The sequence below is a fragment of the Rousettus aegyptiacus genome, unplaced genomic scaffold, assembly GCF_014176215.1.
Source record: "Rousettus aegyptiacus isolate mRouAeg1 unplaced genomic scaffold, mRouAeg1.p scaffold_m13_p_3, whole genome shotgun sequence".
NCBI classification, from domain to species: Eukaryota; Metazoa; Chordata; class Mammalia; order Chiroptera; family Pteropodidae; genus Rousettus; species Rousettus aegyptiacus.
The window spans coordinates 102,688,806-102,760,894 of record NW_023416306.1 but is presented as its reverse complement, the minus strand read 5'-3'; the positions used below and the strand labels follow the sequence as shown (position 1 = coordinate 102,760,894).

The 72,089-nt window shown below is 32.6% G+C and overlaps 1 pseudogene; it reads right to left on the bottom strand.

Annotated features, from left to right (window-relative positions):
- Positions 1-35,549: 35,549 nt before the first annotated feature.
- Positions 35,550-35,668, bottom strand: LOC118600847 (annotated as a pseudogene).
- Between the last annotated feature and the right edge of the window lie 36,421 nt (positions 35,669-72,089).

Genomic DNA, 72,089 nt, shown 5'->3' with positions numbered 1-72,089 from the left:
TCGTTCTTAGCGAGGTTTTCTGAGGCCCTAAAAACTCTTGAGGAATATTTTATGTAATAAGTAAGAATATCTATTAAGTATGTTTAATAATGAAAATCTGTAGTTAAGTATGACACATATAACACATTTTTTTCCCCTCCTAAGGAAATAATCCAAGATTGACACAAAGTAACTCTCTAGGGTTAACTTTCAGGAAAGTTCTAAGACTAACTTCAAGATAGTATGCCATAAGGATTTGACTTTAATAGAATAACCATAATTGAAATGCCATTGCCTTAATAAGTTTAGAACAAACCAAGGCATTGCAAGCTTCATTTTTTATTTTTTACTTGTGCCTAGAGATGACATAAATCTGTACAGGTCTCTGCAGATCATTTTCAAGAAAAACTTAACATGGAGGGACACATATCAAGCAGAATTTAAGATAGGTAATATAACTTCTGTGAACTTAATAATGTCATCATTTGTTTGAAACCAAGTTGTTTATTTTCTGTTGCATAGATTTCATTCTGACCTTAATAAGAAAATAGCATATTCCTCTCTCTGTATGTGTTTTCTTCTCTGAAGCTATAATATAAAAAAGCATAAATCAAAGCTGTTTTGACAGATGAACAACACAATTTTGTAACAGGATAGAAATTAAAAAAAAAAAAGACTGAATAGCTGATAAAAGATGGGTTGAACTGGGAGGATTGATGTTAGAGCTGAAGGCAGCATTAGAGATTAGATGCTCATTGGCTTTTCAGCAAGCCTGGTGACTCATTCTACATAAATGAAGTTTGTGATATGTAATGAAAAGCTTTCTATCTTCACTGCAAGCAAATTAGCAGGTATTTTGTGGCAGGAATGTTAATGTTATCTTCCATTTGTTTCTGAGAGGGAACACATTAACAAAGCAGGTTTGAAAAGAATTTCACTTTTATAACATCAAGTGCCGAAGGTATTAGAACAAGGTCACCTCTGTAAAGTAATGAGAGAAAATTAGGTTATAAACATGCAGTACCTAAAAATATATTCAGTCTTCTCTGCAGAGTGAATGCAATATAGGATTGCCCCAAATTGCTAATTTTCTTTTATTCCAGTTATACTCAGACCCTAAACTGAATCCAAAGAGTTAAATAATAAAGCAAGATGCAGTGGAAAAGGGTTAGTGAGGTTTATAACAGGCAACCAATCTAAATCAATACTGTCCAGATATCTATACATATATACAACCCTCTTCATAATGTATAAATCAGGACATTTGGAAAGTTTTATGCAACGTACTTCAGAGGTCCACATTATTTGTTTGGAATAAGTACTATATCAGAGAAAAGCAAATGAAAGAGAAAGGTAAAGCATTGTTTATTCTCAGTGACATTAAAATAAGAGAGAGTTGAGTGGTTTCTGGAAATACTATAAAGATTAAAAGAGATGAGCTATAAGCTAAAGTGACGATAAAGTTCTTGAAAAGTGCGATGATGGGAGTGTGAATGATTCTATTCCTTTTATGAATATATATAAAGGGACAGGATAAGTAATATGTATGCAAAAGGCCCACCAGATCTGAGTAATCAGGTCTTGGGCAGGATATTATCTTCTGTAATGGAGCATTAAGGCACCTATGACATGACTTTCAAAATTTGAAAATCATACTTGCAGCTTCTCTTGAACTAAAACCAGACATGTTCATGTAGTTACTCATCTTGCCCTAAATATCATTGACCCACTTGCCTAATCTCCGATCTCCTGGGCCATGGTTTCTGCCTTATTATTCATTTCTGCAACTAAATTAAAACTTGTTGTGATTCACTTCATTCTACCCAAATATGGTGAGACTATAGGGTGATTAAAATATAGGATGCTAAACCTGACCTCCATCTAAAAAAATCCTTCAGAGGAATATAACAATTTAATTACTTAATTAAGCAATTAACTATAAGCAGAGAGGTGATAGAAAGTGTAGTTGGACTAGGAGTTAATAAAATTTTTGTTGAATTAAACATTTATTTTAGTAAGAATTTAATTGTAAATGAAAATGCACTGCTGGTTATAATAGTCATTTCTTAAAAATACATGTATCAGAGTCAGTGACTGGTTCATAGTGATCATATCCAACCTGGAACTTAGTGTGTCTAGAATTTAGTAGATAAAAGTTGTTGGCCTAGTAAAGGACTAAATCATCTCCTCTAAATGTTTTATAGGTAAAAATTCTGAGACTTGGAAATATGAAATGACTTGCCCAAATTCACAAGGTAATTGCTGGCAGAGTTATAAAAGGCTTGAACCTACATCTTTAGATTCTTGTTTTTTAAAAAGGAAAACAAAACAAAACAAAAATTTATTTTATTGACTAGGCAGCATGCTTCTCAAGTCTAGCTAATTGTTGGTATCACTACTGTCCAGGCTCTACTCCAGGCCAATTAAATTCAGAATCTCTGAGGGTAAGGTACACTATGCATATTTTTGTAACTCTTCTCAAGTAATGTGATTCAGAGCCAAAACTGAGAAATGCTGGGCCATTTGGAGATGCCATTAGAAAATGTTGCAGTTCCTTTAGCCCAAGCAAGACTAGAGTGCTATTTTACCTAAGGTAATTTTGAGAGGAAAATCATATCAGGGTCCATTTAACGATTAGCATAGAAAGTGCCCTGTGTATGTCTCCGGTGTTTCTGACATGTATTCAGTTAACAGCAGGACATGTATCAAGGAAAGAGCCAATGTTAAGGTAATGTAGACCTCATTTTTGAAGCAATCTTTAAAATGAGAGATCTCGCAAGATGAAACTTAGAAAATAAATCAATGATTGTCTAAAGGTTATAGAGTAACTTGGGGACTATTTGAGCTCTAGTGATTACAAGATCAGAAGATTAAAAAATAAGCCTGAGGGTATACTTTTGGAACTATTCCTTCTGAAGATTTGTGGGAGAGTTATGATTGAGTTGAAATTATTTTTGATTGGAAATAACTTCAACTGAGGAAGAACATTAGTGTAAAGTAGAAATGGCTGGAGGAATATTGTCAGAGACAATATGTTCTTTATTCATATTCTAAAAGCTAACCATTTACCAGTGAAAGAATAGGAACTGTCTAATAAATTAATACAACTAATTGGAAGCTTAGCAACTGAACAAGTGCCAACATAATCAAGACAGTGTGAAGGGTGGAATCTGACTACAAAGATCAAGGTAATCCTGAAACTCAGAGGCTTAGATAAGATCCAAATATGACAAATGTGTGAAAAGCTAAATAGCAATGGAAGAGATAACTTGCAATCCAATGTTATAATAGGCAGTCAATTATGAAACACTTATATAGTCAAATGAATGTTTAAAAAGAAATATTTTGGGGGTTCAGAGGCAAAGAGAACAAAGGTTCCCAAATGACAATCTTCAAGATGAAATCTAAACACCTTAACATGGACAGTATAGCCCCTTATTTATCTCTCTCTTGCCTGCTTTTTGAGCCTTATTGCTCAATATTTCCCATTTAATGTAGCTCTTAATGCTGGGGGTAGAGGAGAGAAAAGACATTAAGTATTGAAACTGTCCTAGCTTTCCCTACAAGAAAAAAGGTGTATGTGGCTGCCTCTCAGTTCATTATATTTAGCAATATAACTTTCTTGCCCCCTCTTTTTTGATTAAAAACTGTCTTTATATGTGATGATAGATTCTAACTAAACTTGTGGTAATCATTTCACAATGTATATAAGTCAATCTGTTATGCTGTACACCTTAAATTTATACAGTAATATATATCAATTACATCTCAATAAAATGGGAAAAATTTCTTCTGAAGGGAAGTCATTGCAAACAATTATACATCTGATCACATTTTAGAGGTAGTTATTATTTAAAGTTTCAGAATTTTGACTTCTAAAGAGGATTCCTAGAGAATATAGTCATGAATAGAAGGAATTTAATGTGATAGTATGTGTATAGGCATTGCAGTATGTGGCTGTTTGTTTGTTTGTTCATTAATTCAATCCTCAAAAGTGGGTCAAGCATAATAAATAAGTAATTCAGGTCCTTAACCAATATCGTTTTCAATGACATTAAGTGAAGCCTTACTGTACGACTCTGACCTAGGCATGACAATGGCTCTGGGGTAAAAATAAAACTCTTAAGACTTGATTTCACAGTGAGTGGAGCAATAATATTATGATTGGGAATAACAGAGTCCCAGAACTAAGTAAAATGCAAAATATACTATTAGTGTTATAGGAGAGGTAAAAAAATATTCCGCATCTTTCAAACCTGGTCCTCTTTCAGTGTTTCTTCTTAGAGAGAATGGGAATTCATTCAGTTTTATATGTCAGGTATACAGAAAGCAATGTTAATGTCTCATTGCACCTCAACCTTAATTCTTAGCCATTGGCAAGTTGTCCAGAATTCATAATAAAATTTACTTTTTATTCTTATGGCTTTACTCTATCTCATGTGTTTCCACTCAAGTTGAACTGAGGTTTCTCTCACCAGTACTTTTGTAGTAGCCAGCTAACTAGTCTCTCTGTATATGATTCAGTGAGAATGATCTTTTCAAAATGCAAATCTGGTTATATCGCCATTCTACTTAAACTTCATGAGGGCAGAGTTTCTGTCTCTGCAGTTCATTACATCCCTAGCAACTAATGCAGTGTCATACACAAAATATATGCTCAATAAATAATTTTACTGAATAAATAAATGAACTATAAAATTGGAGGGGATATTTTAATAAAAGAGTTGTCAAATATCATAAAACTGTAACCCAACTGAGATATTTTTTTTTTTTGTCCAATCTAGAGAGTTTTGACCACACAAAGAGGCTTCCAGAACTTATATAGCTGACAGGATACTAATAATGGCTCATAATGTGCCCTAAGAACAATACTTATTTTATAAAAATGTAAATTTGAAAATATGTCTGTGAAAACAATATTTTCTACACCAATATTTAAGCAGATTTTCATCCAATGTCTACCTAAAAGGAAATAGATAAAAATTATGTCACCAAGAACGTCATTGGTACTGCAGTAGACTAGTGAATCAAGAAAAATGTTTTCCTCTTTAGTGTAGCAGTCTTTTAAAGTTGGCCATTTAATATACATTATTCCTTTCCCTCTCAATTAGCATCCAGACTTCCCTCAGTGAACCACTCTTCTGCTGCTTTCGGCCTTTGCAGATTTGTTGGTTGTTGATTCCTTTCCAATTTTTGGAATTAGGCAATGCATTCTCTTGGCCAGAATAATTGTTTCAGTAAGGGACACCTGACACTTTCAGAGCTAATGAGTTGTAATCAGATATCAACGGAGACTATAGAAGTTGAATTCAGAGGATATAAAGCTGAAACCATTGCATCCATTTTGGCACCATGAAGGAATTCCTATCAAAAATGGAGCCAATTTGAAGAACTCAAGACTAAGTATTTGAGAGAGAGTATGTCCTCGTGACATTATATGAACTCTAGGATCAAGGCAAGCCTGAACCAGGACTGTTCTGTTTGTGAGCTAATAAAGTCCTTTTTGAATAAACTTCTTCGGATTGTTTTTTTGCCCCTGATAAACAAGAGAGTCCAAACTGACACCTAATAGTATCACATAGCTTCCATATTCCCTGGGTGGATGAGATGTAACAGTTCATCCCAGGCAACTGACTTCAGCCTTGAAATATGATATTGTGTCTTCTGGCTTGGGACATGGTTTCTTAGTGAGTTAGGCTGAAGATGTGTATGTAGGCCATAACCACAGAAATGAAACTACCCTCCACATTACAGATTATGCAGTGGCTCTTATCTAGTTTCACTGATGATAGGGTGCACCTGTTACTAAGAGACATCTCATGGCTAAAGAGACGTCCAAAGTGAGCACCTGCTCAGGATAAAAAAAAAGCGACAGAAAAATTAAAACCGACAAAGCATAATTCTGCTCAACAGAAACCCGTCAACTTTGTGACCTTCATTGAGTAAACATTCAGACTTGGGCCCCTGTGCACATTCAACAACTGTGTAAGAAACAGGCTTTAAAGCAAAAGACTTTAACATTTATGATGTATTTTAGGTAAAAATTCAATCCCCTTTCAAACCTCTGTCTTCTTTTTATTATTTCACCTACTGAATATATATTTTTTGCTCCTAAGGAGAAAGAGAAACCAGCTGGGGACAGTCCATACCGTGACAGAAGGACCAGAGGAAGGTAAGAAATGGTCTGACAGATGCTGAGCTAATCCTAGCCAGCAGCCTTTGACACTAGAAATGGTGAAAAGATTAAGACAGTAGTTTTGTCACCATATCCACCTATAAGTGGCTTTTTATGTGTGAAATGGTGTTTAAAGAGGGCACATTTATCATAGAAATTTGGAACATGGGTGGATAAGGAAGAAACCTCAAGCTGGTGAGAGAGCAGAAGCCAGAAGCTTGGCTTGCTGTTAACTGATCCCTGCTTTCTTAGATAGAGAAGCTCCTGCCAATACACCCTCCAGACAGCTCTGGGCACGAGCTTTTGAAACCATGTTGATCAACTATTACTTATAGAAATAGTAGAGATAACATACCTTGAAGAGAGGGAAAAGGCTTCCTGGTTAAATCCTTGCATAAACAAAAGTCAGGGGAAAACAACTAAAAAGTTGGTCAAACGGCAAAGGTAAAGAAAAGAATTTGTGAAGCATTACCTCTTTACCAAATCTATAAAGTATCTTCTGTAAAAATTACATAAGAGTTTTTCTCTTATAATTCAACCTCATAGCAATACTTTTTTGTAAACATATTACCTAGGGGAAATATGTGTTTTAATTCACACTTGGATATTTTTAGAAATCAAAAAATATATAGTTAGTTTATCATTTTTGATGATCTATAAAACTTACCAGACCCAGAGGAATTTCAATTATTCTATTAAATTACTCTATAATTGAACTAACATCTCCACTCTCAGTAAAACAGGTTCTAATGTCCAAAGCAGTGTGTGAGCTATTGCTGAGTGTCTTAATGGCTCCTATGTTTGCCTACATACTCTCATACTAGTCTCCAACTAATTACTTTGTAAAGCACTTTGGGATAATTTGGTTGTGAATAGGATTTTATAAAGCAAACACATTTCTTTTCCCAAACATTGGCTCATGTTGGGAGCTGAAGAAATATAAGTACTTTTTTCCCCCTTAGTAGTAGATATTTTACATTAGTCACGAATGCATTTTCAGGTCCTTCTTTAGAATGATATGCTTTTAGGCACAAAGCAGAAAGACCTTCTAAGGAAGACAGAAAGCTTGGGAGAACAAAATAAATTAATCAAACACTAACAGAATTTCCACTTTATAAAATTAATGGACCTATTCCTGCTGACATTGCCATGACACAAAATATTTATTTTGTAGTAAAGTGTTTTATTAATGGATATGAAATATTTTATAAATACCTCTCATGAAATAATTGTCTTTTTAATAGTATTGAAGTTATATGTATGCAGCAGACTTTTAAGGAAAGGAAAATTCTTCCATCACAAAATAAATATCAACAAAATAAAATTTTCAAAAATTATTCAAAAATTAATAATAAAAATTAATAACATCCTGTGCCTTCCTTAAGAATCAGCAGAACTATTTCAGATTTGTGCATATCTCTTCATTGACAATCCTCTTTTCCAAATGTTGGAAATGGGATTTAGAATGCATGTCTGGAATTGGCTGTTGTACACATATACAAGGAAGTACTTGTGTCCCTACAACTATATGGCATCTAGGAAATCCACTCAGGTTCCAGGTTCGCTGTGATCTTCTCCAGTCTCTTCTGTATGACTGTCACCTCCTGGAAACTTGATGAAGGTCCTTTTACCACCTTTTCATTACTATTATTCAGTATTCTAACTCTTTCAATTTACTATGGAGAAATGATGATTCATAATTTGCAAGAAATATGTGGAGTGTTCTTTTTTGGCCCATGTCTGATAGTAACCTTAGAGTTCGGGGAAGTATTTAACTATCTTAAAATTTTCAGATATTCTTAAACACATAATAATTTGTAGATAAAGGTTTGGTCATTTTATCTTTTTACGAACAAACCCAGGCTTCGAGTACTAAAGAACAGAATGTAAATTGTGCTTTTTAAGTAGGATGGCATTAATTATACTCAGTGATCAAAATGCATATGCATATACATGTATTTCTCATCTGGATGACAGATTTGAAAATCTCCATGCCCTGTGAGTCCATTTGGAAATGGAATTAACACTTTTGTCCCTTTGATAAACCACTAACTGCCTTAAATGAAGTTTAATGATCCTTAGTGAGTTATTAGTGGATTGTTTCATGGTATAATGGTTAGATTAGTGAAGTCTCATAACAATATAGTAACTATCCAAAGGAATCTGGAAATAGATGCATCTTTACAAAACAAAGCTATTTCTTTATTCTTCCAATAGTGTTTCATTATGCTCTTTTTCTTTTTAAACTTCCCTAACATTATTAAGAGAACCTGAGGGTATTATCTAAATTTCAAATGGACTATGTGTGAATTGTTTCAGGATATGTGCTTATGTTATTCAGGAGAATAATTATACAAAATCCTCAAGTGTCTTGTGTACTTGATGTTAAAGCCCCTTAAGATTGAAATTTTAAAATGCAGTTTTATTTTATGAGGTTTTACATTTGTGGAGGTGAGGGAATTCTCAATGATGTTTCTCCTGCAGTGATCTGTATTTTGGTACATTACAGATATATGATAACAAGTATTGAGGGTCATTTATTGACTTCACATTGCACACAAGCAACTGCTGACATCAGCCACTGAGCTGAGTATATGGTTTGAGAATAAGTGCCATCATGAGCCAATAAAGTTATATGTCACTATGAACTGCAGTCAAGGGGGTTCACTTATAATGGTTGAATGTCTTGATTTAGAAACATGAAATTTTGAGGGATATTTTTATTGCTATATGTTGCTACAAGTTTGGCTATTGATAAATAACAAAACAGAAGATAAAGAAGAATCAAAGTCAATGAATTAAGAAAGAAAGTCCAAGAATTCTCTCCTTCATTCATTATCCATAGCTTAGAGACCGTAGTGCTGAGAGGCCAGTTGGGATTTTAACTCAGTATGCCAATATGGCAAATGTCCAGACCATGATCACAAAACAGCTGTTTTCCTCCATAACAGGGTGAATTATAGTACATAGCAGAGCCAAGAAACCTCTTAGCATTTGTGCAAAAGGTTCTTCTGCCAGCCAGGGAGCAACAATCAACAAGCATTGGCTTTGGAAGAGTTAGCATCTATTTAACCATTTGTCCATAACACAAGCTCTTCTATAAGTTTTGTTAAATGTTTCCTTAACCATTCGAGATGATGATGAGGAAAAGGAGAGCATAATCAGTGAAAATAGATGACATTTTCACAAAATTAAAACTTTTTGAAGTTCTTATTTATGTGCTATAAATTCAGTTTCTAAAGTTAAGATCATTAGTGCCTGAAATATTTTATATACATTAGTATAATCAAATAGTAAAACTAGGAAACCATTAGCAGACATCATCATCAGAGTCAGAAAATCTGGTGGCTACATGAAGTTATTATACTTAGTCTCTGAGAAGGAGACCTAATGACCTTTTATAAAATATTATAAAGATGCAGAGGTCATGCTGATCACAATCCAGAAACTTAAAAATAAAGTCACAGTCAAATTAAGTAAGAGCTGTGGTTACTGATAGCAGAAAAATTCAAAGAATGGTAAAAATGGAGACACGTAAATATAAAGAAAATATTATTCTGTCTATAGAAAACTTTGTGAAGAAAGCTAAAGTTATGACCTTAAAATGGGGAGTAATCAAAGGTTAGCACTGTGCCTTTCCTTTTGGCAAAGTCTAGACTGAGAGCTCTGGAGCAGGGGTGATGTGTTGTATTTTATATCCCCAGTCACAGTAACCAGTGTTACTTGAATTGACTTTCCTAAGTATACATATTTGTTTCTCATAAATCTTTTAAATTTCTGACCTTGATATAAAATCCCAAGGTAAATACTCTAATAAAGATAAAATTTACATGATCAGTTTTTCTCTTAATAACTGTTTACTCCTAAACTTGTCATTGTCTGGGCTATCTGTGAAACTTTTCTAAAAGATATATGTTGATTCTCACCTTCTGGAGACTCTAATTCAGAAATTTAGGGATTTATTTATTTTAAAAATATTCACAGAATTTTGAGAGCTACGGCATTTAAATGATCCGTGAATTGCAAAGATCACATATTTTTCTTTGAGAATTCAAGCTCCTTAAGAGTAAAGTTGGTTTTGTGTGCCAAAGGTTTCACCTCTGTAAGAACATGTGCAATTCCATTGAAGCCAAGCCACACACAGCAAAAACAATTGCAGACAACCCGTGCCCTTTTTAGCCCACATTTTCTTTAACTCAAACGCACTTCAAAACCAGTCTTGACTGCTCCATTGCATTCTTGCTCTGTTCATCCAACAACCTGTTGACTTTAGTGTCTCAGTTCAGTGAATGAGTGATTTGCCTATCTGGGCTGGTCACTATTTTCCTCTTGTAGTTATGGTACATTTTATCTTTCCTGGTTAGATAATCCTTGGAAATGTCTAGGTAAAAGACTCCTTTGTTTAATTTCCTTGAGTGCTTCTTAGAATCAAAACCAAGACTTTCCATCTATTATTCATTACAACACCTTGAACAAGTATTAGTGCAACGACTTAAATAGTGTTCCTCAAAATTTCATGTCTATCTAGAATTTCAGAATCTAACATTATTTCAAAATATGGTCTTCGAAGATATAATTAGTAAAGGATCTCAATATGAAATTATCCTGGATTTAGGGTAGGCTCTAAATTTGATGAATGTCATCCTTCCAAGAAAAGAAGAGGGCAGACATGCAGAAGATGAGGCGAAGACAATAGCAGAGATGGAGGTTATATGTCTGTGAGCTTTAACTTTTTAAACAGTAAGTTGTGACCCATTAGTATATATTTTAATGAGTTTTGGATAGTATTTTAAAATACAATAGAATAAAATATATTATAATTCAGTATAATAGGGAAATTTCAGTGTGTCGCACATTTTTGAGGTAAATGTGTGAAGTTTTTGTCTTAGATATGTCTGTGTGGACTGTATTGTAATGTAAAATTTATGTCGTACTTTGGGCTAAAATAAAACAAAAATATTTGAAAGCCACTGATCCAGAGATTTCTTACTTATGTTTAGTGGAGACAGAAGGGTGTCTTGAATATTGGAATATATAAAATGTATCATTTTTTCTGTTATAATATTGCAAATTTACTCTGTCTTTATAAATATCAGGAATACATATTGTAAAGAAAGGAGTAAAACTTTTTTATTTGAGGATGAAATAATATTGTACATAGGAATAAGGAATCTTTAAGAAACTACCAGAAGTAATGAGTTAACAAGGTTGCAGGATGTAAGGTCAATATCAGAAGTAAATTGTATTTTTATATTCTAGCAACAATTGAGATTTGAATCTTTTTAAAAAATACCATTTGAAATAGCATCCAAAAGCATGAAATACTTAGGGATAAATCTAGCAAAATATGTCAAGACCTATTCATGGAAAGCTGAAAACACTGCTAAGAGAAATTTTAAAAGACCTAAATAAACAAAGTGTTATATTCATGAATCAAAATATATTGAGATGTAATGACTCCCCATATTGATCTATAAATCAGTGCAATCTCAAAATTGCAGCAGACTTTTTGATAGATTGACAAGCTGATAGTATAAAATGTATTTAGAAATGCAACAGATTTACAATAGCTAAAATAATTTAGAAAAAGAACAAATTTGAAGGACTAACCCTACCTGATTTCATACAGTAACTAGTTCCGCTCAGTAATTAAAAGAATGTAGTACTGGAATGAAAGCTTTTATTTTAGATGAATGTTGATTTATATCAACTGTTTTCCTATATATATTAACATTTTTATATATTTATCATAAATTACTTTTATGTGAATTACATTGATTTTTAGAATGGTACATCAACCTTGTATTTATAAGGTATACCCCATGTGGATTTTATGTACTATCCTTTTGATAAAACACAAGATTGAATTTATTAAATTTTTTGTAAGGATTTTCACACCTAAGTTAGAAGAATATTGTTTTGTAGTTTTTCTTTCTTTTATTATTTTTCTCCGTGTTGTTATCAGTGTAAGCCAGTACTTATAAAATGGCTTGAAAAGTGTCCTGTTCTCTATTTTATGTTTTTGCATAGTATTGGTGTTAATACTTCCTTAAATGTTAGAGGCACGTTGATCTGAAGTCTTCTTTATGGGTAAATTTTAATTATAAATTTAGTGCCTTTAGTAAATATAGATGACTGTATATGTGTTGGTCTGTTTCTGTAATGGCTATTCTTTTCAATTTTTCACTTTTCCCATCTTCATACTAATATTATAAGGTCTTACTTACCATAGCTTTCTGAGTTCTTTGTATATGGCACTCTAAATTCTTCAGAGCAGTCTTCTTCAGGAATATCATGTATATACTTGAATATTTATATTTCCTGTGAATTTTAAAATTATTTTATTGTGCAAAAATAACTAATAAAATTTTTGTTAAATATTTATTTAATATGATATTTATATTGCATTGATTTTTATTTTAACATTATTAAGTGTTCTAATTCATAATCATAGCACATCTCTCCACTTATTCAGTTATTGTTGAAATTCTCTCAGTAACATTTTCTATTTTCTAGTGTTTAGGCTATTATATCCTATATTAAATTTATATCTATGTATTTAACATTTTTCACAATATTATTTAGAAATTTTTTCTATTGCTGGCATATAATAATTAAAACAGTTCTTTTATACTGAATTTATATTTTGTAATATTGCAAAATTTGTTTTAAAAAACATCTACAGATTTCTTGGGTAGCTTTATTTATTTCTTCATAATTTATATTTACATATATATTTTTTCATTTGCCTTGCTTAGCTGGTTAATACTCCCAGAACAATTCTGCATTAAAAGATAAATGATGATCTTTTTTTCATTCACAATTTCAGAGGGAATGCTGTTAAAATTTCTTCATTGAGTATGTTTGATTATTGCTCAAATAATCTTGCCTATTTACATGTCTATAATTTTATTCTACATGGTGTCTAGAAAATAACATTGGAAATTGGAGATATTATATACCAAGAGAAAGGGTTATTTCTTTTTTGACTTCGACAAACATAGTCCTAGTCACGTCAGTCTGTTAAAGGATTAAACTGAGAGGTACGTGGAATATAGTTTGGGTAAGATTGACTCTATATCTTGGTTGCTTTTGTATTTCTGTGTCTTTTGATTTTGGAGCTTGGTGAATCTGTGTCTGCTCAGCTCTGGCAGGTTAGTTCAGTCCTGACCTTCAGGACTTTTTAGTTAGCTTTTAATCCTCCCACCACCATAGGGCTTCATCATTTGGATAATGTTTTGAAGTGAAAACTGCGTGTTTGAAGTTCCTCAAGTTGTTGCTTGTATTATTCCATCCTCTGAATGCCAAAATGGTTGCAGCATTTCCTGTCCCAGCAATGGCCTCTGACAGGACCAATCATGGATTCTTAACTTCAAACTGAACTCAGATTGGAACACACTATGATATGCAAAGAAGCTGCATAGAGTCAGAGGTCAGTCCAGCAGGGCTTTTATCTCTTGCCTATTTGGTTTTAGGCTCCCTTCCTCTAGCAGTTGTTTCCTCAGGTCCCAATGTTTGGAAGACATTTTATTCTGCCTTTTAAAAGTTTTCAATAGGGCACTTACAGTGAAAGGAGCTGGCATGACTAGGAGTTGCTCTGGGTGAGTCAGTAAGTGATTGATGAGTGGATATGAAGGCCTAGGACATTGCTGTATACTACAGACTTTATAAACACTGTCCCATAGGCCCTTCTCCTGCTTCCTTCCAACAGGGTCAGAAATAGAACATTAAAGCTGTCAATGCTGCTCCATGATCAGGGAGATGGGCTGAACTAATTAGAAGTACTGAGGACAAACTGGCTGGATAAGGTGTAGCTCACATTAATAGTGACTGTCAGGAAAGAGTGAAAGGTGGCCTGAAGATCAGTAGGTATCAGAAATCAAGATGGAGACATAAAGGAACATTGAAGATTGTCATGATAATGAAGTTTTAACTATTGCATGTTGGAGCAGTAGTCCGATTAAGGAACTTCATGATATTCATTTAAAAGAAAGAGTTTTAACACAGAGAGGATATAGAACCGAGTATTCAGTATTTTGACTTTAAAATTTTGTGTTTGGTTCCATTGACCTTGTCTGGCACAAAGGGCTCTCCGTGGCATTAAATTGTTAGAATAAATAAAACTTATCTATGTTTTACATTATTACAACCTAAAAATATTTCCAAAGTATGGGGACAGGCTGGCTCCATACTGTCACAGAAAGCTTTTTACTAAAATCACAGTAGCATTTAACACTTGTTAACAAAGCTCCTATAGACCTGTGTCCTTGTACAGGGTCATAGATCCTCAACAAAGAATTTATAGCAATGTATTCTGATGACCATCAAGCTAGATCTGAGAAGGCTGTAGCACCCTCTGAATCTGTAGCAGTGTGGGAGACAGGCTCCTGTGCTGAAACAGCTACTAACTGGGATGTAATCTGTCCACTCAAAAATGAAATGTTGTGAGAGAGAATGTATTGCCAAGCCTTACAGATATTACTCCCATCAGAGAAAAAAAAAATTCTCATGAACCACATATTCTTCCATTTCTTACAGGAAATTCAACTTCATTATAATCTTAAGGGACCATCTTAGTGTATGTGATCCATCACTGACTGAAACATTGTTATGTGGCATATGACTATAACAAAGGTCAGAATGGACATGGATGAAATAGAGCCTAAAAAGACAATAGAAAAGATTAATAAATCTAAGATCTGAGTTTAAATAAAGATAAATAAAATAGACAAAGCTTCATCTAGACTAAGAAAAAAAAAGAGTCAAGTGAATAAAATTAGAAATGAAAAAGGAGACATTAAAACTGATATCATAGAAATACAAAGGATCATAAGAAACTACTATGAACAATTATATACCAATAATTTTGATAGCCTAGAAAAAATGGATAAATCCTAAAACATATAACCTATCAAGATTAAATCATAAAGGAATAGATAACCTGAACAGACCAATTACTAAGTAACGAGATGTAATCTGTAACCAAAAAGGTCTCAACAAAGGAAAATACAGGATCATATTGCCTCTCTGATGAATTCTATCATACTATAAGAATTAATACCAGTCTTTCTCAACATAAGGCCAGCATTATCCTGATACCAAAGCCAGACAAGGACAGCACAAGAAAAGAAATTACAGGCCAGTATCTTTGATGAACATAGATGTGAGTATCCTCACCAAAATATTAGCAAACCAAATTCAAAAATATGTTTAAAGGATCATACAGCATGATGAAGTGGGATTTATTTCAGGGATGCAAGGGTGGTTCTACATCTGCAGATGGTTCAACATCCTCAAATCAATTTATGTGATACACCACATTAACTAAATGAAAAATAAAATTCATATGATAATCTTAATCCAAAAAAAGCATTTGAAAAAAATTCAGCATCTTTTCATGATAACACTCTCAACAAACTGAGTATAGAGAGAATGAGCCTCAACATATTAAAGACTATATATGACAAGCCCACAGCTAATTTCATACTCAGTAGTGAAAAGCTAAAACTTTTCCTCTAAGATCAGGAATAATGTCCATTCTTGCCGCCACTTTTATTCAACATAGTACAGGAAGTTCTAGCCAGTGCAGTGAGGCAAGGGGAAAAATTAAAGGCATCCAAATCAGATAGGAAGAACTAGAATCATCTCTTTTTACATCTGACATGATTATATGTATATAGAAAAACCTCTGAATTTCACCAAAAAACTATTAGAATAGCTGAATTCAGTAAACTTGAAGTATAAGAAATTATTATACAGAAATCCGTTGCATTCCTATATACTAACAGCAAAGTATCAGACTGAGAAGTTAAGAAATTAATCCTATTTACAATATCATCAAAATAATAAATAGTTAGGAATAAATTTAACCAAGGAAGTTAAATAATAATATTTTTTAATATTTTTAAATGTCCATTCTACCCAGCAATTTACAGATTCAATGCTATTTTTGTTGAAATTTCAATGACATTTTTCAAGGAAATGGGAAAAAAAATTCCACGCAACCACAAAAGATTCCAAATAGCCAAACAATCTTGAGAAAGAAGAACAAATTGGAAGGATCATACTACCTTATTTCAAATTGTATTACAAAGCTATAGGAATCAAAACAATAGGCTATTAGCATTAAAAACAGACAAATCAATGGAGCAGAATATAGAGTCCAGAAATAAACGCACTCATATATGTTCAATTAATTTAGGACAATGGAGCCAATAATATACAATGGGGAAAGGACAGTCTCTTCAATAAAGGGTGTTGGGAAACCTGGATATTCACATGCAAAAAAATGAAACTGGATGATTGTCTTACATTATACCCAAAATCAACTCAAAATGGATTAAAGATTTTAATGTAAACCTGAAACTTTAAAATTCCTAGAAGAAAGCATGAGGGTAAGCTCCTTGACATCAGCCTTGGCAATGATGTTTTGGGTTTGTCACCAAAAGCAAAGGCAGCAAAAGTAAAAATAAACAAGTGGGACTGTACCAGATTAAAAGCCTTCTGTTCAGCAAAGGAAACCATCAATAAAATGAAAAGACAACGATTGGAATGGGAGAAAATATTTGCAAATCATATATCTGATGAGGGGTTAATATCCAAAATATATGAAAGTCCAACTTGATAACAAAAAGAAAAATTCCAGTTTAAAAATGAACTGAATAGATATTTTTCCAAAGAAGACATATATATGGCACATATAAAGGTGTTCAATATCACTAATCATCAGGGAAATGAGGGACAGCAATTACTCAGGCCATTTCTTTTGAAATGTACAGTGTACCATCACCACAGTCCTTTCTCTGACTATAAAGATGCACATTTCTGCCAAGTGAAAAATGCATTTACCCTCACTCCCAAAGTCCTCAGAATGCTCAACTCATTATAGCTTTAAGCTTAGGCTTAAGGTCTAAGATCTCATTATTTAAATCAGGTGTAGGTGATGACAAGCAGCCTCAGGTATGGTTCCTTAATTACAGCTTTTCAATTAGTTCCTTTCTATCTGAAGACTGTGGGAACTAAGGAAACAAGTTATCTATTTTATACATACTCAAATATAATGTTGGAACACACTTATAATGGTGAGACCAGAATAACCATTATATACCTTCTCTTTAAAAAATGGAATAACTCTTTGTTCTGACCTCTAGGCTCTTGGTTTGACCCTCTGAGCCTTCCTGCCTATGTGTTGCAGCTGATTAGTTTCTTCAGTGTGCCGTCTGTTCATAGAAATCTAGAGACCAAAGACATTGTTTTGTAGCATCTGCCCAATTCAGACCAAATTGATGTTTTCCCCTCATACAATTAAAATTTGATGATTATCCTATAAATATTATTGAGATTCAGTTCATTAGACAGAAGCTATACCTACGAATCTTACTGAGATAAGCCCTTCCTTTAAGTTTGCTGTGGGACAACATCTTTAAAACTCTTAAAAGCACCCCCCCCCATTTTTATTTGTAAACTGTATTTGGAGTTTATTTTTCATTGTTGCATTATTGATCTTTCCTTCCATATAGAGTATGTGATAGGAATCGGTATTTCATCCAAGTTTCAGGTTCTAAAATAAAGAATTGCGATTAACAGCTTGTATACTATCAGATTATAAACTTGTACAGATTGCAGAAAACCTATTTCCCAAGAAATGCGTATTTTAAATTACCAAAATGATACATTCATAAAAAAGTTTTTATTATGGAAATTAGCAAATAATGCATAATTTATAGGTTAAAGAGAATAGTATAACAAAACCCCATGTACCTATCACCTAGTTTCAACAATTAATAATGCTTTGGCATGACAAACAGTTGAAAATGTCATGTAGCTGAGAGTTAAAGGAACTCCAATCAAACTGAGTGGATATACACTTTTTTAAAACATTCGCGTAATGCAAAAACATATGAAATACAAACAGAATACCCATATTTCCAATCATTTGTTAATGATTCCTTTAGTAAGGAGTATTGTATCAGTCAGGGCTTATAAAGTCACATAGTCTCATAATTTAATGAATGACAGATGAAAACTCCAGTCATATCCTCAGTGGGAATAGTTCTGACAAGTAGTTACTTAGAAAATCTGATCTTTTCAGAGTAAAGCCTTTTAGCTGCTGTTCTGTTTTAGATCATCATAATTCGCTTGTTTCTTGAGATTACAAACTTTACAAGTTTAGGTAATTATTTTTATAGCCACAGAGGAAAATAAAAACATGCATAAATAGCAGAATAAATGACTACAACTGTGTTATGGGATGGGCGTATTCTAATGATGCTTTGGTGAGAGATTACAAATATGAGTAAAAGAAACATTATTTCCAGATTAGCTTCAAGGACACCATCTACTCCCCACCCCCATCTCTGCCTTCATAAAGGAGAATATCTCTGAGGCGTGTTTTTAACATCTTTAGAGGAACTTTTATATGACCGAATAGTTCTCTGCGACACTGTCTTAAGTCTTTCTGTGATCATAACCAAAGGACCTTAACTTTTCTCTCTGCATTGATTTTTGCTTGGAAACTCCTGAATTTGAGAATCTCGGAGAGGCCAAAAATGAGAGGCAGCTTCGTTTTCAAGTCCAATGAGTCTTGGCTCTTTTATATTCAATTATCTTCTTCCTCTCACCTTTTGCTGTAGGCAGCTGGAAGGACATCAACAGTATCTCTAATACTCTACCTTTACTAGATCATTCAGTTCATTGGATACGTTTTCCATTATGTACATTACTTCAGGAAAGAGTGCTGGTAAATTTTTCTCCACTGTTGTAAAAGACCACATTCCCTCCAGTTTCCAGTCATTTTTACTTTCCTTTAAGCCCTCACCTACCAACTTGAAGATCATTGGTTGCTACTAGTGTTCTCTTCACAGTCATTCCAACCCACCACCCTCTTCTGAAGCCACAAGTTCTCAACTTTGTTTTAGTAACATTCTACTTCTACGTAACGGATTCTGTTTCTGTTATCAATTTCTGCAAAACAAGTAACCCTATAACTAATCCCTCCAAGCAATGACAGCATTTGTTTTACTCATGAATCTACAATTTAGTTAGGATCAGCAGGGCCTGGCTGAGATAGCTTATCACTTTTTACTCAGTGAGAGCCAGACTGTTTAAAGACTGGAGTCAGGGGAAAGCTTGTTCATTTGCATGTCTGGTGGTTGATGATGGCTTTTGTCTGGCACTTGAACTAGGACACATCTACATGTGTCTTAGGCCGTTTCATAATATGGTGAATGTTTCTCAATGATAAGTATCTCAAACTGTAAGAGAGATCAGGTATAAGTTGTATTACCAATTATGACTGGGTCTTGAAAATCACACATTATCACTTCTGTCATAGTCTATGTATTGAGGCAGCCACAACATTCAAGAAAAGTGTAAATGAATTTCACCTATTGATCAGAAAATGACACGTTTCTGAGAAAGTGCACAGGCTTGGAATATTGCTGTAGCAATATTGTGTTTTGGGAAAATACAATTTGCCACATTCCCAGTGTGCCCAGTCCTTATTATAGCTCCCTTACCTATAACGGTACCCACCATACTATTTTTTTTGTACTCTTCTTTCTTTCTTTTTTTTTTTTTTTAGTTTGCCACATATGTGTGTTCTCTAAGAATATATTATTTACTTGTTCGAAGTTTTAAATTTTATATATGTTAAATTATGCTTGATATATTTTGACACTTGCTTTAGTAATTCAATATTTTGAGAACATTAAAAGTTGATGGTATAGTTATAATTTATCCATTTTTATAGCTTAGAAATATTCATTTATATCAGTAATACAATTTAATTATTGAATTATGGATAAACATTTAAGTAATTTCCAATTTTTTGCTCTTATGAATAATACTTTTTGCATATTTTTGTACATATTTCCTAGATACATATGCAAGCATTTTTCTAGGATATAAATTTGAGTGAAATTGTTGAGTCATACATACATGCTCAAATTTACTAGCTAATCAAAACTTACTTTTCTTAGAGGTGGCAGCAATTTATGTAACTACCAATTGTGTAAGAGTTTTCTTTTAGATGCATACTTGCCAGCAAATATTGTCATACTCTTTATTTCTGCTAATCTGATAGATCTTAGTGGTATCTCATAATAGTTGTCTTCTTTTTAATGATAATTTTGAGCGTCTTTCTATATTTTTTCCTTGCAGTCTGTGTATGCATATTTTACATGTGTTATTTATGTATTGTTGATCTTTTTGTAATTGATATGTAGGAATTTTAAATATATTTTGAATATTAATTTTTTGTCAGAGTGTGACAAATATCTTTTGATCGAACTATCTTTTCATTTTCTTTACTATGTTCTTGATGGATATAATTACATAATTCCAAGTTAGTCTAATTAATCATTCTTTTTCATAGTTTGTGGTGCCTTTTAAAAAATATATTTTTGTGCCCTAAACTCTTAAAGATATTGTTACGTTATATCCCGCAAAGTTTTTAAATTGAACTTCTTACATTTACTAATTTACCTTATGGGAATTAATATTTTTTAAATATGATGTTAGGAAAGCATGGTATTTAATTTTTACTGGACTGAGGGGTGCCCAGATAGCTGGTAAAACATTAATTCTGGATGTATCTATGAGGGTGTTTCTGGAATCATTTGATTCAGTAGACTGAGTAAAGAGATACACCCTCACCAATGTGGGCAGGCATTATCCAATTCATTGAGAGCCCAGACGGAACTAAAAGGTGAAGGAAGGGAAAACTTGCACTCTCTTCCAGAGCTGGAACATTCAACTTTTCCAGGCACTGGATATTGGAGCTCCTGGTTCTAGGAATTTAAAACTCAGACTGAATGATACCACTGCCTTCCCTGGTTCTCTAACTTGCAGGTGGCAACCATGTGAATCAATTCCTCCAATAAACACACACACACACACACACACACACACACACACACACACACACACATCTCCTATTGGTTCTGTTTCTTTGGAGAATCCTAATTAATACAGAAATCATCCATATTTAATTCATTTTTTTTCTCCCAAGTGTTCCTGAAAAGAATCCATATAACAGTTTTGAGTATAGTATTTTTCTATACATCCATTAGATTACATTGTTAATTTGTATCATTCTAGTCATCTATGACTTTATAGAATACTTGACTGATTAATCTATTAATTGATAAAATAGTTTAAAATGTTTCTCTCTAAAGATCAATTTCTCTCATCTTATGCTTTTAGTTTGGTTACTTTTTGATTTATATATTTTGAATTTAGGTTTTAGATACAATATTAAATTTGCTATACCTTTCATGTGAATTTAACCTACATAACTATGGAAAGTACTTTATATAGGTCTTTTTTTCTTATCCTTACTCATGACTATAAATATCACCTTTTTGCAGATGACTTCCTCATCTGTATTCCAAATTCTGACCTCCCTCAGAGATATGTTGCTGCAAAATTACAACTTGCTAAATGTTTTCACCAGTTTATTCCATTAGAATTTCAAATATAGTCTGCCCCAAATTAAATAATCATGTTCTTCCTTCTGTTTTTTTTTATTTTTTCTTTTCTAATTTTTTAATTACAGTTGGAATATGATATTATATTAGTTTCAGGTATACAACATAGTGATTAGACATTATATAACTTACCAAGTGATCACCTTGATAAATCTAGTACCCATCTGACACCATACCTACTTATTACACTGTTACTGACTATATTCCTTATGCTATGCTTTACATCCCCATGACTATTTCGTGATTACCAACTTGTACTTCTTAATTCCTTCCCCCTTTTTACCCAGCCCTCAATCCCCTGCCATCTGGCAGTTATCAGAATGTTTTCTGTATTTATGAGTTTGTTTCTATTTTGTTTCCTTGTTTATTTTCTTTCTTAGATTCCACTTATATGTAAAATCACATGGCATTTGTCTTTCACTGCCTGGCTTACTCAGCACAATATCACCAGGTCCATCCACATTATTGCAGATGGCAAGATTTAATTCTTTTCTATGGCTCAATAATATTCAATTGTATATATACATACATATATATATACATACATACATATATATATATATATATGTATGTATATATACCACCTCTTCTTTATCCGTTCATCCATTGATGGATACCTACGATGCCGTCATATCTTGTCTACTGTAAATAATGCTACAGTCAACAAATGAAATCACATGTACCTTCAAGATAGTATGTTGAGTTTCTTCAGATAAATACCCAGAGATGGGATTACTGGATCCTCCTTTGTCTTTTGTTATAGCTTTTGTTTTAAAGTCTATTTTGTCTGGTAACAGTATTGCTACCTCAGTTTTTTGTTTGTTTGCTTTTTCATGAAACATCTTTTTTCATCCCTTTACTTTCAGTCTGTGTGTTTCTTTTGATCTTAAGTGGGTCTCTTATAGGCAGCATATGTAAGTCTTGTTTTCGTATTCATTCAGCCACTCTATCTTTTGATTGGAGCATTTAATTAATTTACATTTAAAGTAATTGTTGACATATAGTTATTGCCATTTTATTATTCATCTTTTTAAATCTTTTTTTTTCTTTTTTCTCTTCTTCTTAAAGAAGTCCCTCCAACATTTCCTGTCATACTGGCTTAGTGGTGATGAACTACTTTAGCTTTTTCTTGTCTAGGAAGCTCTTTGTCAGTCCTTTGATTCTAAATGGCAATTTCCGGAGTAGGGTAATCTTGGTTGTAGGTCCTTGGTTTTCATCACTTTGAATATTTCCTGCCAATCCCTCTGGCCTGCAAAGTTTTTGTTAATAAATAAGTTGACAGTCTTATGTGAGGTCCCTTGTAGGTAACTAACTGCTTCTTTTTTCTTGCTGTTTTCAAGTTTCTCTCGTATTAACATTTTAAAGATGATGTGTCTTGGTATGAGCCTCTTTAGGTTCATTTTGTTTTAGACTCTCTGTTCTTCCTAGGCTCGTATGCCTATTTTCTTCACCAGGTTAGGGAAGTTTTCAGTTATTATTTTTTGAAATAGGTTTTCAATTCCTTGCTTTCTCTCTTCTCCTTCTAGGATCCCTATAATGCAAATATTGGTATGTTTGATGTCACAGAGGCCCCTTAAAGTACTCTCATTTTTCTTCCTTTTTGGATTCTTTTTTCTTGTTGCTGTTCTGATTGGGTGTTTTCTCCTACCTTATCTTCTAAATCACTGATTCAGTCCTCTGCTTCATCTAATCTATTATTGATTTCCGCTAAGATATTCTTTATTTCAGTTATTCTTCATTTCTGACTGGTCTCTTTTTATGTTTTCTATCTCTACCTTTTTTTTCTAGTTCTTTATTAAAGTTCTCACTAAGTTCATTTACTCTTACCCTAAGTTCATTGAACATCGTTAAGTGTTTTGAACTCTGCATCTGATAAATTATTTATCTCCATTTTGTTGAGTTCTTTTTCTGGAGCTCTGTTCTGGTCTTTCATGTCTTTCATTTGGGACGTGTTTCTTTGTCTCCCCACTTTTCCTGCCTCCATGTTTTTTCTATGTATTAGGTAGGGCTGCTATGTCTCCCAGTCTTTTTAAATTAAGTTTATTGGGGTAACATTGGTTAATACAATTATATAATTTTCAGGTGTACATTATCATTTGACATGCTTATTCTATTTTGTGTTTACCACCCAAAGTCCAGTTTCCTTCGGCTACCATATATTTGATCCCCTTACCCACTTCACCCTCCCCCTAAACTCTATATTTCCCAGTCTTAATAGAGTGGCCCTATGTAGTAGGTGTGCTATGGGGCCTAGTGGCACCGTCTTTTCTCTGGGCACTTGAGCCAGGCGTTCCAGGTATGTCCCTTGTCAGGGTTATGTGTGCCCTCCTATTGTAGTTGATCCTTGGTTTGCATGTCAGCAAGAGGGATTGACCCATAGACTGATTGGTTATGAGGACTGGCTGTGACCAGTGGAGAAGCTGTTGTGCAAGGGCTGACCTTACAGAGCAGGATTTGCTTTAGCAGGGCTCTAGTGTCTTGCCAGTCTGCCTTTTGGGTATATCATCCTTAGATGTGACCTTGAGTGTTGCTCTAGCTCAGACTACAGCCAGCCACTGGGCTTGCATACTGAGGCCTCCTGGGAGGGGTCCTGCCTGGGGCCACATAGCATGAGCCACCAAGCAATCTGCAGATGGCCACCACCCACTCTGGGTTTGGAAATGCCTCGAGAGGCCACACCGCAAACTGAGGCTGGCTGCCGCTAGTACTGGAGTTGGAGTTGCTCAGCAAGAGATATGGGGTATGCATAAGCCAGATACTGCTTTTTAAGATTTTGTGACCCTTTGAAAAATTTTAGGAAAGTCTGCAACATGAGTCAAGACAGACCATTTGCATGGAAAACCCACTGGAAGTTGCAAGTTGGGAGGGGCAGTGTCAGGGAATCACTTGGGCGAGCTACCTGTGTTAGCTAGGATGACGGAGACTCAAATATGGCTGTTGCCTGAGTCTGCATACTGGGTGGCAGGAGGGCTCAAAAGAGAGACAATGGATTCTGCCAGCACTTCTGTCTGGGAGAAAGCTGCTTCTCCAGCCTTTGCCCTGAAGCCAGAAAATTTGGTCCCTCCCCATATGTTCCTGGTACCTCCCAAGCTGCTGCTCCAGCAATAGAATCAGAGCAAGTGAGTCCATCAGCAAGTAAGTCTATGTGCAAGCACCTTAAGAGGAATGCCTGTGACTCCAGAGGCCCCTAGTCTCACTTAGCCACAATCTCCGATGGTTTTCACAGCCAGAAATTGTGGGGATGTCTCTTCCTGACACTGGAATTCTAGGCTAGAATCCTACAATGGGGCTGGGACCCCTTGCTCTTCTGGGAGGACCTTCACAGCCAAGATATTTCTCCCGATTCTCACATGGGTGTGGGACCAGCCTGTTTTGCATCTCTGCCCCTCCTTTCAGTCTCAAGGTAGCCTCTTCTTTGTGTCCTTAGTTGTAGGACGTCTGTTCAGCTAGACTTCAGGTTCCCAATGATGGCTATTTTATAGTTTAGTTGTAAATCTGATGTGGTATAAGAGGACATGAGCTCAGTGTCTACCTACTTTGCCACCTTGACCAAAACTAATCATGTTCCTTCTTAAACTTGCTCCTCTATTTTTTCTGTTTCTCTTAATAGTACCATTTTGTGCAAGATACCTATGTTTACAGCTTGACTTTTTCACTCTCCTTTGTCTTATATTTGCATATGCAATTTAGTTCTCAAGTATTGTTGATTCCATCTCTACAGTGTAATTGTGATCAGTCCACACACACTGCAACAATAGTTATAGGTCCTTAATATACTCTATTCGATCATGGTAAATCAACCTGATTTCCCCACTTCCAATATCAACTCCTTCCTATGTTTTTCATATATTAGCTTGCAGATTAAACTTTCTGAACAAATATTCATATCATATAATGTCTCTTTTAAAAATGATTTAATAACACAGTGATTTAAAATATGATTTTGGAACCTCATAGTTTTCTTGTACTGGATGTCTCCTATTTGTTTTCTGTTCTATCCAGATCTTTTATTTTCACCTTGTTTTAGCCTGAAGCAAGAGGCTGAAGTGTCATGAACTACATTCTTATTTCTTTTCCTTTTTAGCCTCTTATAGATTGTTTTCTTACCCTGGCTTGTTCTTGCAGTCTTGAGCTGACTGCCTTCTACTGCTAAAAGTCATAGGTCCCATCAATGTGGTCTTCTCAATGCAATGCTCTCCTTTAATTTCTGGTAACAGTTTCTTTTCTGTATTCTGTCAGATATAGGGGTAGAACTACACTCATACCATGCCTCATACTATCACTGGGACATTGCACTATCCCTAGTAGTTTTCCTAAATGATATTTTTATAGATAATCTCTTCATTAAACTTTCCTATATTATACTAAATTTGTTGTGCAATCTTTTTCCTGACTGGAAAATTGGCCTTAGAACTTACTACTGGATAAATGTGGGTAATTTATTTAACGTTGCTGAGTTTTATTTTGGTCATCTGAAATGTGAATTAAATGATAATATCTAGATAAATTATTCCAGTATTTATGATGGTCAATGAATAATATATTATTATAAAATAAAATTGAAACTCAGCTTAGAAAGGCAAAAAATAATAATCTCCTTTTCAATATAATAGGGAGAAAATTCTGGGACACGTGCTACATAGATAGTCAAAGCTTTTCTAGTGGAATGGAGCCACAGTTGTCCATGATCAAAATGAGCTCAGTAAAGAACCCTTGAGCTGACTTCTCCTCTAAGCTTATTTCACTATTCTGTCCTGCCACTCCTCTATGCTAGATCACTTCTCCAGATACTTTATATTAGAACTTTTAGTTTAGGCTCTTCTCTCAAGGAAATCCCAAGCTAACACACAATTACTGAGACTAATTTGGGAGTATTGGGTCAAAAATTTTTCGTCTGTAAGATCAGGCTCTAGTTACTAGTGCATAGTGTCTGAGAATTGCTGAAGCTGGTATTTTAAACTTCTGCAAAAAGCATTGCTTGTTCCTTAAACTTTATCGCCAACATTTTATCAACATTTATTACCAACTTTTGGGACCGGGAGAAAATAAAAACTATATGTCTATCCGTAGTGGTATCGACTCTGTGGTAAAGGTAAGGTAATAAAGATATAAAACTTGAGTAACTGCACTAAATGAATTATGGGATATTTTGGTATTGGATATTAATATTCAATTCTTTTGCTATAAATATAATTTTTAAAATTGGAAATATCTAATTTGTGGTGGTATCAAACCAGTTTTATATGATTGTATCTATAAAATATGTGGTGATATCGAGCCAGTTTTATTTGATTGCATATATGATTGCATTTATAAAATATGTAGCACTCATTTTCCATTACTATATGAATTTTTATATACTCAAAAAAGCAGAGTACTCTAAATCACAGCAACAAATCCATAATAAAATATTACTCCTAGAATTTGTACCTCAATTTTGGTAGTTTTCACTGGATTACACTCTAATATTCATTCAGTGTAATTTAACAAATATTTAGTGACAATGCAGTGTAACTTGATGCTCATACTTCAACAATTCTTTATCCCTGAACTCAATAGCTGATTTGTGAAAACTGATTTAAAAACAAACAACAACAACAAAACACTGACTATAGGAAAAGCGTAAAGCTCTAATAGGCCAAGGTGCATTTTTCTTAAAGTCTAATGCTATAGTAACAAGAAAATATCACTGTAATTCAGAAAAAAAATATCTTTTAACATGTCAGATAGACCACAAACACTTAAAAATTTCTCTTTCCGAGCCTAACAGTATAAAACACTCTGGGATCCTTCAGTGTGGCAAATATCTCATTCTATACAGACTAATCTCTCACAAAACTATTAACGTACTTCCATAAGCAGCTAGACAGGCATTGAGAAACTATGTTTATTTACTCATTTGTAGCCTTTTCTAGCATATCTTTTTCACTACATGATTGCTAGTTCAATAGCAAATCAGAGTGAAAGCAATAAGTAGTCTTTCCTAATAGTCTTCAGAATGGTGATTACCTCTGGAGGAGGAGAGATGAAAATGTGATGGCTAGTAAAAGAATGATTCAATAGTATCTATTATATTTATTTTGTTTTACAAGTCTAAAGCAAATATGTTGAAAGTTAAAGTTAAAAATTTAGCATTGATCATATGGGGTAAACATTAGGATATATAAGCTGATCGTGTAACAAATGGATTCCAAACTCAGAAGCTAAAAACAAGGTAGCAGTGTATTTTCTGTACACTGGATGATAGTGTGAAGATAGACAGTTCTTCTCAATGTCAAGAGAGAAGCTAGCTTTCTTCCATTTTAAACTCTACTGTTCAAATGGGTTTTTGCCTGAATTGCACACTTAGAGCTGGCACATCAGCAGCACTTCCATCTCTAACCTATGAGAGGGTAACTAAAGAGGCTGTGGAAAGCAGACACATTTCTTTTAGAAAAATGATGTGGCGGTTGAACATATCATTTCTATTCATATTACATTCTCAAAGACTGAGTCTCCACATACAGCATAAGGAAACTATGAAATACAGTCTTTAAGTGGGCAACTATGTGCAGGACTAAATCTGAGAACAGTAGTTGGTTTCTATTACAAAAAGGAAAGTGGTCAGAATAAAATCTAGGGGGAAATTTCTAGTGGGCAATTGGTTACTGTTATGATGCATGTCTATTACACTATGTGTTCTTACATTATGTTCTATTGTTATGTTATACATTTCTCTCTGTTTTCCCTATGGTTGATGTTTTAAACTTAAAAACAAAATAATTTTTTAATTACTTAAGGAGCTGAACGAATTTAGTAAAAATAAATCTTGCCATCTAATTTGTGGTTGTTGCTTTTCATTACTAAGATGATAGAAGGGGTAAACAGTGTACACATAATATATCTGAATTTTTTAAAGGCATTTCACAAATTATATGCTGTAATATATTTGAAACAATATGATAAACTGTGGACTGAATGAATTATAGGTTGGTATATTAAGAGTTAATTAATCACTGTTCCCAAGTATATTGTTAATAGATCATGGTGAATCTAGAGGGCAGTTATTTGTGGTATCTCATAGAATTTCATCTTGAATTATTCAATGAATGTTGCACGAGGTGAAAATGAGGTGAGGAGAGGAAAGTGAACTGATAGTTATTAAGTGTTTGCTATATAGACATTGCTGAACTTTAAGTATAGGAAGAACTCAGGAATAAAACTGTATAAATATCTTTTAGTAAAGCCAAAGTGGGCTGGCTTCTTCTCATCCAGTAGAAAGTGTCCTTCATGTGGATGAACTCATCAATAGATGTATGCTTTTTTGAGGAACTTGGGAAAGACCTGGGAATTTGTACTTTTACCTGGTAATATGTTGCATCACCTCCTTATCCGTTTAATTACCTCTGAATTTCTTTATATTTTTTCTAAAAAATGTATATCCCTAGATTATTTCTGCCGGTTTCTTTCCATTGTCATATCACTGTTCCTCTGGATAAATTTAATCACTTATAGGAAAAGAACTAACAGAATCAATGTAAAGACATTTTAAAAAGCAAAGTTTTCTTTGAAAAGGCAAGTAAATGTCTATTAAATTATTTGGAAAATTAATTTAATAAATTCCAATTTTTCTACTTTGTTCAGTTGAATAGCAACCAGGGCTAAGATTCAGAAGAAATGTGTCTTATCACTGTCAATTTGATCTCTAGAAAATTATTTTAACACTTCTTTGACTCAGTCAAATCTTCGTAAAGATAATAATTGTTAATTTTGAAATAAAAATTAAGACATTTTATGATATAATTTTTAGAACAGTTTTAGATTATTCAGAATAACTTAACAGATATTTGATGGTATTGCTTTCTCATTTCAAGATGCTAAGCATGTAAGTAAAACCCCCCAGAATTATGGGATTATCCCGTAATTTCAAATATTGTAGTAATGCACATAAAGTAGTCCAGTAAAAGAAAATCAAGAATAAAGGGTAACCTTGAACTTTCTACCCTCACAAGCAACACACACATACACAGACACACAGCTTGTGACACTTTAAAACTCTCATTGAAATTCAGACTATAATAGTAAACAGTACAGAACAAACCAATGAAATCCATTCAGAGCACAGAAAAACAAATAAACAGAACACTAGGCTTCAGCATTGTCAGACTGTACTGCTGAGTTAAGAAGTGAGGCAAGAAAATCAATTTTCTCTAACACATGAATTAAATGAATAAAAACTCAATATGAGACAGAGGAAAAATACCCCAGCATTCCTCAGGCAACCTCAAAATGCCCATATAAAGGGAGGGAGAAACAGTGTTTATCTGCATGTTTTTACTTATTAATTCAATAGACATTTATTAAGCAGCTGCTAATGACTAGAAATAGTATTAGGCATTTGAAATACAGAGCTGCCTCTAACATGCAAACATAAGAACAAATACAATGTCAGAGGTTTTGATAAAGGATAATGAGGATAAGAAACAATTTTTAGAAGTATGTACAAGTGCGCAGGTGGGAAATGAGAACCCGGGCTGGCTGTAATGCAAATTAAAGTAATTCAATATGGTTAAAGCAAGAGAGGAGGTTAAAGGTGCCCATTCTGAGTATTGTGCAGCTGATGGCAAGTCAGACATTTAAAGATCTTTAGCAGGGAACTGATCTTAGATAAAGCAGTGGTCACCTCAGAACAATTGATATGAGGATTTTCCAAGTATTGCATGAAAATTTTATGTAGAATGAAAATAATAGTAAATAGAGAAGTTGAAAGCTGTATTTCGATACTTCCTATGTTTTCGTTATAGGTATAATATAAAGCTGGAAATCAAGGTCTTCATATGTAGGGCTACTGCTAATACATAATACTTCAAATTACTAATGGTGATGGAAGTACATAATACTTCAAATTACTAATCCTTTTTTCTACCATCACCACCAGAAAAATTTGCAATTCCTCATGTAAATTTTTGTGAACTCATAACTGGTCTCTATTAATCTAGAGAAGTAGTAAGTTTAATATGATGATGATTTGATTATAGTCTTATAGCTCATAGTCATAAATATACATCTCAGAACTTAGGGGCAACTCGTCTATTGAAACAGATGTAAATTACTGAAAACCTTACAATTGGGTGGGTGTTATTAGGTATACAAATATAACCTACTCCTATCTATTGGGTAGAATGGATGGTAATACTTACTCGTGCCTGTTTTGGGGCCAGTGATCTACAATGATAAAGATTTTGCAAATGTTACTTTGAAAACCTGAATAAAAATTTCTGACCACTGTGTTTTTGACAACTCCTTTGTAGTTAGAGCTAATTACTGAAATTACATGGATACCTCTGATAAAGAAATTATATTTAAAAAGTTTTTTTAAAGAGAAACAACAACAAAAGCAAAACAGTCTGTAAATTCACCTCAGCCAACTGAATTTCTTAAAATTGTATATTTTTTTCTCACACAAGACCTTTCAATGTGTCCTTCATTGTGCCCTGCCAACTCATCTTTACTTTTCTTTCCCCAACCTGCTTAATTACTCAGGAAGCTTTTCCTTATCTTCCGAGACACAGTTGAGTGCTTTTTTTCTTTATCCCTATCTTCTTATTGGACCTATTTCTCCTCCTTTAGACCAAGAGCTTCTGAAGACGTTGGTCCACTGCAAAAGACAGAATCAACTAAAACATGCATGTGCTTAAAAATATTTGTAGAATCTAAGATGATTAAGACATATCTGTTTATAACCAAGAATTAACCAGCTGTGCTTCTCCTTTCCATGTTATTTGTCAAGCCAACCACAACTTGTCAATGTCTAAAAACCTACATACTTTATCCACTGTTTCAGTAGTTTAAAAGAATATTTTGTGCTTTGAGAGAAACATGCCAGTTGAAATAAATCATGGTTAAATGAGAATATTTAAGAGAAATTAATTTAATTATTGTAATTTCTGGTTCTTCCATCTGCAAGTTATTCACACACCAGTTTCATTTAAGAATACATAAATTATTTTTATTTAAATTATTTGAAAATTTATCTGCCAACCTTTCTGGCCCTGGCTCTACAGGCTAAGAAACCATAGTGAAGCATTCTTCATCTCTTCACTATTTGATAGTCTTTATGGTCTATACCTCAGAGATTGGGCTAAATCACACCAAACCTAAAACATACACTGAATTCTTCCTTTTGAGCAGGGAGTGCGGGGCACTATGGATTTTGTTGCCATTTGTTGGCTTGTTTTACCTTTAGCTGTCACTATTCTCAACATAATTTTGAGTATTAATCTACTGCTTTTAATTGTATTTGTGGATATACTGTATAGATTTGATACTCAAAATAATAGACACATAACTTACCAGTCTTTTTAGAAAGAAATGAAAGAAGGTAGGATCATCATACTCTAGAACTGCTGATGGAAATCACTTAAAGTAAACAGATGGTTTGCTTTCATAGCTATCTGAATGTTAGGGGGTGAATCTCCACTAAATTTGAGAACTGTCCTTTCTTCATCAGAAGTAGGGCATATTGAAGAAGGTCTTTTGTGAGACAAGAGAGATATGCTTCCTCTTTAGGAAGAACTATTTTGGAATTAGCTATCAAACCCTTCTTCAGAACTTCCTGCCTAAACCATGCTGCCATAGAGTACAGAACATTTGCATAGTTGCTATGTGGGATTTTCCAATCCCTCCATGTGATACAGACTTTTGTGTTTGTGAACATTTCAGAGCAAATTGAGTACTTTTTCATGGAAATGTATTTTATTTAAAATCATCAGCACTGGTTTTGTGGCATCTCATACCGCTTTATAACCTTTGTATGCATATTTTGCCTTATTTTTCATTCCAATCAGTAGGATACAGATCCTCCCATTGAACTACCCCTTTACCATTCCTAGTTATTTAACTTAAAAATAAGCAAAAGTAAGTGAAGAAAAGAAAGTAAGCATTTAGATCAAATCAAACCAGAGCATTCTAGAATCTTAAAGTCATATGAAAATTCCAATAGAGATACTGAGAACAAATTATTTATTTTCTTTGTACACAAAAACCGATAGCTTTAAAATGTTCTAAAAAGAGATATGCCCCATGCAGCCACACCCTTTTGGAAAGATTGCTCTAGTTTTTTTTTTTTTATATGTGGGAATTTGGAGAGTTTATCCACAGAGAATATTCTCTCCGATAGTACTTATATGCACATGTGCTAAATGATGCAGTGCCTTATGTCAAAAGATAATAATACAAATTTAGAGCTGAGCAGAGATATAATTTAAATAAGCAATCAAATTTGGTATTTTTTTAAGGAAAAGGGAATCATGCCTCTGCCCAAAAACTAGTTCATCATGAAAAATGCAGGCCTTTTTATTTTACTCACATAAACAAATTTTATCATTTACAATAAAATATGCAGAAAATATATGATGAGAGCTGGTCCATTTTGAAAGAGCAATAAATAACCTAACATTGTGCAATAAAAAAATGAGGATTGTTCATCAGGAAGAGGTACTTTCAATGACATATTGTAAGGGAAAAAAAAAAACAAGCTTGTTTTCTATAGCTACTCCCATGCTACAGACTAATTTATTATTACATTATTATTTCCATCTAGGATTTGAAATAATATGGTTTAAAAGATTTTATAGTTATTGGGATTTCTGAATCTTTAAATTTTCAGTGCTTTTTATTTTCAATTTTTTATGTACTAAGAGGAATAAAATGTTCCAAGCTCTCTCCTTATTTTTATTTCTGTTCAGAGATGCTGCAGAAGCTGTCACAAAGAGGATTATCCAAACACATGCTGAATTTAAAGCATGTATATGGATAAAGAGATATATGATTCAAGAGGAAAGAACAATACCTCTTGTTTGAATGTGTTTTTATCACTATAACTGATTCCATGCAATTATTATTATGCAGATGAGTTGGAATCAACTAAATATTGTGAGCTTCTAGCACAACATAATTAAATAAACACATCGTCCTTTGTGTTTCCAGGAAAATGGCTGTACAACTGCAGCCTTTGGCAGTGCTCCAGGGCTGGTAGACTTCTGTGGCAGGGTCTTTTTGTTCTCTGATGAATGAAAACTGCATTTGACAAATGGTCTCATACTCTGAAGTGTGAGGGGGAAAAAATGATATAGGTCAGTGTGCATTAGTTCAAATTAGTTCTTTGTTAAGCATTGATATGTTATTCAACAATACTTTCTGAAATATACCAACTGTGTAATGAGCACACGTTTGCAATTTTCTTAGGATATAGCAAGAACACAGTACAAGGATGTGTCTGGATCTAAATCATTTGCTTGTGTCTGAAGGTGCAACAGTTGAGACAAAATGTGAAATCAGGTAAAAAAAGATGATGGTGGAACTGTGTTGGAAGTAGGAGACAAGCTGTAAAATAGGGAAAATCCTGTAGGGAGAGAGCAGATTGATTTCCAGAGAAAGAGTAACAGTATAACCAAAAAGTCTGTTGGTCTTGAGATGAGAGGAAAAAGAATATCCGAAATGACCAAATAGCCACATGCATACAAGGTAATTTCTCAGTGATTTATGTGAGAACACCTAAAATGCAACATAACTCCAATAAGAATAATCCTGAATACATGGGAATGGTAAATACTCCACCTACTCTTCAGTCTTTTTACAACTGTGGCCACGTGTCCATTACTTAAAACAGAGGTTCTCAACCTTGGAGATATCATGTTTTGGGCCAGATAATTCTTTTTTTGAGAGATGGCTGTTTTGTGCCTTGTAGGATGTTTAGTAACATCAATCTCACAAGACAGCAGTAGCACACCCTAGTTATGACAACAAAAATATCTGCAAATGTTGCTAAATGTTCCTGGAAGACAACTGCACTCTCAGTTCAGAGTCTTTATCTGTCTTGGATACTACACCTTTCCTGGGAGAGAAAGGCTTAGGGATTGTATTTTTAATTTATTTTTATTATTTAAAATATTTATAACACTTTATTTCTCCACATCCTGGACTTTCTCTTTAATAAAATCAGCTATTTTGTTGATATCTACTGAGATTGAATTGCTAACCAAAATGCAGGTATATCCATATTTCATGAATAATTTGACAAGAAACTTTACGTAATATTCTAGGTCAACCACATTATTGGTTCTAGCATCAAATCATGCTTCCTTATAGACTAGTCTTGAGCCTATGCTTAGCTTCACAAGAATCAGACTCCAACCTGTGCTTCATTTTTTTTTTTTTTAAATCAAAGTTGACTTCTCCAGAATCCCTTATGCCTATGTCTTTAAATTGTCCATCTGAAAACTGTCCCACCATTCCGGTAAATAGATTACCCCTTTATTCTTATCAGATGTTCTTTCTTTCCAGAAATATAGTATCTTTTTTTTCCCTTTGTACTCCAATCTAATAGTTGCCAACTTGATATTCATAATAAATTTATCTGATATTGCCAGCTTATTTACCTAGGATCCAAAGTAGACCGGTGTATGGGAAATGGATTGTCATATAGTTTCCTGTTGGTAACTCTAGTGCTTTTTGTTACAAGAGCCAGTGAGGAACCATATATGTGTTCTTACCATGAATCCTTAACTTTATCATCTGCAGTTATTCCTTCTGGCTCACTGAATGTACATGTGAAAGAACACCTGTTGGTCAAAGTGGATCTTTAGAGCATTTGTTGCCTAATTTAGATAAGAACAGATACAAAAAAGCTTTGTTTCACGTATTTTATTGGACTTTTAGCTGTTCATGTAAAACAACCAATAGGCTTCAAAACAACTGTTAATATGATCTTATTTCCCCTGCATGTTCTATTTCTGCCTGCCTCCCTCTCTACTTTGCCCTCCACTAATGACCTATTTTATTTTATTTTATCTTTTTATTTTTTAGTTGACCTCACAGATTAAAAGGATCTTGTCAGTTTATAATCCCTTTTTTTTTTTTTTTTTTTATGCCTACAGCATCTGGTCTTCCTAGGTGGTCCCCCATCCAATTACTAACCAGATCTGACCTTGCTTAGCTTCTAAGATCAGACAAGATGGGGCTTGTTCAGGGTAGCATGGCTGTAGACTCTGATGACCAATTTTTGTACTTAATTGAGAAATCAGATATAATAAATCATAAAACTCTTGACTTACCTGTACCTGTAACCACCTACACTGTCTAATTTTCTCTCTTTAGAGGAAGTATACCTCTTCCAATGAAATGTGTCAGGTGTGCCCTGAATTTCACCTTCTCAAAATGTGACCTCTGTAATAACCCACCTAACTCCTATTCCTTCGGGGAATTAGAGACAACCTGATAATCTGCAGGATCACAGAGCGCACAAATCAGAGATGTGGTGGAGGAACATCAATAGGAATTATTATTGATCTCATTTGGAAAATGAAGAAGGATACAGTGAAGATTATAGCCACATTTTCTAAGCAAGTACAAAGATGCCATAGATTGGACCTGAGGAAATAAGAGGCAGAATATTAATCTTATCATATTTGATTGATTAACATACTCAAAAATTACTACCTACATTTCACAGGTGGAGTCTAGAGAAGCTGTTGTGGCGTTCTATGCACTTAATGAACTTTCTAATACGTCCATAAATTCTCCAATGGTATTATTTCTGGAAGATTCCTTTAACTACTCCTACCTTTGGTAGAATCTTTTTCATATTCTAGTTAAAATTGTACTCTATGCATAAGAATGGTTCATATATTCATCTTGATAAGAAAGTCTCAATTTTTTTTCTCTTTATAATGGTGGTGGTTGTATTTTCTCATACTATGATATCATAACTGTAAGGGCTGGAAAGAGAAATATAAAAACCTAAGATGAACACATATAATTGTTATTGAATTTCACATGTTCCAGTGATTATTAATTCTTCTACTATACAATTTGATATATTTCTTCCCCTCTTCATTGAATTAATTATATGAAAATATTAGACTTATTTTCCATTTTCCCAGGCTTTTTTTGTCTGGACAGAATTCACTTATCAATGCATAACTTTTATTTAAGAAATTCAAAGTGTTGTAACTGATTTAATCTACTGGGTTCCTCTCTGAAATTGATAGATAGACATGATTTCTATTCCAATTTGAAACATGTAAACAGAATTTAAATCTGTTAGTTCCACCAATGTATATGTTGACTTAACAATCTCGAAGATCTAGCATTGCTTCTACTACACATGCACACAAACACACAGTGATTATAAATTTTTATAAATGAAGACTGTCGCAAAAATGATAGGATTTACAAGATAAGTCTCTTGTGATCACTTCATAAATATCATTTATGTTTGTACACTTATTTTTGTGTCAGCTGTACATCGTAGGCGTAGAATTGTGTATTGAAAAAAGACCAATGAAAGGTATCAAAGGAGGCAAACCAACAATTAATATTGTGTTAAGTTAGTGGTGTACAAAAATCTTAAAAATTATCCACTCTTATTTGACCTGTCTCTATGGTAGAATGAGCATATATCAATCTCCTGTTTATGCATTGTTCCCATGAGCACTCATATCAAATTATTGGTTGAAGGTTTGATTTGGAATATATATCTACTCTATCTCAAATAAACTCAAACTCAAATTTTAAGTTTCTGTAATCAAACATCCTGAATTTACATTCTAAAACAATTAGAGGTAATTAAACACTTTAATAAATCTCCCACGATGTAGTGAATGCAGTGTTTCTTATATTTCTCTATGTTGTAACATCCACATATGCCAATCTCAATCTGAAAACTGAATATAAAAATATGATTAAGTATCTTGGTAAAAATCGTAGAGCAAAGTGAAATAACTTGAGATTGCCAAAATCATTAAAGGAATGGCATTAGCTTTTAGGCTCATCTATAGTAGAGCTTGTCACATCATGGCTAACAAATTTTATAGGTCCTGTACTACTTCTTAACTCTTTGCCTAAGATTTTCCTTTGTCCCTCACCTGTATGTTCAGGAAATTTATATATACATATTTCTATCTTTACATATATACATATATAGTGAAATATTAAAGTCCTGAATTGTACCAGTTTTTAAAATTAATTATAAGTTCTCTTTGAAAATTTCACAATATTAAAACAATCCTGTACCTTTGTAAGCCTATGTTTTCTCTTAAATACTGGCTTTTGATTTGACATAGAAACTGCCTGGAATAACTTTGTAAAACATTAATCTTTTGAAAGTTTCTTTAAATACAGTGAATTGTAACAATAATTTCAAATTATGCCACAATCCAACACTTTACAGCACTAGAATCTCCAGATTTAGTTATAACCACGTAAGAGTCTGCTATAATAATAAGTTGGAAGAATTACATTCTTTATAATTGTATTTATTAAAACAAGTTAAAATTTAATATTTCTGATTCTTTTCTAACTAAGAGGCCTCATGACTGTGGTTCTGAGTACTGATTGTTACGTAGAGTAATTTCTTGCATACCCAGCTCCACATGTAAAAAGTAACGAGTAAAGAAATCCTATTCATTTCTATTGTCTGTTATCCTCTTAAAATAGCATGATTTTTTTTTTTTTTTACAGTTTTCTAGGCAAGGATTTTTAGGTATATTTATTGGTCCCAGCAAAGCAACAAAAGATGAGTTTCCATGAAGCCATGAAGCACTGATCTGGCAATTAGAAGATATTGATTTTGTTTCTATCTTCTTCACTTGTTCATTTTGTCAGTTGGGCATTATTCTTTCTCTCTGAGCCTGAGCTTTTTCATCCGCAAAATATCTTGTTTAGTACAATTGTATCCAGGGGATCCTCAGGAAATATTAAAAGATGATAAATGGTAATGGCAAACCTGCTTCTTACCTATGGACTACAGAATATGCTGTGTGATTGAATAAACAAGAGGCTGGAAATTATAGATAAGGCGCTTTTTTTCTTTTTGGTAGATGTTTTCTGTGCATTATTCTGCTTAATTATAAGTTGAACATAGAAGAAAATATACAGAGAAACAGTGGACATCTATATCTTCCCCTGATGTGCTTACTGTTTAAACTAATCTTCATTCTCTTCTGCTATGTTTCCTACTGTTCTACAGATTTATGGAGAATAGCAAATACAGAGTAAAATGTAATTTAACTTTTCCTATACTATACTATAAAGTTATTCTTGAGAAAGTTGCCTTTCTCTAATAATATTCTTTGAACTTTTGTATAATTTTTATTTCATTTCTCCAGATGTACATATTTTATGAGTAGTTTTATATATTTATTTATTTTTTGGCATTACTCTTATGGCACACACAAAAGTCTTTTAAATGGTTTGAAAAGAAGAATATATCTTCTCCAGATAAAAACAAAGCTTATATTTGATGAATATGATTGCTTTTTCTGAAGTAAATAATTTTAAAGGTAAATTTCTAGCCAAACCATTAAACTTATCTCTTCTGTGAAATTCAATCAACATTTTATTTATTTATATTTTTTCAATATCAAGGAAGCTAATAGTATTTCTGTATACTTGCAGTGAACAATACAAAAATGAAATGAAGGAAACTGCTCCATTCACAATAGCATTGAAAGAATAAAATACTTAGTAATAAACTTAACAAAAGAAGTATAAAATATATACTCTGAAAATTACAAAACAATGTTAAAAGAATCAAACCACATTTGAAAGTAAGTCTGTTAACTTCAAAATGTGAAAAGAATTAAGTCTCTAATAAAATAACCATCTAGAGAATTAAAAAAAAAAAAACTTACTTTGCTGTTTTATGTGAAGCAATTCTTTGTCTTTATATTCTCAAGTTATCAAGATAATGGGTTCCATAATTTTAATTTGTCTCAATTCTTACCTTTTGAAGGAATTTATTATTTTCACAATTGTAGGGGAGACCCATTCTTCACCAAAATGCAACCTTCTGATATTTATTGATATAAACATTTATTTCTAGTATTGTTTCTTGGTATCTCTGAAAAAGAATTGTTACCACTCTACGCCTTTGCCATTTCCATTTTGTTTCTGTTTAATTTTGCTAACTTTTGATTTTGGCATACATGTTTTCTCATTTTTAAATCTGTTTTGGTGGGTTTTTATGGACTGCTAATACTTGTAAAGAGAAATAGCACGTTGCAAGAATACTCAGCAGATAGTGAAAAGATCTGAAAATTTTCCTTGAAAAGTCAATAGTTGGAACTCAAAAATAGTTACATCTTGCATATAACAAGCATTTTTCCTATTTCTGCTATACCTGAGAGTAGATTTTATTTTATATGCATAGAACAAAGTATATTGTATGCATTAAAACAACTTTATGACAGCAGGGATCTTTGTGGGCCTGAAAAATCAATAAAATATTTATAAGAAAAAATAGCTACTGAGAACATGTAGTCCCTGGTTATTATCCCAAGTTATAGGTGATGGTTTTAGCTATCTTCGAGTTGCAAAATACAATTTATTGCTATAAAATCTTCCTCATCACGAAGCTGAGCTCTTTCCAAACTGATACAGGTTATTGCTCTACAAGGAGGTAATGCAGATCTCCACTCAGAGCTCAAACAGTTAATGTTCTGCACTTGGGACCAATTTGGCTGACATGAAAGAGCCCCTGGAGCGGTAATGGCTCTTTTCTGGTCATCTGTATATCACTGCACTTAAGTTCTAGAATGCCAGAAGTGCTTCAAATGTAAATTTATTTTGTTACTGGCCTTAATGCACCAGTTGAATATTTAGATGAATCACTTTTCTGTCAAGCATATTTATCTTTTGAAAATCAAGCTCTTAAAAATAATGCTGATAAATAGGCAGCAGATAAAATTGTGTTCTGCTTGATTAGAGTTTTTATTTTTTCCACTTACCCTGGAACCACAAAGATTTGAATGATTCTTCAGATCCATTTTGGACTAGAAAAGGTATAGATAAATGTGGAATATATAGATAGGATGGATAAATTGACCTTGGTTTTACATGGCTGGGTTTACATGGCTGGGTTTACATGGCTGCCACGTATGGTCATGCAATCAGACACTGCCTAACTTTAAGGAGAATTGGTCACTTCTAGGCTTTGTGAAGGATGTCTCTGTATCTAGATAGTGCACAGTTGGCACAACAGTACATAGAAACTCTGGAAGAACTAGATAAGAAACAAGTAGGGAGTTTGATTAAACAGTCATCATAAATTTGCATAAAGTGTTCATAGTTGGTTAAATGAGTAAATCAGACACTTGCCAGCTTTTAGTTGCCTTCTTTTCTTAATGGCATCTGACATTAGACTACAAGAGCCAGAATTGACTTAAGTGTTCCTCTAGTTCAAACTCTTTAAAAAATAGGAGTAAACTGAACATCTTACTCATTAAGCAACTGGACTAACCCATAGAACTTATATGTAGTTCTCAAAGCTAGATGTAAAATCCAAGTCTATTGACTTCCTTTCTAGTGATATGTTTTCAAAACTCTATTCTAATTCTCTTTAGCTTATTAATATGTTGACAGACACCTCTCACCTAAAGGTTATAAGAGACATCACGGGAAAGTGACCTTACAATAATAAAATTGTGGTTTTAGTCTCTCTTCAAGTCCAACTGCTATAGGGATTCCACAGTTTGATCTTGGCTTGTTAACCTCATTAGCATAGATTCTCAACACCTGTGCCTCTGGTTAGTTGGGGACCTAGGGTGTCTGACTTCTTTGTACCAGAGCTGACTACCAGTAATTATTTCTCTCATGACCTAATGGAATATGAAGAGCCAGAAATAGTGAATTTGGAATCAAGTATGGATGTTGAACAGGTATATTATAAAGATTTTATATTCATATAATATTTTATAATGTTTCATGAAAAAGAGGTTTTGAGCAATAGGTGAAGTAATGGCAAATGAAGTTAATTTATTTCTTTTTTTTCTCTTTTTTTAGTGAGGTTTATGAGGTTTTGTTTACTTTCCTAATGAGATGGTGATTTACTGGTTTTACAGACCCACTTACTCTGTGTTCTCTGTGCATGGTTTCAGCTTTGCAAAACTGAATTGGAGGCATGCATGAGCCCAGAGCACATGTGTGCAACTGGGCAAATCTTTATGCCATTTCTCTTCCTTGGAATGATAATCCACATGCCGGGATTTCGAATGAGTTTAATACACTTTTCTTGATTAATGGAAAATGGCAGAGTGTAGGAGACTGAAACAGTTCGTGCTTTGCTTGATTAATTAATAAGGGACTCTCTCTTCCCAGCTTCGACTCATTATGCTAATGAAGTGTCATCAATTAAGGCTTTCCCTTGATTATTGAATCTGTCAGGTAGCACTCAGTGAAAATGCTGCATTCCTTTGCTGTCTGGGTAGAATTGCCATTACAGCTTTTTACGAACTACTCCTTCTATTAGCTGCTGTTTGTCCTATTTTCTCGTTATTGTGTCTTTTCTTCGACCTTAAGAATGATGCTATGGAAAGCTTGGAATGAACTGAAAAATGTAATCTCTGAGAACATGGGTAAAGAAAATGTGTTAACAGAAAGATACACAGCATTCTTCATTCATAACTCATTTGTAATTACTAATGGTGTAGTAAAAAAATGAATCAAAAGAATATGTTGAACTTTGGCATTGTTGTTAGATTAGATAGCAAATAAGAAATAAATAATCATTAACCATTTCTCACCCTACTATTCAAATTATGTTTAAGAGGAAGGATTTTTCCTCGGGGAAATACTGTGAGAACAAGGAGTGTATATTTAATTTTTATTCTCTTCAGGTAAAGCTCTAATTTGTTTACAAATATTACTTGGATTTGGATCTACTTAAAGGTGATAAAATTGTAAAAAGAATAGAATAGAACCAAATATAGCTCCTAGGTTAAGTTTAGGAAATGAACATTTTTATGTGTCTTAGAGGTTTTTGCTCCTCAGCCATTAAGATGAGGCTTTTGGTATGGATCAGTTTTTCTCCATTCATGTTGCCTAATCCACTCATTAAGGAACACCTTACTTTAAGACTAGCTAGAACCCACTAATGAAGGACTGTTCAGCCATTTATTAAAGCTATAAATACTAGAAGACCTGAATAAGACACTTGAAACCCCCATACTGACTTCTTGGGAGAGCAATAATAATGAATTTGTTTAATTTTCTCATTTCACATCACCTAAAGTAAAAAATAGTTTTATAGTTTTATGGTGCATCTCTAGCCTTAGGGAAAAAATCTTGTATTTTTTAACTAGTGGTGTCATCTGTTTAATCCATTAATGTCTGTTTCTCTAATTGTAGAATGAGGAGGTAATAATTATTAATGGCTACTTTTCTGGAGATCTTGGATATAAATAAATGGAGAAGTAAATGGGTTACTCTACTACTTGCTTATATTCCGGTGCTGTGAGTTTTTAAATTAGAGGAGGATATCTGATAGAGCTCATTGCTGAGTGTATTGATGCTTAGTTACCTTCATCAGTTATACTAAAGTTTATTTCTCTTTCCAGAGAGTACTCATTTTCTCTCTTTTAGGAACTATAGATGTGTTGTGTCTTCAGGTCACATCTTTAACTTTTTTCAGTGTCCCAAACCTGTAATAACACTAAAGAAAGACTGACCCATAAAGTGAACTAGGATGCTGCTGAGCAAAGGCAGTGTTGATGGCCTCAACATAGAACCCCTGTATTGTTCTCAGAAGAGTCTTGGTAAGGACAATAAATTTAAATCAAAGGATGGATTAAGGTTTGGTAATTGTCAGAATCTAGGCCTGACATTGTAGCAATGCTACTCCTTTAGAGGACGAGTCCCAAGCAGCAGATTCTCCACATACGATTCTACACAAGAGCAATTCACTTAGTCCTCAGAGCTGAGATGCTGTTTAATAGTCATACTTGTGTTTGCACTATATGGTGTGAAGAAATGGGAAAATAACCTTGTAAAACAGAAAATGGTGAGAGATCAGATTACCTAGGTTAAAAAAAATGGTTTAAGCCTTACAAACTACGATGTATTCACTCATTGTCATCATTTTAACCTTCTATTTTGTTTTGTTTTGTTTTGTTTTGATAGCAAAGTCATTATAACTAGGTAAGATGAGACGGGCTGAAATATTTTTTTTGAATCAAAATATTTTCTGTAAATTTCTTCTTTTTAATAATAAAACTTTCATTGTAGAAAAAACTTATTTTCAATTTTTCAACAAAGTGTACATGCTCTTGCAGTCATTAAATTTGAAGTTATGACTATTATATTTATAGCACTGCAATGTTAGTTGAATGAAAGGGATGAATATCATAGGTCTGATGATATAAGATATGATTCTGTCATTCATAAGTAAAATCATACTGGGTGTATAATATAATCTCATTGTATTTTGCCTGGTTTGAAATACAGAATAAATATATGTAGAGAGGAATGCTATATTTATACAAATAATTAATTTTAATTGTCTCCAGAAAAAATAACTCAAGGAGTGAAAATATATGAAGTGTGCATATCAGTGGATAAATAAAAAGTATTTTTCAGATGGACAGTTATGTGTTTAGTTAGTAATCAACAGTTAAACAGAAGGAAACAGTATATAATCAGTTTAACAGACATGTATTATATAAGCTAACACTTTGTCTTATTTGATACCAATAGGTCACTTATTCCTGTAATAAACTTTCTTCTTGATAGAAATTAAGCATTATTTGAGGCACAACATAGAGAAGTAGTTAAATATAAAAATCCTAGAGCCGAACAGCCTGAGTGTGAATCCTAGTTTCCCTTCTTACTAGTTGTGTGAACATGAGCAATCTATTTCATCTTTCCGTGCTTCATTTTCCTCTTCCATAATAAAAGTAATACCTGTCTCATTCAGTTGTGGTGATTAAATGAGTTAGTAGATGTAAAGCTCCTAGAAGCATGTTAGCACTGATTAAATGCTATAAAAACATTTGCTGTTATAATATAGGGCAATATATTATATTGGCAATTTTTTCTGAATTTTAAGATCGCATAGAGGAAGTATTCATATTTTATCTCTGTAGATACCTTTATTATTTTTTGTTTATGTTTTTGGATCTTAGGTAAGTAAGGAGGCTGTTGAGCCTCGATTTTCTTATCTGTAAAACAGGCATAATAATGGGATTTACCTTGTTTTGTGAAGATTAAATAATTTGATAAGTTCTCATGTAATCAATTCTTGATAAATATAATCATCTTTAATTTTTATTTACAAATGGAATACCATTGCTAATGGCAATATCAGTAAACTAATATAGTTATTTAGGATATATTAAAATATATAATATAGCAAATTTAGGATATATTAAAATTCTCTTGGGGCAGCTATATAGGCTAGAAAGAGGTAATGCAATATACTTCAAATTTAGTATTAAAAATACATTGTTGAACATTTATCTTGAAGTCCAATGTTCTCCCTTGCCACAACAAAATCCTAAATTATATCAGAAAAACAAATATGACAACCTTAATAGAAATGAATTATGTAGACACAGGAAATCCTTTCTACTGTTAAAAGATATTGGTTTTCTTACAAAGAAGGTAATATTTCCTTTTGATCGACATAATTATTACTAAGTCACAGAGAGATCAGAAATTAGAGCTTTATTAAAACTTGAAAGTTTACTCCATTTTCTACCCTTTTTTTGGCAAAATGCACACTATTCTATGAAACAAAATATAAAACCTCTCAGCCTAATTTTAATTTTATAATCAACATCATCAAAACATGTATAAATAAAGGGACAGTGACTAGGAAAATACCTATATTCATTCAAAGAACTGAAGGAAGGAGTCTTTTAATTTGTAAAATGTAAATTATGAAATGACTAAAGTCATTGGTTGCTGTTACTCTCTCCTTCAAATGTATTTTACTTTTACTTTTTTTTCCCTCACCTACTTTTTTATTCTTATATATACTTGGTTCCTCATGAGTTTCAAGAAACTCAGAAGTGGAGACTGCTGCCTGCCCGTCTGCCCCGCCGCCTGACTTTTTTTTTGAGCAAGAAACTAATATGATATTTTCAAGTTCCCCTGCAGATTGGTGTGACCATATAATTAAGCATTCTCTGGTGGAATGTGAAAGAAAGTAATTGCCGGAGCCCGCCGGCAGAGATCGAACAGCACCTAAAAGAGGGGGATGAAGCCTAAGAAAAAAGGAAGATAGGCAAGCGCTTCGGGAGGGCATACAGTCACTGCTGCAGACCCGAGTATATTTAGCACACCCTTTATATAAGTTTTTGGATACAATAGCAGAGCAGGATAGCAAAGCACAGAGTACAATGGCAAAGCACAAAGTGCATTACCATAGGAATGCCGACATTTACATAAGTTCCTATACATCCTTCCCTCAGGGTACGAACATCCTTTTCAGGGCTGTAAAACATTCCACTATCTTAAAAGGGTTTCTTTATGATGCAAGTCTCCCCACCAGGGTCAGTAATGTTTAAGTTAACATCTTGCTTCCTTGAACCATTGTTAAGCAGTCTCAGCAGCCGCCTCATGGCTATCAGCTATGTGACTTCTTCAGTGTCTCTTAATGGCTCCTGACAAATGATGTGTATATTTCTGGGTCTATCCTATAAAAATCACCCAAGAGCACTTTTTTATGCTCCCCCCCCTGCTCCCGCCACACACACACACACGCCTTCTTCTTTCCTAAATAGAAACTCATAGAGCGCCCTCCCCTACCCCTGTGGTTGGCCATAGACTTGACAGTTGCTTGAAAATATTACTATCTCGAATTATTACCTGCTTAGTTCTATTGTCTATAGCCCAGCTCACCCTTATCAGTAGGAAAATGGCATTGAAGTAGAGTGCTGCTTTAAAAACATTAAATTGTGTTATAACATAAATTTTTGCTCTAACAACAAAAAACAAATCGAAGCCATGTAGTAGATGGTGAGAAAAAAATATACGGCAAGTGGCAAAGTGGAGATTTGGGCTATATAGTGGTAAAACATTTTGAACTTTACCTCCAATAACTTGAAAGGTAGAACAAGTGTCTACTGGAGCTGTAGCTCTAGGGGAAGTGATAAGAAAAAGGCAGAATGTTAATAAATGTGTGACTGAGACAGTTATTTGCTGCACTGAGCCAGGTATTATGAGAAAGAGTTGAGCTAAGGCAAGAATTAGCTGATTTTAAACAATGATTGAAGAGAATAGAGAAAGCCAGTTTTAAAGCACCATAGGATTGGAAAACTCAAATGCTCTGAACTCGAAACAATGAACAAAAAGAATGCTTTGAGGACCAAAGACATTAAGATAGTATAATCAAAGAGCTTCGGCTCGTGCAAAAATTGGTTTGAGAAGGATTGTCTTCTCATTCACTTCTAGTGTTTTGAGTAGCCTTCAGAGGTTGAGAGAGAGAGAGAGAGAGAGAGAGAGAGAGAGAGAGAGAGAGAGAGAGAGAGAGAGAGAGAGAGAGAGAGAAATGAGAGAATAAGAATATGTGATCATCAAACAACCAGTGGATGCTAGGAATTTCACCAGCATGAAAATAACTATCCAAACTAAGTATCCAAGTAAGATATCCTCCACCCCACCCGCTTCAGATGTAGCCATTGAAGACAATCAGAAGGGATAGGGAGAGGCTTCTCGGTCATAAAAAAAAGAGTGAAATCTTGCTATTTGGGACAACATGGATAGACCTAGAGGATATTATGCTAAGTGAAATAAGTCGGACAGAAAAAGACAAATAGTCTGTGATTTCACTTATATGTGGAATCTAAGAAAACAACAAATGAACAAATAAAACAAAATAGACTCAGGAACAAACTGATGGCTGCAGAGGGAAGGGGATTAGGTGGATGGTTGAAAGGGTGAAAGGGAAGAAGAAGTACAAACCTCCAATTATAAATAAATAAATTAACTTAATAAATAAGTCACAGGGACATAATGTACAGCATAGGTAAAATAGTCAATATTATTGTAATAACTTTGTATGGTGACAGATGGCTACAGACTTGTGATCCCATCGTAAAGAAATGTCGAATTGTTATGTTGCATACTTGAAACTAATATTGTATATCAACTATTCTTTAATGATAACAAGAAAATATGCAATTCAAATAAACCACAAAAAATATGCATTCCCTCTTTACCCCACCAAAAAAAAAAAAAAAGAAAAGAAAATATAAAAAGGAAAAACAAAGGAGGGACTTCTCAAAGGCAGAACCACATGATAAACCAAAAGAAGGGAATATCCTCCCAGAGAGAAGACTGTGGATATAGTCAAAAACTTTCTTCAGGTCTCTGGGAAGGGGCTTTTTTTTTTTTTATTAGTTCCTGTCTTGCAGGATTTTATACTGCCACGAGCTAGGGGCTGTGATGTTTCTTAATTTTTTTCTTTCCTAAGTAAGAGTTTCCATATAACCATCCTGTCCTAATGTTGGGTGTAGAAGGACAGTCTCCATAACTGAGGGACCAAATTCAAACCTAACAGGTTGAGCAGACTTCTATAACTTGGAGGATTATTAGGTTGCCTCACATGAGAAGTATTATGTTCTCCGTGGGAAAAAAATTGTACACGGTACATGGTTAGAGGGACTATCTTGGGTGGTGGCTATTTGCATCTCTAAAAACATATTCTTTTTCCTGGATTACATTTTCCACCTTCTCTTTCAGAAAGATATGTGCATTTGAATATATTCCCTTCTGTGAAACATGAATCTCTACTGCTTACACCCTCCCAATCTCCTAAAGATACTCCTCCATTCTCATTTCTGGTCCTGACGGAGTATGATCCCCAGGGCAGCCTGGAAGCTGCATACCCAAGTTAGAAAAGTTGCCCTCGGTTTTACCTCTTAAGTGATTTTGAGGAGTAGACACTCCCCATAACCTGTAAATGTGTAAATTCCGTGGACTACAGGAGCAAGAAATAAATTCTCATCATGCCGATTTCTTACATATTCAGGTCCAGTTGCTTTCTTAGTCTAGCCTACAATAAACACAAATGATAAAATCTATCAAATCTAATTGGAACTGTAAAAATCTGAGAAATATATTAATCTAAATTTATCTAAACTTGTTTAAGAATTAATTTAAAAACCTCAAATTACCTCCAAAATGTTTCAAAATTTATATAGTAAATGCCTTTAAGAATGATAAATTGTCTATATTTCTAGCACTCTACTAAGATGCCCTAATTTTAAAGAAAAAGAAAAGCTAAAAGGTATCCCTAAATTAATTTGTGACTATAACTAGAATGAGGAGAAAACACTATTACTTCTTGTCACCTTGCTATTTTGTTCTAGGATACTGAAATGTTAGAAAGAAATCTATTATCATGTCATTTGAAAATAAATTTTTTTCAGTATTAAATCTTTAAGTAAAATTTTGTTACTGTGATTCAGAACATATATTAGCAATTTTTTTCAACCCCCCCAAAATGTAATACAGATGGATATACTTTTTCTTATTTATCTCATTATAGAAAACCAATAACATGGAAATAAGGTGTGTCCAAATATTAGATATTATTCCAATATAGAAATAAAAATATTTAATATTACCAGTTTTATGTCAGCAGAATACACACTTTTAATTTTAATTTTTTATATGTTAAAAATTGTCTTTGTTTTCATGAAAACTCTATTTACATCCCTCATTGTATTTTTAAGTGATCTAAATTGGAGCTTCAGGTGCTGGTTTTGTTTTTATTTTAACTCATTTTATTTTTCTTGATACATACAGGATACCGAAAAATAAAATAGGAAACATTTTTCTTTTGATATAAATATAATGTTTCAATAAAAAAATAAATAACAGGACTTGTTGTGCTGAGGTAAGTGCAAACAATTAACTCTGCATTGCAGTTATTACTACAGAATCAATAAGTATAGAACCAGAAAACAAATACATCTTGCTGGAGGTTTAATCAACTAGCAATCTTGGGTAGTGTTCTGTAAAATAGAGTAATTTTTACGAAAAATTTATTAATTTAAATTTAATTTTTGAATTGGTGCGTGTGAGAACAATGCCAATATTTAATAGTTACATTCTGCTAATTTCCGTATAGATCATGTTCTACAGGTACATCCAAGAATGACAGAAGGACAAAATGGAAGAATCAGATTTCCCTCAAATAAAGTCTTTATTAAATTTTAGAATTAGAGTTGTTACTCTTTTAAATAATTAAAATGTGATGTTATCTAATAATACATGTCCTACAACATGTTTCTTTTTAAAAATAATAAAACTAATAAATATTTATTCTAAGAGGGTAGAAAGAAGAAAAGAAACTTTACCTAAAATTCTAGCAAGGAATAATCACTTTTCTATCTAACTTCTTTCTCTCTCTGTCTGTCTGTCTATGTATCTATCTGTCTATCATAATCATCTATTTCATCTGTTCTTTCACACTATAAGCTTGTGTGGGTGTACATGTGATATGTATTTCTTTGTTTTTATTTGTTTTATCAAATTGGATATACAATTTGTAAAATTTCATTTTCTTTATACACTTCACATAATTGTATTTTTTCATATTATTAAGTATTCTTATAAAATAGAATTTTAGGTGCTTCATGGAATTCCTTTTATAGATGTACTATGTATTCATCGATTTATGAATTTTCGAACATTTACTATTTCTACTTTGTCTCTTGCTAATATTTTTTTTTTCTATAAATATCTTTTTCACACTTCTGTGGCTCAGTTTTTGCTATTTTATTATTGTAGACTCTTAGAGATAAAATTCCTTGGTCACAAAGAAATAACCTCTTTTAAAACTTTTGGTATTAACTGCCAAAGTAATTTCAGACTATATGTACTAATTTAATTTCAACCTGCAATGGCTAAGAGGACCTGTTCATGGTGTACTAGCCAACATTAAGTATTATTTTATTATTAAAGTATTTGATAATTGAGCAGTCATACTATATCTTATTGCTATTTAATTGAAATTTTAACTCAGAGATTATATTCAATACATATTAATATGTTTATTCATTATTAGTATTTCTTCTTTACAATTTATGTTAATGGTATAAACCAGAATGATGTTTAGAAATAGAAGTCATACTGGACATTCTTTTCCCTTTGTTTAACAACTTTTTATAGTTATATCATTCATCAATTTGATGAAAATCATTTTGAATCCAGTTTAATTTCCTGCCACTGCCACTTCTTGGAACAAATAGTTTTTTAAGATTATTATCCAATATGAGTAAGGGCTTCCTGATGTTTATTCTAAGATAACTTTGCCCTTTTTTAGTGTTTTACCTTTTATCCACAGTATCAGAGTTAGGCAAATAAATGCATTGGTAATTTATTTATTATATTCATGTTTACATAGCTTTTGATCCTATTTCTTCTATACCTTCACCTTTCATATTAAAATGTTACTACCATGTAAGTGTATTATATGATTGTATATAATGTTCTAAAAGTATATCGTCTTATATTGATTCAGACCAATGTATTTTGGTTCATTTCTATCACTGTCTTTAAAATATACAAGAATTTATTAAATATTTTGGTCATGCCAGCACAAGGTTAATAGCCTGGGGGAGAGAGGAGAATGGCAAGCAATAGCAGCAATAGTAATAAATCTCCTATTATTATCTCTCTTTTTTATGGATTATAGATAATTACACACAATTTGAATTTTATGTTTTATAATCTTTTGTCTGAACTTGCCTACTCTAGATTTTGGCTTCCACTTTTCTATTTATTTACACTTAATTGTGAGGTCTTATAATTTATTTCATCAGCATCTTCACTTATGATAAAAGTCTGATGTTATCTAGAAACTTAAGATTTCAAATCTTAGAGAATTTATGTCTTGAAAAGATTATGATACACCCTGATATCCATATGCAATCCCAAATAAAAGCAAGAGAAAAATGTTAAATAGCTCTGCCAAAGTTCAAATTTCTTCCAACTTTTTCATAATCATTTCATAATCCTGATCTTATGCAGCATATATAAAAGACTTTAGAAAGAATTTTTGTAAAAAATTTTATAAGTTTAAGTAGGTTACATTGACCGCTTTTCCTATGATCATTTCTTCTTTCTAATAACTATAGAAAATTAATCCAACACAGTTTACTCAGATTGTGCCAAGGACTAGCTACGTTGCTTTTCATTAGATCCCATAAATACTTCTAAAACTCCTCTGTGTCTGGTTTTCCTTTTTTGCTGGACACATTCCCAACACTTTGGAGTTAGGCACCAACAAGTGATTTGTTATGTTCAAACCGTTTTTGGGATTCATGTTTTGCTTGCATTTTACAGTTACCTCTAACCTTTGAATTATTAGTGCATTTTGACACTAGGTAAGATCTCTGATACTTAGAGTCTTGTTTAACTATCCTTTCCAGTGTATCATCTCAGGTGAAAGACAAACAGTTGCACTCCATGGTCTAAGAGTATAGGTATGCTCAGCTTTAGTGGAAAATGTCTGTTTTCCAAAATGATTTTTTCAACTCATAGTCCCACCAACAGTCTACAAGAGTTCCACTTGCTCCACATTTTCAACAACACTTGGTTTGATCAGTTAAAAAAAATCAGCCATTCTATAGTGGGTTTACAGTGGTATAGCATTTTAGTTATAATTTACACTTTTGTAAGCTTATCTGTGAGTTGGATGCTCTCTTTTGACACTAAGGGTGTCAAAACAAAAAGATGAAAGAAAAATATGGACCCTTGATCCTGACAGTGAGTAAAAATTAACCAACATTGTAATATTCCTGACATTTGGATTTCTTGTTTCTTGAGATAATATGTCCTTTTTTTGTTTAAGCCATTTTAATTAGAATTTCTGTACTTTGCAACTGATATCATTCCAAGTGGTATAGCAATTGTTAAAGAGTTGTTTTAATATTATATATATCTCCAGTGTCTAACCTAGAATCTAACATCAAAAGTTTCAATAAATGTATTTAAATTAACCAATAAATGAAATCTTTTCACTACTATACTTCAGTTAAGTAGTGAAACTTAGGTTTGATTGCTACTAAACCTAAGCAATCACCTTGTTTTATTAACAGATATATGAAAGAGGCATTTTTATTTCTTTTGTTCCCAGGAGCACTACTAATTCATAGGGAGAAGAATAGGGTGGCCTATTTTATTTAGTGTCTCTAAGATTAGATACTTTTCTAGTATAAAGGTAATTGAAAAATTGTCTCTACAAGATTCTCTACACAGTACATGCGTTATGGTATTTTTAGAGTGACATTAATGAAGATTACATATTAGGATTTTATCTAAAGATTTACATAGCATTAGATTACAATTTTGGTGATAGTAAGATTGATTTTTCAAGTTTTAAGTAGTCTTCTAAAAAAGAACAGCAATGAAAGTCCACATTTCTAGCTGAATTTATTTCGTGGTGAAAAATTAAAACTTAGTGTGTTACTTTAAAAATTATCTTGGGTAACCTTATATTAATTTTCTAGTAGGTGGCCAATTTAAAAATAAAATCTTGAAGAAAATATGATTAAAAGAATAAAGGAGTAAGAGCTTTATAAGACTATATATAGCTGGATCTATCTTTTCCCTTGCCTACTGTAGGATGATTATCAAATTAATTAGAAGAATATTTACTCTAAAAATTGAAAATTATTATTAAGTCTACTGTTTGCATGAAATGCTAAGCAAAGCAAGAGAAAACTCGAGAAAGAACTCAAAATTTTACCCCAAAGAGTTCTCCTAAAAAAAAAAAAAAAATAGAATGGGCCTTACCAGATTTTAATGACAGAGGATGCCAAAGGTAGCTATAAGGACAAGTTTTTCTGCATTGTATGATTCAATTCAATGTTTATTCTGGAGTGTTAAAACAATAAAGACAAAAACATGTTTTCATGCTATAATGACTAATGATATGTAGTAAGTGCCAACTGCCTGTCAAATTTGACATTGTCCCTTATACTAGATAAGGAAGCTTATTCCTTGGATGCTTGTCAGGTATTTCATTTTGAATGTAATTTTAATCTTCCCAGAAGCACTTGGAAAGAGGTAATTTATATGGCGATTAGTAGTAAACAGAAGTTGAGAGACAGACTTTCCAAAGGACTTTATTTTGGTGTAAGTGTGAATGAATCAGGCTTAAAGTTTTAAAAGCATGTTTCTTAAAAACTTCGAGGATCATCTATGAGAGAAACAACAATAACAACAAAATTGGACCTCCCTTCTGGAACGATGCAAGATATTAATGGATCTTTTAAAAAATTTGATTATTCTTAAAGCTTAGTGAGCCATCTTGTGTTGGAAAAGAGGGAGACAATATCTTATGTATCTTGTTATTTTTATTTTTTAAAATATAATTTATTGTCGTTTTCTTGAATCCTGCTAAAGTCTCCTTTCTTTCTCTACTTTCCAGTTAAGATAGTAAGTAAGATATTAACCGAGTTCCCATAAAACACATGGGATAAATTATACATGAGGTTTTTACTTTTTTTCATTGTTTTTCTGTTTTCTTTGAGTTAAGGGCTTGTAACACTTTGTAAGACTTTGTGTGATTTCTAATCGCTGTCAATATAAAACAAGTAGAAACTGAGTTATTATACTGGCATTGCCTCTTTATCTACATTTTATCATTGTCGGTTATTAGTTCCAACATGAAGTTGGGAAATTCCATTTTTAATTGAAATCATTATATTTATATAATAAAATAATTTATATAGTGATGAACACACAATGCTATGTACACATGATGTATTATTATGGGATACTTGAAACCTATTTGATTTTATTAACCAATGCCACCCCAATAATTTTAACAAATAAAAATAATTCATGTATATTTAAACTTCTTCTCACCCAGTAAACAAATATGATATAAAATATAAAAATATTTCATATAATCTAATATTTTTATTATATATATATATGTAATCTCCCTTACCCATTTCTTTATTTTTCACTTGGAATAAATATAGACACTGAAAAGAATGACTTAATCAAGATTTCTCATTTGATATCATATAATGATCTGAAATTCAATTTTAAAACTGCAAAGATATAGCACTACACATCATATAGATATTAAGTGGCGATAAGAGAAGGCTTAATACTAATAAACTTGACAACTAGATGCAATGTACATATTTCTTAAAATAAAACTTACAAAAACTGACACAAAATGAAACTGAAAATCAGAATAGTTCTGTATCTATAATAAAAATAGAATTCATTATCAAAAAGCTTTCTATAAAGAATTCTAGGCTTTGATGCTTTCACTAATGAACTTTACCAGACATTAAGAAATAAATAAATTATATTAATGAATAATATCAGTTAAGATATAAAAATATTTTTAAACCAGATTTTACAGAAAATAGAGAAAGGAACACTTTGCAACTTATTTTATGAGGCTAGTGGAGTACTAATATCAAAACTTGATAAAGCTATCATAAATTTAAGACTGTACAAAGAAATAGAAGACAGCAATCAAAGATACTTTTTTTGTTATAAAAATACTAATATCAAATTTTGTTAAAAATGTACTGCCATGTCTTGTGACACAACAAAAATCATTGTTTAACTCTCCTGATGTTCTATTATTCAATATATAAAAAAATTGAGGACAAAGAAAAACGAAAATTTTGATAACTATATAAAAGTGTAAATTACTTATGTTAGTTCTTCTGCTGTTTTAAGTGAATATTGAATATTTACAACTCTAATCTTAAGAAAAAAAGATGAGATAAATAAACCAATTACCATACGATGTTATTATTTTCATGTTTTAAAGTATATTGTCATATGCCACTTATCTGAAAGTTAAATACTGAACATTGAACATTCAGAGAATTACTTCTATCTTGAAATTTGTGAAAAGCCTTTCTAGAAGATCAGGACCACTTATATAGTTGAGGAGAGTTAAGGGAAACCTTGTGGAACACCATCTTCATAATATGTTCATTGGTGGTGTAGCAGAAGAAAAGTTTCTTTTATATTATTTAATAAATGTGTTTTGTACCTACTATAGTCTACAAAAAAAATATGAGAATGATTGATTAAAAACAGTGAGATTTATGTGTTGTTTAAAACTTCTAAATCTTATGTATGTTATTGTACATTGTGAATCACCAAGAAAGGGGCAAGATATACAACTAAGGGAAATATATGATCGTGCAGCTTTTCAATGCACAACATTATCCAGTTGAATTTGTAAATGAATGCTGAAATCCAGTTGTGCTTTGCTCATCAATCCACATACTGTGTTCTTTTGTTCTTTTTCTAATTAGTTCAAAGTTGCCTGCTTTGCCTGCCTGGTGCAGGCATTTTTTTCTAGTAGGTTAATCCAGAATATTTTTTACTGATTTATTTAGATATAACTATATAACATCATGCTAATTTAAAGTGTACAACATGATTTGATATATGTATATATTGCAAAATGATTACCGCAATATGTTTTGTTAATATCCATTAACTCACAAATTGTTTCTCATCATGAAAGTTAAGGTTTGTTTCTCATCATGAGAATTAAAATTTATTCTCTTAGCAACTTTCAAATATACAGTACAGTTTTTGTTGACTATAGTAACCAGGCTTACCTTACATCCTTGGAATTTATTTATCGTATACAGGTACACCGTTCTTTAATCCTCACTGACACTTATCTCTTTTCTTTTTTAAGATAGCCGTTCTAACAGGTGCAGAGTGATATTTCATGGTTTTATATGCATTTCCCTGATGATTGGTGATGTTGAGTTTCTTTTCATGTACCTATTGGCCATTTGCATGTTTTTCGTTCTTTTTTTTTTTTTTTTTTTGAGAAAATATCTATTTAGTTCCTCTGCCCAGTTTTTAATCAGATTTTTTTTTTCTGTTAAGTTGTATGTGTTCTATATAAATTTTGGAGATCGACCCCTAGTCTGATACATGGTTTGCAAATATTTTCTCCCATTCTGTAGGTTGCCTTCTTATTTTTTAGATGGTTTTTTTTGCCATCCAGAAGAATTTTAGTTTGATGTAGTCCATTGTTTATTTTAGCTTTTGTTGTCCAGAGCTTTTTAAAAACAGAATATTACCTCCGATTTTCATCCATTGATGGATACTTACGTTGTTTTCATATTTTGGCTATTGTGAATAATGCTGCAGTGAACATGGGGGTGTAGATATATCTTTGAGAAAGTGATTTAATTTCTTTTGGATGTATACCCAGAGCTGAGATGGCTGATCATCTGAGAGTTGTATTTTAACTTGATGAGAAACTTTCATACTCTTTTTCATAGTGGCTGTACCAATTTGCATTCCCACCCATGTGTACCAGTACTTCTTTTTCTCTACATCCTCGCCAACTCCTATTATCTCTTACCTTTTGGTAATAGCCATCCTTACAGATGTGAGTTGATATCTCATTGTGGTTTTGATTTGCATTTCCCTGATATCATCCATAAAGCTTGAAGAAAAAAAAATTATTGCATGCTTTGGCCAGGCTTAACAGCTGTGAAAAATGGAAAGAAAACAGACATTGCATTTGCCCTTAGAGAGTTACAATATACATGTCTGTTGTTTTAGAATAAAATTTAAGGTGTTGAGCTTTAGACTATAAAAAAATATATATATTTATAGGTATTTTTAATGAAGGAATAACTTCTAAAAATATTGTGAATGAATTTTACCTGAAGAAAAGTTGCATTTTCTTTTTCTTTCTTTTGTCTGAATTACATATAGATTCACCCAGTGTTTGCAAGGTTTGACAGTCTAATGCACATAGAACCAATCCATGATGAGGTACTTTCACCAAGAGAAGTGTAATCATTCTCTCATTGAATTATACTAAATAACTATAGATTGGGGTGAATAGAAGAGGGAGGTGTTACTTGTAGAAGACAAAAATAAGTGTGGAGGATTTCTTTTTCTGCAGCTTTGTCAGATTTATGATTACATTGATTATCTTGTCTTCAGCTGTAACGTTTTCCTCTGTGGGTGTAAATTTCCATCATTTTATTATAGACGAATCATCATCTTGTTGAGAAACTGATAGAATATGCCTTTATTTTTCTTAAAGTTATCTTGAAGTCTGAACAGTCTTGTAATCACAAAATTATTTGGTGTCATTTAAATCTTTATTGTTGTCATGGAGGTTATAATTTAACTTTTTGATCTTTCTGAATTGGTTTACATGGTAAGAGGTTATGTATGCTTATATTTACATAAGCAATTTTTGTTTTCTCTTGTTTTTCATAATATGTGTTTTTAGTGAGGACAGATATCTTTATTAGCTCTCCCTTTCCATTCTTTTCATTTTCCAGCTGCCATTCTTTTTCATTTTCCATGTTAAATTGTAAAAGTTGGACTTTTAATTTTCTTTTCTGGACATGATTCCATTGTTTTATGAATATTCATAATGGTAAATATGAGAAAATATCCCTAGAGTCTAAAAATTAAAGTCAGACAAATCCTATCCATCTCATACTCTAATCAAGCATTGAACTCTGGCACTTTGCTTCCTCCTGTAGCAGCCTGCTGCATGTCTGGTATATTAAAAACTTGCTCTCTCTTTACTTTGATGACTCTGTGTTTCAGCACATAACAAACTTGTGTATCTATGTTTTCAGCAAATAATGTGCTGTTCACAGGAGCTCCCCCAAAATTGACAGTGTTGGATCATGTGATGATAATTTCTACCTAAATTATAAACAATAGTCCTAACCCCAGGAAACCACTGACTTTTATTGTCTCTGTAGTTTGCCTTTTCCAGAGTGTCATATATTTGGATTCATTCAAATTGGTTTCAAATTGGCTTCACTTTTTCAGATTGGCTTCTTTCACTCAGTATTATGCATTAATATGTCTTCATGTTTTTCATGGCTTGCAAACTTATATCTTTTTAGCACTGAATAAATGAATAATATCCATGTCTGGATATACTACGATTTATCCATTCACCAGTTACTGAAGGATATCTTGGTTTGCCTAAGTTTTGGCAATTAATAAAGCTGTTATAAATGCCCTTATGTTGGCTTTTATGTGAACATAAATTTTCAACTCTTTTGGGTAAATGCTAAAGCACAGCTGCTGAATTGCATCTCAAGAGTATGTTGAGTTTTGCTGGAAACAGCCAAATGGTTTTCCAAAGTGACTGTACCATTTTGCTGCCCCACCAACAATGAATTAGAGTTTTTGTTGCTCCACATTTTTTGCCAGCATTTTGTGTTTTTAGTGTTCTGGATTGAGCCATTCCAATAAATGTATAGTGGTATGTCATTGTTATTTGAATTTGCATTTTACTGATGGCACATGATGTGGAGCATCTTTTCATGTGCTTCTTTGCCATCTCTATATCTTCTTTGGCAAGATGTCTGTTAAAGTCCGTTTCACTTTTTTAATCCAGTATTTTGTTTTCTTGTTGTTAAGTTTTAAGAGTTCTGTGTATATTTTGGATAACAGTCCTTTGCCAGCTGTGTCTTTTACATTTTTCTCTCAGTGTATGGCTTGCATTTTCATTCTCTTTACTGTGTCTTTCACAAAGTTGAACATTTTAATTTTAATGACCAAACTCAATTTTAAATGGAAGCATAAGAAAGTTTTGATTAACAGTTCAATATAATTTTATATGCTTTTACTTTATTTCTATGTGTTGAGAGTTTTGTTTAGCCTTACTTTAAAATTAATCGTATCTTTTTTGAATTTTGGAAGGAGGTAAAAGTCATAAAATTAGCTGAAATCACATATTTATCTTTTAAAAATCAATTTTATTGGTATGGTCTGCATATAATAAAATGCTCCCATTTTAATTGCTCTGTTAAATCAGTGCAGATATATATATGTATACACCTGTTTAATTATGACCTCAATCAATATCTAAATAAATTTTACCATCCCATAAACCTTCATCTTGTCCCAAAACTGTCCCTCTGATCTCCTTTCCCCACTTCCTTTTGTCCTAGATAACCATTCATTTGATTTCTATCATTATGAACTAATTTTGCCTATTCTAGATATCACATAAATGAAATCATAATACTGTGACACGTCTGACTACTTTTGCTTAGCATGTTTTGAAGATTCATCCATGTTTTTGCATACACCAAATGTTTGTTCCTTTTACTTGTAGAGTAGTATAAGTATACCACAATTTGTTTTCCATGTTTCTCTTCTGTTTCATATCATTCCCCCCCCCAACTTTCTCATTTCTTGTTGGTATCTTAAAGCAAACGATTTTTAAACTTGATTTCTAAACTTTCAGAAATTTAAAAATTTTATGTCTAGTTTCTCATGCCAAAGTATTTTAATTTCTTTTTGACTCTTCTCGTTCTTTCATGTTTCTGACAAATTGCCAAGAGTGTAGATTAAACCCCATAATTCTGTTCTGAATGTGCTCTATTTCTTCATATCTATTGTAGCAATTCTGATTTTAACTACCAGCATTTTTTTTGCCTAAAGTTTTGTAACTTTTGCATAACCAATCTCTCAAATATGATGGTGGGTCTCTTATCAATTCTTTCCCCATCTACCAGTGTGTTTTTTAAACATAAAAGCCTTCCCTGCCTTCAGTCTTTCAGTTACTTCTTTCACTTATAGAAAAACTTGAATATCATGAATAAAGTATCATGACTCTTGATTACATCAGCAGCATAGTGGATGTCTATCCTTCTTCACTAAACTCTAGCTCCAATACCTTCCTTCAGTATTTTCCTGCCTCAATGCCTTTGGACAAGTCCTCTATTCCATTCGCATGCATGATATCTACTCATATTTCAAATTTCAGGTAAAAATTATTTCATCAGGGAAACCTTTCTTGAGTTTACTAGTTAAATGAACCTCTTTTATTAAAGGTGACATATCATCCTACATCTTGTTATTTTTCCATGCTCCGTTTACCATTATTCAATTATTAATGTATATGCTTACTATCAGTATCTTTATATAAATGCTTTTATAAAGGGAGATGTCATGTTCATTTTATTCATTTCTGTATTTATAGCATTTAATAAAGTACTAGCGTATTTTAGATTCTTAACAACTGTTGAATGAATTGGGATGGAAATAAATATTTTTCAATTCGATATATCAGTGAACTGGACTGAGAGATCATGGGAAGAGAGAAAGAAGTCAAAACCTTGGGAATATGGAGAGAAATATAGAGAGAATTGGATTTATGGACATGTGGAAGAAAACGTTCTTCTGCTCTAAGAAAAAAATCACAGTCATTTGTTACTAAAATCAGAGGAAGAGATGCTCCAAAGCAACTACATTATAGCATCACGAAAATCCTTGTCCTAATAAAGGTAAACTAATACTTTTTATATGATATGTAAAGAACAATGATATGACTTTATAATTAGAAACTTATACTAATTAATGCCTTAAAGTAAAATAGACATTATCTTATTTTGAATAGTAAAACTCGAGAGGACCAACACGGACTTTTTGAGCCTCTCAAGTGTTACCTTGAGAGGCATCTAAGTTTTTACTCTGGTACTTATTACCTATGTTATCTAGGACACTTGTTTAAACCTCTCCTAGCCTATTTTCTGATTTGTTTAATATAACATTTATTTTTACAGCATTAATATGAGGATTAGATGTGGGTAATATAACATCATTAAGCCCACACCTTTGAGATTTTCACATATGTGCTTGGAAACTCAAGGCTGTTAATATTGCTATTATATTATTGTAGATGTTCTTAATATGTCGTCATCGTTGCCATCATCACTAGAACATTTAGCTAAGGGAAAATAAATTGTGTTCTTTTTCAGTAATAGAAAAAAGCATCTTTTGGCAGGTACATTTTCTTCAAATTCAATGCTATTATCTCAAGAAAAGAGATAATGTTATTTGCTTCGTCAACAGAAAAGGTTCTTTTGAGACCCAAATGAATAAATGAAGTGAAGGCAATTTGAACATCTTAAGTTACTATTGTAAAGATGAGACTATAATCGAAAGCACTGTTTGAAACAAAGTTCAGATAAGGACAAGTTTATACATTTAATTCCTTTATGCTGATTTTTATTCAACAACCTGGAAGAGTGTTCTTTACTGGGGACTAGAATGTTGGTATATTTTCTCTAGACTATAAAGCAAACATGATAATTTAAATACATGGTTTGATCAAACAAATATACAACCATTTTAAACAACAAAAAAAAACATATTCTATTTAAAGGCCTGAAAGTATTTTCTCCATGACTTTAATGTGCTAAATTGATCGCCTACATTATTTTAGGTGAATTTTCTTGTGTTGCTATCTCTATTCATTCTATAAGGGGATCGTCAACTGTTTGCCATTTCACCCTTGGGCCATAACCACTCTTTGGTCACCTTTCTGACTGATACCTTTGGAAATGTGTCAACAGTTATTGTGTTGTACGTTTTAACACACTGCGTAATATAACATTTAAACTCTCTGTATATAGAGATTTTTCTTGTGGAAAATAAAAAAAAAAAAATCTAGTGAAGACTAGTAAGTTTCACACAAAAGCTCTTTATTTATTTATGAGAAACAACATAATTTGGTGCAAAAATGTAGACCTTGAAGTCATTGAAACCTGTTGAGTTCCATCTCTGTCACTAAATGCTTTTGTGACCTTAAGAAAATCGTCTATGCTTTTTAAGCTTCTGATGCTTTTTCTGTAGTATGGAGCTAATAAAAGCCACCTTACACATGGATATTATGGAAATATATGAAATAATATGAGACAAACATTAGTGCTGCACAGGAACCAAGACTACTCAGAGAACAAGAGAATTGGATTTCATTTTATCTTTGCTCCAAATTAAATGCATACAGAAGGGAATAGTGTACCTAATTTCACCCCCTGAATTTTCTTCTAGAGCAGTTAAATGCAAGCACAGTGGAGACTATTTAGTTCTGGGGATAAGGGAGTGATATATCACTTTACAGGGCATAGCTGAATCACAGTGCAGGAAGAGAGAAGGAGTGATAACTGTTATGCACACAAGTTATCTGAATGTAAGCCAGACAATTGGACTGCTTGATCTATGTAAATTAATTTTTCATACAGAGATTGTTAGTAGGCATGTGAAGTCTTAGAGTTTGAGCCTACAACTTAAAAGATATTGTCAACTTGCTGCTTCTAAATGAAAAAGGTCTAACATCTTTAGAGCATTGTTATGAGAAGACCCACCTGCTCATTGTAGTTATGCAGATGTTAGGAAAATACCTGCCTACTGTGATAGGAGAAGTGAAAAGAAGCCCATTTTGTCAGGGCCAGGGCTATAGATACTTTTGGAGGATATATTTAAAACTTCATATGTAATGATGATTTTACCTCCTGTCCCAAAGGCTTCTGGGAATGAGGGTATTCATTATCCACACTGTTTATTTGTAAAGTACTTAGAATTTCCCAGGAGCTGTCCTAAATATGTTTTATGAATTTCGATGGTTATAAAACTTATGAGGCATTATTATATAATTTTTTACAGAAGTATAAACTTAGGCTTAGTTAAGTTCAATAATCTACCCAAAATTAACATAATGAAAAATTGATGGGGCCAAAATTTAAACTCAAACAACTTTATGTGAGATTCCTTTCTCTTGTCCCTGGCTGGAAAGGAAGGACTCAAAAGGTGGTGAAAGGAAACTCATGATAAGGGGGAAAAGAAGTGAACTGGGAACAACATCAGGACTTATCTGTTTCTGGACACATCTTAAATAATAATTTAAATAAATTATGAAACATTTACATAATACAATAACATACAAATTATATATATTGATACAGATCAATATATAAATTATGTTTTTCAACAACAAAAAATAGAAGATGTAGTTTCATGTTAAAATTTTTCTAAAGTGTAGAATATTTCTGGAAGCTCATACATGAAACTGATGTGGCTACCTGTGTGAAACAGTATGGGTGGGGGTGCTGATTTTTCTGATTATTTTATATACTAAAATCATTTAGCAAACAAGAAAAGAAAAACACTTCTAAGATTGAGAGAGCACTTTAAATATCATCTCAAAGTGGTCAGTATTTTTTCAAAAAAATCTTGTGTTTTATGTCTGAAAGAAGATTAGAAATATAGGTAGAAGCAGTATTGATTTATGCATACTGCTATCCCCTTAGTATTCTAGATAATCTCCTGGTTTATTTTATCTTTGTCAGCAGAAAGTATGATTAACATTTAGTCAAGGTATTATTTTTCATGTAGAAATTGAAAATGTAAATTCTTTAAAAAGGAAAAGGACAGAGCATTCACCTATTTCACTCAAACAATTTACACTTTCAAAGTATTGAAGAAGCCAGATAACACTGAACTGGTACATCAAAATAATTAAGCTTTAATTTCTTATTCAAAGACTTTAGTTCAGGGGTCACAAGGAATCAAGAAAACTTTTTCTTTTTAATAAGTCTTGGATGATTAGTGACTTTGTGGCAAGATCATATTCCAAGTATAGCAATGCAGTATTAGAGTAAAATAGGGGGGAAAGATTAAGGAGTTTAGTTTATTTGCTAAGTTATAACTATGTTTATTAAAACACTAAGAATTACAGCAAGACTTTATCATTTGTTAATATTGCTTTTGCCTCAATGGGGGTTATATTGAGAAAGCAATACTCTAAGATATGAAGGCCATTGCCAGGCTATTTTATATATATATATATATGATTTTATACCTTCTTGTTAAATAATCCCCTGGGTACTTAAAATGAAACCTCTTTCTTTGTTGGAATGTAAATTTCCCCCCTCCCTCAATAAGTTTTTCACTTCTGGTTTATTAATGTGATATTGTTCAAATAAAAAAAAAAAAAAACAAGCAAACGAAAAAACATGTTCAGATATCTTAATCAGCAAATGGAGTAAAGGGGGCCAAGTATTACTTCTCAACAAATGTTTTGTTTGTATAATGTCACACTTAGGAACCTCCTTCTGGTTTTATTATGAAATTAATTGAATTAAGGAAATACATGCAGAAATTGTATTAAATGTAGAAAATTCATGTCAAATAAAAAGAGAAAAAAACCTTTTCCTCAGATTAGAATTGAAGCCTTTAAAGAAGTTAATGATTTTAGCTTACCGGAGCTTATAACTTTTGGGTTTTTTTAGTGATCAGAACTGTCTTTTTCAGAATCGATAGGTATTGCTTGGTTTCTAAGTATGAAAGTCTACAGAATGTTGTTTCTGTAGGGTTGATATATGCAAAATAAATACCAAGGAAATATAGGTAGTTTTTTAAGCATTTGTCATGACAACGGTATATTATTTAGTAGTATCTTATGATGGAAACCATTTTTTGCTATGAGAAAAATGATATGTGAGAAAGAACAAGAACATATTTATGAGGGTCAAAATAATATTTAGTAGGGCTTCTTGAGAGTTTAAAGAAAAAAATATACTGAAGAAGTTGGAGAAAGACATATGCTATGCAACCAAACAGCAGTTTGTCTTACCATCCTGCTCTTGAGATCTATGCCCTATATAATAGGATCCATAATGTTTGTTTGTTTGTTTTTATTGAGAATTTTACATCATGTACAAAGTCTGTGAGACACACATCTTTTAGTGGATTAACTACTGTTTCTTAGAACTTTTATAATTCCCCAAGTACCTACATGGACTACTTTACAGACTGCAAAGGAGCATGCAGCACAAAGTGATAAAAATGAGACTAAGAATGTTGCTTAAACTGTTTGCTTTATTTACAAGATTCATAAGCAATTGTCATTTGGAGTCTAACAGATCCAGAAATCAACTTTAAACAAACAAAAAATGAATACATCAGAAAGTACATAAGTATTACTAAACTCACATCACTAATATGATCTATTTAGTACGTACAATCTATCCTCTTACTCAATATAATTCTTATAAATACATTTATAAAATATAAACTCTACGTAGCTCATTTTATTAAACAATATGTATATCGTGTGTGTGTGTGTGTGTGTGTGTGTGTGTGCGCGTGCATGTACACACTTACAAATCCAGTCATGACTAATGGAGTAAATATAGAACTTGCCCCACAACACTTTATCGGGGATAACCATTTTCTCTTTTTAATTTCTTGATTATGTCAATATCTCTAAACAATATAGTTATATTCCTGTTTCTCTTTCTAAATCAAATATAAACATATATTGACTCATCATTATACTATTTCCTCAGCAGCTTCCTTACTCTTCAGTTCTACCATTGATAATGTTTAATAATTTAAGTAATGTATTTTAAAATTTCCCTGTTATAATTTTTATTCACGAATTTTAAATTTACATAAAATTAAATTCATTTTTTCTTTGTTATCAACCCCTACCCCATCCTTAATACCTAACATTTACCATCTGTTTTTTCTTTATAGTTTTGCCCTTTCCAGTATGTCATACAAATGGAATCACGTAGCATGTAGCCTTTTTGGTCAGTCTTTTTTCCCTTATTATGATGCACTTGAAATATGTGTTATTGTTAGTTGTAGCAACGATTTGTTATAGGTGAGTAATATTGTATTATATGGCTTTCCCAGTCTGTTTACTCTTCCACTAGTTGAAGGTCATTTAGGTTGTTTCCAGTTTTTGCAGCATATGAATAAAACTATTATAGACATTCATGTACAGTATTTTTATGAACATAAGTTTTGTTTCTCTTGGGTAAATACATGAAAGAAATTGTTGGGTCACATGGTAAGTACAGATTTAATTTTATACGAATATGCCCAACTTTTGATTGTATCATTTTTGCATTGCTATTAGCAATGTATGAAATTTATGGTTTCTCTGCATACTTGCTAGTACATATGACTATCAGGTTGTTGTTATTGTTGTTTGTTTGCCTGTCTAATAGATGTGCAGTTGTACCTCTTTATGTTTTTAATGGGCATTACCGTTGATTAGTAACAATATTGAACATCTTTCAAATTCTTGCTTGCCACTCATATATCTTCTTTAGTGGAAGAAATATTTTTTCAAATATTTTCCTCCTTTTTTCTTTCCATTTTTTTTTTTTGAATTTGAGAGTTCTTCATTTTCTATGAATTCAAATTTCTTGTGGGACATCACCTTTCCAAGTAGCATTTCTAAGTCTGTCATTTTTTTTTTAAATTCTTTTAACAGCGTCATTTAAAGAAAAATTATTTTTATTGATTTCATATTTAAGAATCCTCTGCCTGCTCCTAGATGATCTGTATTTTCCTTTAAAAGTTTTAAAGTTTTACATTTGGGTTTATGATCTGTTTTTAGTTAACTAACATGAAATGAGAAGCCTGGTCAAAGCTTTTATTTTTTTCAAGTGAAAATGCAAATGTTTCAGCAGCTTTCATTAAAAGGCTTGTTTTTTCCATTGATTTGCCTTTGCATATTTGGCAAAAATCTGATTATAATTTTCTTTCTCTATCTCGATATTTTATTCTGTCTCAATCTGTGTATGTATCTATCCTTTGACTGATACCACAGTTTTAAATATTTCAGCTTTATATCAGATAGTATAAGTCTTTCGACTTTGCTCTTCTTTTCAAAACTGTTTTTGTTATTAATTCCTTTACATATAAAGTTTAGAACCATTTTGTCAGTAGTTACAATAATCCTATTGTGGTTTTAGTTTGGATTATATTAAATCCATAGATCAATTTGGAAAAAAAATCTTAAGAATATTGAATTTTCTGACCCATGAACATGGTATATTGCTTTTTATTTAGATCATTGCTTTCTTTATTGATGTTTTGTAGCTTTCAACATTCAGATATTTTACATATTTTGTTAAATTTATACATAACTATACTATTTTTGGAGCTATTTTAAATGGTACTTTAAAATTTTTGACTACTACTTGTTTATTAATAGAACATAGAAATACAGTTGAGTTTTGTATATTGACTTGGTATCTGGTGACATTGCTATACTCATTATTTCTAAGACCTTTTACTATGTATGGCATAGACAATCAAGTTACGTGAGAATCGACACTTGAAAAAGTGTCCTGAGAAAAATGTATTTACAAACTATAAGCCCACACTAAAAACCAAAACAACAGTTGTAAAACAAAATCAAGGCTGCAAAATTGCATAGGCAAGGAATAAGTGAAAACGGGTGAATGAGAAGAGCACACTATCCAATATTTACTTCAGATATGGCCATGCAGGATAAAGGACAAGAAATAATCATATAGAATGAGTTGCTTGGTATCATGGAGACATTCTTCTCAGGAAGCAAAATTAGACTTCCCCCAGTCAGAACAGAAGGAATGCACAATATCTGCCCTACCAAATTTTATTGTGTTCTGGTTTAGGCTTGCTGTTTTTCTCATTTATGTTTTCTTTTGTGAACAGTAATCTAGAAGGGAGAAACTTCTTCATCACATTTTTAATGGATCTTCTCTTTTATCTTGATGACATATTATACCAAGCACAGTTCTTAGTTAAAAAACCAACGAAACTGACTGGTTAACTTAAGCTTGAATAGAAATATTGGGCAAATATAGCTCACGGAATTAATGGAATGACTAGTTACTCATATTCTGAAGCTATGCAGGAAGCAAAAGGAACCAGGCAGCTAGAAACACAGTCACTGTCACTAAAATTCATTGATTGGAGTGCTACTACAGCCTTAATTGGACATGGGTACCAGCCCAGCCACCACTGGACAATGTATATCACTGATGACTGGATAATGAATACCATATCATCACCAATGGAATGTCTTGGACAGCTGTTGATTTGTTAATTACATTCCCCATTACTAGGATTGTACCTTGTTCGAATCTCTTGTTTTCCACTGAAGAGCATTTCTCCAACGTCTATTGTTGTCTTAACTAGCTCCTTTTTTTGGATCGTGTTTCATTTGTAATTAAGATCGTGTCTACTGATTTTCCTATTCACAATGCTTGTATGTGTCTGTTTTGTTTTTAAAATATGTATCAGCCATTTCAGTGAACTTTCAGTAAGATGGAAGAAAAAAACATACTGAATTCACCATATTGAACCAGAAATACATAGAGCAGTTCTGATATGTACCTATAAACACTTTAATAGGAAGTGGTGAAAATCCTTGGGTATGTTTGGCAAATAATCCTCTCTGGTGAGTGAACTTTCCTCTATTTTTATATTATATTAATTTTTTCCTGTCTTTCATTTTTCAAGTTTCCAACTTGTTAAACAAGTATAGTGATTACATTCTTTTTTCTATCAGGATTCCTGTCACTAATTGCATAAACATTTAATATTTCTTTTAGTTATCATTTATTAATGTTCTCATTTCAAATAACAAATTTGCTTGTTGATTATCTCAAAATATTTTCACTTACATGAAATGGAACAATGATGGTCAAACTGCTTAGGTCAGAAAGTTAACTTGAGGGAGAAAGATAAACTTGAAGCTTGCATTATTAATCATTATTGCATATGTTCTTTTCAATCATTTTAATGTTTTAAAAGAGTTAATTTTTTCTGCCAAATTGTCTGCCTTAATGATCAGATAATAGTTCATGGACGGGGAGAACACATTTCAATCCATAGACTTCTATATTTTCAGAACTAGAAACAACAGGGCTGTAGCTCTAGCTAAGCCTACCTTTTCATGAATGTTAAAAAAAGTCTTAGAGGATAAATTGTAAGTTTAATGCTAGTGAGTTCAAAGAGTAGAAGTATAAATAGGCCTCATTTTTTTTCATTCTCATACACATTGTTTTTCTAAAATTTTCATTTTCTTGATCTTTCTTTAGAACAGCACTATCACCAAAATGAATAAAACAAAAATCCATGCACTTTTAGCCTCACCTAGCCATGCTGTATTCTGTGTTAATGTACCCTGCCTGATCTGCTAATAGTTTGAGGGAAGGTAACTCTAACTATTAGCAGGCCCATATCACAGGCAGTTTGGTCAGTAGTACGAAAAATGCCAATTTATGTTAACATAAAATATTCCTGATCAAGTGGTATTCTGAATGGCATTAGAATCTATGTCACGTTTACATGTTTTAGACTTTATGAATATGTTATTTGCAAATGTTTGAGCAATAAAATAATAAAATTACTAAATACCTTCTGTCTGGATGCTCAAAGCTTTATATATATAATTACAACAGTATAAAAATATAATAAGCAATCACTCAACAAAATGAGTTTAGGGAGAAAAAATTTAGAATAGTGTACATAAATGTGAAGAGGATTAATTGTAAATTCTGAAAAAGACTGAAAATATAATTAAATTCAAAGATAAACACAAATCAAGCTGAACACAGTTGTCTTTGGGAAAGGAATTATAAAAATGTTTGGCAGTTAAATGAAACTACTTATATCATTTCAAAATAATGATACACCCTGGATGGTTTTATTGGTTTTATAACTTTAAAGCTATGACCCAGTGACTTGTATGTTCTTTCTTGTAAAGTTATAATCTAATTATGAAGTGACCAAAATTAACGAGCTGCTGTGAATCTACTGCTGCTTCCAAATTTTACCTGTTTAAACTTCTTCTAATGAAAATTGCATACCCTAACTATCAATAGAAAAAGATTAAATACTATGGGACAGTGAAGTGAAACACAGATTGTTTTTTCTCCCTGTTAACCCTGTTAAGGTTATGATTGTATTATTGTGAACTCAATATTTGTTCCAAAAGAAAATTTCTCTTTCTTTAAATATTCATTATAATAATTGAATAGACTTGGTTATTCCTGGAAGTTAAGGTGTATCTCGAAAACATTAGAAATAATTGTGAATTGTATTTTTTCTTCTACTTTAAATGCCCCTGTACCTCAATCCCAACTCTGTTGTTACTTCATGAAATTATCGTATAGTGCTTCAGGAGAAACAGATTTCTTAACTCCAGAAGCCTATTAGAATGTTTTCTTATACCTCTAATTTGATTTGTGTGTGTGTGTGTGTGTGTGTGTGTGTGTGTGTGTGTGTGTACAGCGTTTGAGTACTTGATAAAGGAAATCTAAGATTTAATTAACTTATCTAGCTCATTACTATAATTCATAGCCCATAGGAAAGCTATTTCACAGCTCCTCATTGTTATTGTCTCCGTCCCACTCATTTCTTCTGCTTTCAAGCATCTCTTTCCAGAATGCCAAACTTTAGTATCCCACTCAGGCTACTCTTTAATTTTCCTCTAGGAAATATCTGTCCATGCTATAAAATTATACCATTATTCTAGATTTTCTTTTTCATTTCTACAGTCCTTATTCCTTAAGTACAAATATCAGTTATCTTTTAAAAGTTAAAATTCTGACTAAGTTACACTGAAACGTGAATGTGAAAAATTACTATATTATTGTGTCTAGAAATAGTAATCTAATAGAAGTCTACTTACATATGAAAATAAATATATTTTAGATGCTGAAATTTAAGACAAGATGAGTATGGTAGGTGAATTATGGTTCCCAAGATTTCACGCCCTAATTCCCAGGCCGAATATGTTATTTCACTTGTCAAAAAGAACTTTGTAGATTCAATTAAACTTAACTAATCAATTGAACTTATAATAGTAATATTACTTTGGTTTATCCAGCAGCAGGGGCCCAGTATAATCACACAGTCCTTTCAAGGCAGAAGGCAAGTCTAAAAACAAATTTAGGGAAATTCAAAGCATAAGAAAGATTCAGTTCTCCTTTGTTTGAAGGGAGCAATGTGTCAAGAAAACAGGGACCTCAGTTCTACAGCCAAAAGAAACTAAATTCTATCAACAATCAGTGTTCTTGGGAGAAGCTAATATGGAGCCACAGATGAGATCACAGCCCTGGGAGATACCCTAATACCTTAATACTGCTGCATCATTCATGCATTAAAAAAATATTGCTTATTAAAATATTAAGCATTTAAAAATTAATCAGATATAAAGCTCCTCCTTTAAATACTTTCTAGAGGAAAGGAAGAAATAAAGTGCATGTTGAATTATTTGGAATGGTCAAAAGATAATTTTTTTCAGAAAACAGATATGAACAAACTGCTCTGAGACTTCAGAAAAGAAAATTGTTACTTTAAGTTAGGATATGTTAGAAAGCTTCTTGGAGTAATTGGCATCCAGGCTGAGTTGATTCAAATTTCACCATTTTATTTTGACAAGCAATTAAAAGTGTTAATTTCTACATCATTTGCTTGTCCAAGATCAACTTTATACTTGATGACTGTTTAGTAGCTATATTTATTTTTATTTTTACATTTATTAGGCTTCTATTTCTGTCCTAAAATTAAAGCTATTGTCTTATTAATGTACACATAGGCATAAAATAATATACAGAGTAGTAAAGTTTGAGGGAAAGTGGTGAGGTGCATATGGCTACATAATATTTTTAACATTGAGTTGGGAAAACAAGACATTTCAATGTATTAGCATCCTATATATTTTGTACTAAAAATGCTCATGATAATGACATCCCTTAACTAAATAATATTATTATAAAAGGAAACTGGTTCATGGTATATGAACTGAAAAGGAAAACCGGTCCACTGTATATCCCTACGATTTTTATAGATTAATCCTCTCTACAATGAAGATAGTACAATACAAATTATTATTCAATAACTGAGCTTTAACTGGGTACAGTAGTACTGGTTTGAAAACATGCACAAAAGGAGACACATTAACAAATTCATGATTTATGTACCCTTCCTTTTTTTTATACAAAGCAAATTTTCACAGTGCTCTAAGACCAAAGACAAGTATAGTCAGGTGAATCTCTTGAATGGTGCCCCTACATTTTTAGCTCCCACTT